This window comes from Mus musculus, chromosome 9, assembly GCF_000001635.26.
Source record: "Mus musculus strain C57BL/6J chromosome 9, GRCm38.p6 C57BL/6J".
Lineage (NCBI taxonomy): Eukaryota > Metazoa > Chordata > Mammalia > Rodentia > Muridae > Mus > Mus musculus.
The window spans coordinates 58,277,268-58,348,585 of record NC_000075.6 but is presented as its reverse complement, the minus strand read 5'-3'; the positions used below and the strand labels follow the sequence as shown (position 1 = coordinate 58,348,585).

Here is a 71,318-nt window from a genome sequence, read left to right as displayed (position 1 = left end):
ACACACACACAACAACTCAATACCATACACACACCACATACTACACACACATACCACATACACACCACGTACACACACACTACCCCCACACAAAAACACACACACCACACCACATGCACACACACTACACACACCATACATACCATACACACACCACACACACACCACATAACACACACACACAATACATACCATACACACTACACACACACAACACACACAATACCATATACATGCACCACATACAAAACACACATAACACACCCATCACACACACACACACACACACACACGGGGTGGGGAGCAAGAGCGAGAGGAGACAGCAGGGTGTGAAGCTGGTTTATCTGGGCACACACAGACAGGACAGAGGGGGAACTGTGAAGAAGATGAGTAGGAAGTACCTACTCTGGCGTGATTAGAGATGTGGGCAGCAGCCTTCGGCAGGTGAGGCCTTTGTGCCAGAGGTCTGTGAAGAGAAGAGTCAAGGACTTTGAGGTGGCCAGGCTAGGAGCCATAAGGCAGCGACCCTGGAAGGGTTTGCTCAGTCCATTGCTTCAGGATAGAAGCGAGTCAGATGTGGACCTGGCTGTTGTCCCCGTACATTCCTTACTGTCCTGTTATGCTTGGCGTGACAAGGGCTGAGGGCTGAGCTGAAAGCCTCAACCCCTGCAAAGCCAGCTTAGAACTCACAGACCCCTGGGAACCAATACAAGGCTTGTGAGAACTAAACAAAGCTGCCACCCTCTGGGCACAAGCAGCCCTTGGCAGACAGTGCCAATGTGGGCCAATATGGACCCTTCCTTTCTCTCAGAGGCAGCCAAGCACATAAGCACTGTCCTTCGATCAGTTTCCCAGAGGTGAGGGAGACTGTACATGGGGTACAAGTCAAACTTGAAAGCCACAGGCCATCAGCACCCTTTCCCGTTTCTCCCTCTTCCCCCGGACCAGTGCTGTGGAGGTAAATGCCATGAGGCAAGGATGGGATCGCACACATGCTAGACAAAGGAGTCCACAGTATCAGAGGTCTAGACCTAATTACAAATCTGCCATCACTGTTAGCTTTTACACCAGTGTTGAGGATTTGAACTCAGGTCCTCATGTTTGCACAGCAAGCACGTCACGAATCTCCCTGGCGCCTGCCCTTGCTTTTTCTAGCTTCTAGACACATTGATCTGTTATCTGTGGCTCAGAGCCATTTCCTTCCATCATCCCAACCTCTTACTGCCATCCCCGTACCTCCCGATTTCTCCCTCCACCTTCTTGCTACCTTCTGGGGAGAATTACTGTGTTTACATTCAGGACTCACTGAAGTTACCCAAGATAATCCACCACCCCATTCTAAGATCCTTAACAACCACATCTATCAGAGAACAAGTTCTGGGGATAAGGAAACAGTTAGCCTCCTACTGTGACCTTTCTCATCTCCTGCCAACCAACCTGTTAATACTGCCCTACCAAGAAGATCTCACCCTATCCAAGGACATGTGGAGGGGTTTGAGAGTGAATGCCTGCCTCTCTACCTGATAACACCTTAGTTCTGATCATATACCACTACTAGGAAGGCATAAGCAGTCTGTCTTCTTTTATCTCCATCTCTAAATATAGTGGCTTTTCAAGACCTTGCTGCTTCAGGAAGTCTTCTGCAGTACAGACAGAATAGCTGCCTCCTCTCTGGGGTTGCTCCTCTCTGGGGTTGCTCACCGGTACCTCTGCCGGGCACACCCCAGGCTTGCTCCGTTCCCTCACCTATCAGCCTTTGTATGCCACTATCTCTTCTCTACTTTAAGTTAGGTCTTTCTCACATTTCCCTCCCCCTGCCATTCTCCTCACCTCCGCAGCTGCAAAGCCTAGTACGGGGTCTACTCCCCTGGAGAGCAGGGGCCTTGTCTGCGCCCAATCAATCAAATAAATGTTTACAGAACTAGGTCATGCCGAGCCATTCCAGGATTCCCAGGGAAGAGGACAAAAGTGCAAGGTGGCAGCTGAGTGCTTTGCTGCTCCGTCTGACTCGATGTAGGATGGGGTTCTCTGGGGGCCACCAACTAGGCTGGCAGCAGGTGGGGTGGCACGAGGCTGCTCCTGCAAGGCCACTCTGGCTCAAAGCAATGACACACCCAGCTCCCAGCCCATCTTTTCCAATACCAGGTTGCTTCTGCACTCGTCAGAATGGCACACAGTCTCTGGGTGGCCTTCCCTCTAATTCTCTCAGTGTCACATTGCCTTCTGCTTTGGTGCCTTTCCTCCAGATCACCAAACAACTCCGTGATGCTCAATCCAAGCGACTCCACTGGGTCCTAATTGTAACCGGCACCCTTGCCACGCAGTCTCTCAGCCTCTTTTTATGAGGGCATTCTCTGGTCTTAGCCTGAACGTGGCCCATGTGTAAGTTTGACTGGTAAGTTAGGGAGAGATTAACTCACAGGAGGCCCTGGATGGGAGAGATAGCAGTTGGTGGATAAATACTCCCTGCTGTTCATCCCTGGGTGGGATAGTTCTGAGGCCTGTTCTGCAGTTAGAGACCCACGAGGACAGAGTCCCAGCAGCCCGAGGTGGTGGCCTGCTCATTACCACACTCTCATCCATCACCTTTTCCCTTCCTTACTTCCTTGCTCCCTCATGTTTTCTGGGACCACCACGCAAGCCTATGTGCTCACCAAATCCTCTGGGTGCTGGATTGAAGGCATGAGCTACGGCACCCATCTTACTCTCCTGTCATAAGACAACCTGGGAAAGGAACACAGGGAACTTCAGCAAATACTTGAGATTGGGGTTCTGCGCAATTCAGGCTCTTCCACATTGTATAGGGTGTGCAGATATCAGTTTGTCTTGGCTTGAAAAAAAAAATCAAATGCTCACATCTTTTCCCAAGTACACATTCAGTTGTGTCATGGCGAGAGCCTGAAGTTCACTGTAGTGGGAATATCACACCATAGGAATTGGCAACGGCTACACCTCCTCTTAGTGTGCTTACCAAAGCCTTTACCTACTTCCCATTTGCTTCCAATTTTTGATCCCTCGATCTCCTTGCAGGTCCTACCTATGAGGGTGCTTCAGGGGACAGAGCAGAATCCTGTGCCTGGGGGAAGATGGATAGTCTGGCGGATGTCCCAGGAATCCTTGTGCCTCCCAGCCAGGTAGTATGATTGGAAAGCAGTTCACCTGTCCAAATGCTGGGAAGGAGTCAGACATCCTGGACTCGTGGGGGGAAGTGACTGGTTCCTGGGCTCTAACACTGTGTGTGGATGGGTGGCCTAGGCAGTGTCCTGGCCTCTAACACTGGATTGGTAGTGCAGCCTCCCAGGATCTGGCGCTGTAGGTGAATAGCTAAGCTTGTCTCTCAGGCTCCAGCTGAGCTCCTGAGAGTTTCAGCCATTCCGATGCAGAGAACCAGGGGGCTTGCAGGGCTGTTTCTGTAGATAGGAACATTTTGCTGCAAATTTATAATTCTCCACCACTTTCTCTGGGAAGCTGAGTCCCAGAAGCCCTCGGCTCTGTCACTTTGAAGGATGACAAGGCAAAGAGAGGGTGAGGCTGGAGAATAGGGAATTAGGTGGAGATTTCACAGATTAACATTTGACAGGTAGCAACATCAACATCAAAAGACTGGAAGATCCAGGCCCACCTGGATTTCATTCAACCAGAGAAGCTAGCTCGCACACTCCCAGCTACTTTATATAAACTTGGGAAAGGCAGGTACTATGTAAATGACACACAGAAGGTTATGCCAGGCCACCCCTCGCCTCTCCTCTCTCCCTCTCTTGGAGCTGGCCCACAGGCTGGGTCTGATGCACTTCTAAGTCTGTCTATAATTCTCCTTTAATAAACTATCTTCTTTCCTGCAAGGATCCATGTGTCTCTGGGCAATTCCTTGTAAATAGACATGAGAACCTGGTGTCTGGGAAGGTGAAGGAAGAAAAAGGACCTGGGAGGCGTCAGGGCTGTACAAGTGAATGTAGCAGTGCAGGAAATGCTAGGGCGTGCTGATCCCCTGGGTCTCAGTGATGCTGGGGAAGTTAAGCGAGCGCTGCCATTTTGTCTAATCATTTGCGTGCCCCAGACTCAAATCCACACATGTAACATCTTAGAAAGCCAGCCATGACAGAATGGCAGAATGCTCCTGGATCTCAGTCTCTCTCTCTCTCTCTCTCTCTCTCTCTCTCTCTCTCTCTCTCTCTCCAAGGCCACTGACCTATTCCCCCGCCTTTTTTTTTTTTTTTTTTTTTGAACATTTGGAAATGAGAATCAGATTTCTGAAGGTAAATTAATCACGGACTGTGGAAATTAGATTCAATTTCTCTCTGTCTCTTTCCCTCTTCCCAGCTTACAGCGCTCCATGGATGGGGCCCAAGAGAGTCCCTAGATCCTCTGAGAAATGTATGCATTGACAGCAGCTGCTGAGCCCAGACTTAAGAGTGGGAGGCAGCTACCAGGTGACTGTCCATATATAATCTGCGAGATGCTTGGAATCTACAAGGACTTGTGCCTTGAAGGTAGATGGCTCATATTATCATGGGGCTGACTACTTCAGGAAATAACCATGTGCCATTGTCATGATCTTAGCTAGTGACATCACTAACATGGCAAGCTAAAGTTGTAACCATCACATGGTTGGACAAAATGGTGGTGCTCACACGATGGCTTATGTTCCCCAGTGAAATTGAATTTCATGGGATCACCTTACTCTAGAATTCCCTGTGCTACCGACACTCATTTGTACATCTCTGTCTTCTCCCAGTTTCTTTCCTTCTCCCTTTTACCCTCCCAGATGCCTACCAGGATCACAGAAACTGGTGACCCAGACAGGACCCCAACACAGGCTCTACAGCAGCTCTTTCCTGCTTCCTCCTCGCACCTAATGCAACCTCCCCAGAGACCTATCCCTTCCTAAAGGTTCTAGAGATGAAGGTAAAAGGGATGTTTGCAGAGTATCAACTCCATTCCCTGTAAAATCTTACTGGCCTATAGCTTTGGATGCTAATACCTCCTGGTAACCCAGGCTTCCATGTCCCTAGAGGGACAAGGGCTTGAAATCTGAGGTCCCATCCCAATGGACATAAATATTAAAGAATGTGACACTCCAGCAGGACAGCAAAAAATCCATGTCTAGTGATGCCCTGCTCCTCTCCCTGAGAACAAGACAACCCAAGTGAGGCTAAGACAATGGGTTCTTTGCCTCCTCAAGACTCTGAAGTACAGCCCATGCCTATTTACTTCTGTTCTGTTATATGCTAACTGCTCTCAATTCCTTGCTGCTTATTTACTGTACACAGTCCTGTCCCCATGGGGACAGAGATAATTCTCCAGGAAATAAGTATTAGAGTCGAAGTAGGAAAACCCCACCCACTTGCATGTTTTCTTTTTAATGTAATTTAATTTTATGTGTCTGAGTATTTTGCCTGTATATATGTCTGTGTGCCTACCATGTGTGTTGGTGCCCTTGGAAGTCAAGAGAGGGCATCAGATCTCCTGGAAGTGGGTTATATGGTTGAGAGCTGCCATGTGGGTACTGGGAATCAAACCTGAGGTCTCACTGCTCTTCTGAGTAAGCCCCATTTTTTTTTTAGGTTTATTTATTTTTATATATGTGAATACACTGTTGCTGTCGCTGTCTTCAGACACACCAGTAGAGGGCATCAGATCTCATTACAGATGGTTGCAAGCCACCATGTGGTTGCTGGGAATTAAACTCGGGACCTCTGGAAGAGCAGTCAGTGCTCTTAACCCACTGAGCCATCTCTCCAGCCTCGCAAGCCCCATTCTTAAACACTATTAATCTGAGCGACAATTTTAAGCAAAAGGACCAAAGCAATCCATACAAGCAAGTTGTCTCCTGTCCAAAACTAATAGCCTCGTAGCTAAGACATAATGTTTTGTTTTGTGCTGTTACTCTTCTGGGTGAGGGTTGTTTCTTTTTGCTTTTTTTTCCCCCCAAGAGCCTCTTATATAGAGATGTTATTCTACTGAGATGAAGGAAATGCCTGAAAGATACTGATGGCAGGGACTTTGACTCAATGTTTCAGGACCCAGGGTAGGGTGAGGAGTGGTGGTGATAGGGAGAATCCTGATTTAAGGAAGTGTAAGACCATATGGAGCACAAACCAGCGTGTAGAATTCATCTGTGGCTAATGCTCTGGGCACCCCCAAGGGTATTTAACTGTAGAATCTGAAGACAAGAAGGAGGGATATCTAGCTGCATGGTCTTGACTGTCCATTTCCACTCTAGAAGTCTTGGTCCTTGCCTCTTTCTCCTTAGGATCATGTTGAGAAAGTATCCTTCAGTTTCCTTGGGTTCCCCATTACGTTGTATCCTCAAGAGTTGGGACAAGTTTAATCCTGAGAACCTAAAAAAGAGGCCGGTATAGTACTGTAATGCTGCCTGATCTCAATACAACTTAGATAACAGGGAAGCCTTTTTTGAATTAAAACAGCATCCTACAGCTGAATCTATTTTGTAAGAATCAAGAGAAAGGAGGCTGGAGAGATGGCTCAGTGGTTAAGAGCACTGACTGCTCTTCCAGAGGTCCTAAGTTCAGTTCCCAGCAACCACATGGTGGCTTACAGCCATGTGCTATAGGATCTGATGCCCTCTTCTGGTGAGTCTGAAGACAGCTACAATGTACTCATACATAAAATAATTAAATAATTCTTTTTTAAAAATCAAGGGAAATATCCGGAAGTGTCTTATGTTGTCTTTCATGGTTCTCTATCAGGAAATGGAGCCATAAAAAGAAAAACCTTAGGGGAAAACCCAAACTTGCCTTATCTTAGATGATCCTTGGGTATGTCCAAAAACAAACAAAAAAACAGACAAACTAAAAACAAAATAAAAAACAAAAACAAAACAGGTAACAAGTCGAGGCAAAGTGTCTCCTCCCACTGTCCAGAGCTCCATCCCACACTCTCCCATTTACCCCCAAGTTACCAGAACAGAGGGAATCTAACTGTATAAGGCTTCCTAGGAGTGCAGTCTCCTCTCAGCCATCCCCTCCTATGCCTATGGTATTCCCATAAGGGAAGTGCCTGGTCCCATGGAGCCAATCCCAGTCCACATCCCCTTTTTAGTCACAGACCTCCGACAAAGTGACAACGCCTGAAGCTTCTTGAGGACCCATCCGAACTTCCAAGTAACTTTAGCTTATGAACCTAAAGACAAAAACTTCTTGCTGTGCTCCTGAAGGGACACAGAGATCTAAGAGGAAGCTAAAGAACATGCATATGAGCTACTCACTCAAAGCCCTAACGTCCACCAGCCCAGTGCACAGGGCATTCTAGATCAAGAACCCACTGATTGGAATTATAACATCCCAGATGGGACTCATATATAGAAAATGATGATAGAAAGCCTGGCTGCAAGCATGCAATCTTGTATTAAGATCCGATAATTATGATAAGATGAGAGAAGTCTCTCAAGGGAGGAATGGGATCTGAGGCTCTCAGGAAATTCACCAACTGAGATTGCTAGCCCCACAAAGGACTTTTAGAGCAACGTTTTATTAGCCAGCCAGCCAACAGCCACAGACATTTTCAGAGCTTGACGGTTGGATGTTACCTTCTCAATGTCAACAACCAAGGTCTAGGGGAAAGACTAAGAGAAATGAGGAAAGAAGAGAAGGGGACCTAAAGGACTGCGCTTGTCCTTGATGGAGCTATTGGCCAGATCTGTCTGCCAAGGGATACCCATATTAATTCTCAGAGACCAGAAGGCCACACTCAGGGTCGCTTCGAGTACAAAAGCCAAGGCATGTAACTCTATAGTCATGTCCAGTGAGTAAGAACTTAAAGGCCTGGTACTGGAAGGCAAATCACCCCATTCTAAAAGAAAACATCATCCAAGCTCCAACATCATGATCCCCATACAGGACTCAGGTCCAGGGAGCAGGCTGGCTTATGATATTTTGATCCTTGCTGAAGAACCTCAAGTTACCCTATGCATGGAAGGTAAGAACATTGATCTGCTTTAGATACTGGGCCCAGGTCCTGAGTCCTTCCTTGCCTTTCTCCCCGTAACTCTTTCCTCCTTCTCCATCAGTAAGACATATCTCAGGGGCCTAGTTATGCCAGAAGGAGTCATGCAAGCTCAGACCAAACAATCATCAAAATTCTAGACTTCCTATCCACACTAGACTACCAGGTCTCCCAGGAAAAAAAGCTGAGATAACTCATAATTGAACTAGGTCCACAAGAAACAAACATCTCAGATTCTGCATCCTTTAATGGAAACAATCCTTTAACAGATAAGCGGGGTCTCATGGAGGCCCCAGCACTGGGCATGCCCAGTAGCTAAAAGCCTTTCTTTTTATGTGTGATAGAAAACTAGGCCTTGCCTCAGAAGGTTAACTCAACATTTAAGAACAGAGCTGAGGCTTGTCTCATTTTTTTAGAAAAGAAATAGGATACTGTAGCATCAGAATGAGCCCTGTCTCTAAGAGCTGTGGCAGCCACAGCTCAGCTAGTTAAAAGGCTTCTGAGCTATCTTTGAGGCAACCATTAGAAGCCTTCATAGTCCATTAAGCAAAGGCCGCGCTAGAATTAAAGGGACAAGTATGGTTAATGGAAGTACACCAGCAAAATGTCAGACCATTCTTCTATACAACACAAAGGTAACCAGCAACATCTGTGGCACCCTAAACCCTGCCTCACGTGGGCCCATGAGGACTTCGGATCTGACACACTTCTGTACTGAGACCATCCGTACCCATCCCTGACATAAACAACTAGCCTCTGGATAATCCAAAGAGGGTCCGACTTACTGATGGGAGCAATTATATTCTTGAAGGACAAGATATCCAGTGATCAGGAAGAGAGCAATAGTTGAGGTTTCCCCAACCCCCTTCAACCCTAGCACAAAAGAGGAGGCCCATTCTAGGGAAAAGGAAAAGATTCACACTGAGGCATACCTTCATGGTCTTAGATGTCCACACACCATCTATAAAAAATGAGGAGTAATTTTTTTCAGGTCATACTCATTTATCTATGTCATGTGTGTGCACATACCATGGCATACGTACAGAGGACGCTGACGGGAGTTGGGTCTCTCCTTCTTCTGTGTTGGTTCCTGAGATTGAGCTCATATTGTAAGGCTTGGCAGCAAATACTTTTACCTGCTGAGCCATCTTCCCAGCTCTTAGAGTGAGGGCCATAATAGCCACCAGCTCACCCATAAAACCTGGACAAGAAATTCTAGATCTATTAGAAGGTATTCAGCTCGCCAAACAAGTGGCAGTATTCATTACAAGGGCTACCAGAAGAACATGGTCCAAGAAAATAGGCTGGCAGACAAAGAGACAAAAACGGCAGTCTTACAGATCCCCTGAGAGCTATCGCTGCCCCTCCAAAGAAGGATTATATAAATCCAAACTATACTCCTGGGAGAGACAATGGGCTCTAAAACAAGGGGGCAACCAAAGGGGATCCTGGATCTGTCTAGAGAATTAAACACTACTCCCCCTGCTCTCCAGGGGAAAATAATTAAGGGAATACGTGACTCAGTCCACTTGGGGAGAAATGCCATCCTAGAAATGGTAACTCAATTGTTCCTAGGTCAGGGACAACCCCCACAGTGAAGTGTGTCTGTGGAGTGTGTGTGTGTGTGTGTGTGTGTGTGTGTGTGTGTATGTGTGTGTGTGTGTGTGTGTGTGTGTGTCTGTGTGTGTGTGTGTGTCTGTGTGTGTGTGTGTGTGTGTGTGTGTGTGTGAGAGAGAGAGAGAGAGAGAGAGAGAGAGAAAGAGGGGGGGAACCTGCACTATTGCAAATGTTACAACTCTAGCCATACTCGTTCTCTACATTTTAAAGAAATCCAGAGGTATCACTGAACCAGGGGAGGTGGTTGGGCACATAGACTCTACATAATATCCCCTCCTGCCAGCTTCAAGTATCTTTAGTGTTTGCAGACACCCTAACCTCAGAGGCTTCTCCCACTAGCTCTGAAAAAGCCACTGAAGTGACAAAGCCTCCCCTCCCCGAAGGAAATAATCCCAAGGTTTTGTCTCTTCTCATACAGAGCAATAGTGGACTGTCCTTTAAATCACAGGGGACCCAGACTATACCTAGGGCTCTAGGGATAAAGAATGTATCGACGCTCTGCTTAGAGGTCACAGGCATTAAAACAGATCCTAGCAAAATTTTGTCAGGAAACTTCTGAACGATGGCTGAAACTATTGGCCATTATGAGTGTTAGAACAGTTCCAAAATCAGACACCAAGCTCAGTTCCTGTGAGTTATTGTATGAATGACCTTTCCTCACACTAGATCTGATCTTTGACTCTGAGGTCAACCAGATGACTCAATACATAATGAACCTAGGCCAAGTCTGACAAGCTTTACAGAAATATAGGAACAAGGTTATGCCCAGTCCAACTGATGGGACTGTAAAGATTGTAGATCTAGAAACCGGGTTCTCCTTAAAACTGGGAAAAACTCATAGAACAGTAGGATCTTCCGTGGAAGGAACCTTACCAAGTGGTCCTTACCTGATGGCTGTGGAGCTGTGGGGGTCAACAGCTGGATTCAAATCTCCCAGATAAAACCAGTGGCATCAAAATAGACAGTCCCACTGTAAGACTTGGGAGAATGTCTGCTCCTGTGAGCCAGTGGAAAATCTTAAAGGTTCTTTTTAAAATTCAAAATTAAGTGATGCCTTTGATGGCTGCTGACTTGGATGTTCTGAAACACTCCTTGGGCTCCTCTTGTTTCTCTCTAGGAATCCTATACCTAAAGCATTATGTGAGAACTTGCCTTTTCTGAGCTAGATAAACTCATTTATCCTGCTTTTAATTTTCTTCCTCATTCTACAAAAAACCCAGGACATCCACTGGTTCCTATTATAAACAAGACGGACTTCATTGACTCCTCTGATTACTGGCTTTGCCCTAAGATGCAACAACTGTACTAAGAACAATTATCTCTCAGAGACCTCCTAATCAGTATGGAGAAAATAGCTAATGTCACGCCTTATACTCAGGCTTTAAATACACCCTATAAATTGAAAACACCAACCATGGAGGAGGAGGCAGCCCAGGTCCCAGGTATCCACATGGGAAGGCTGCTTCTTTGGAGTATATCTCTGAGCCAGATGGCTACATAATACTCTCTAAAAAAAAGTGCATTTCTCATTTTGATAGAACTGGCCCATTCATAGGGACGCTAAATGTCCCCCCTGTTCAATTTCAATGTATGCAAAGGCAAAGAAGGACCACACAGGAAACCAGAGAGTGATGAGACCTTAGACTGTGATCTAATCTTCTCTGTGTCCTGGGGCAACAGATGCTTAACTATTCTCTTAATAACGATGCTGAATCTGCCACAGTAATGGTGGTACTGGGAACCTTTTGTTTGCCTCTATCAACACAAGGGGTTTTTGTTATCATATATTCATAGCCAAGATGACCCAAGTTATTCCCTACAATTCAGTCTTCTAACCTTTGTCACCTGGCATGTGTCTGAAGTTCCGTCCCTATTGTCGACTCTCTGCCAGTCCAGGCAAGAGGAAAGAACCCCGTCCAGTCAAGTCTCTGCAGGGGTGATTCGGATGGTGAGTGTCTCAGCCTAAAAGAAACGCTCCTGGGCTGGGAGTCTGTCAAAGCAGGAACTCAACTTTATGGCATCAGCCTCTCACTTATCTAAGTTTGGAACATAGGGGGTGGGGAGTTTGGTGGGGTAAGATGATGTAGGAGGCGGGAAGGGTGACAGAGGGTATGGAGTGACTGACAGGGCCAATTGCAAAGCTCTACATCAGCAACGGCAGGGCAGAGGGAGGGCCAAACAGGTCTTGCTGAGTCACCCCGATATGGAAGTGACTGAAACAGGTCTCAAAACTGGAGCCAGGCTTTGGCTCTCCCACAAGGCTGCAGAAACTCAAGCCAGGCTCAGGTTTGTCCTCAAGGTCCAAACCAGAGGCAAAATGGGGCCCAACACCCTATGGTAGCATCTTTTCTCCTCCACTATACACAGGTGGTAACTTCCTTGGAAACCATCCCCTTCTTCTCATGCCTTGAGAAGCATGAGACCACTCTGTCTCTCATCTCACTTTAAATCTTTCCTATATCTACCATTTATAAGTATAATTGGGTCCAGGAGACAACTACTGCTCTAAGTTTACAGGACACTACATCTTATGTGGAACAAGAATATTTTCTGTCCTTTCTCAGAGATGGTAATGTTGATGAACCACTGTATCCACATTCCCAAGATAATAAAGTATGCTAGAGAGAATTTCCCAACTTTCATATATACTAGTCACTTGGAATCTTTTCTCAAGACCTCCCTCCCTGTTACATCCTCTTTATAGAAAAAGGAGAGATAGCTCCATGAGTACCAAGCCTTCCTGAGTTTACTGGCTTAATGTTGACAGTGCAGTGTTGGAGTAATCAATAATGGGTTAAAGTATATTGATGAGCTTGTTCTCACCTATGAGAGTTTTAAATTTCAAGAGGTCAGTCCAAAAACCTGTCCTTTGCACCATGAGAGACATTGGAGGCCACTGTAGCTGCCATTGAGGTACAACAAGAAAGCCTTGGCTCTCTCACAAAGGGTCCTGGGTCTTCGATGTTTTGGCAGCTCAGGTAGAAGTTTGTGAAAAGCTTAACAAAACATGTGACTTTGGATTAACAACACAAACAGTTGGACAAAAATAAAATAAAAAAAGATATAAAATTTAAAAAGATGATTATAAAATTAAAGAAGATGATTCAAGTACACTCAAATCTAAACTCTAATATTTATCAAAAATCAAAGTTAGGCTCTCTCGCTGATCCCATGAAGAGCCAACCAGTGGGTAATAGGAGCTCCGATGGCTTTGTGCTCATACTCTTTGTTCTTAGGCTTTTAGTCCTTGTATCCTAAACCCAATAGCTTGATTTGTATATTCTACAATGCAACAAATGACTATGAGCAAACGTACTGACAGTTTGAAGATACCAATCAGCTGATAACCTGAGAAGATCAGAACTTGAAAATGGAGCCTCCCTTCCAACCCATGGACAGAAAAGGGAGAGAATTCTATGATTCTTTTTAGGCAGGCTCTATACCCATGATTAGTATTCGAGTATCTATAACAGGTAGATCAGCACTCTTCTGCAACTAAAAGTTTTGGGAAGTACAACTCTCAGGTAAACTGGGTCTGGAGACTAGGGAGTAGGGTGGAGGATTGTGCCAATGCAAGGCTATGAAAATATCTCTTGCATTCTAATAGACTGGAAGGTTTGGTGGACTTCACAGCCAAAGTACACCTTGAGGTCACATCCATCCCATGAGCAAGAACCAATCCCTGACACTACTAATGATACACTGTTATACATGCAAACAGGAGCCTAGCATAACTGTCCTCTGAGAGGCTCCACCCAGCAGCTGACTGAAACAGATGCAGAGACCCACGGACAAACAAACATTCATGGAGCTCTGGAATTCTTGTGGAAAAGTTAGGGGGAAAATTGAGGAACCTGGAGGGTATAGAGACTCCACAAGAAGACCAACAGAGTCAACTAACCTGGACCCTTGAGGACTCCCAGAGACTGAACCACTAACCAAAGAGCATACAGGGTTGGGTCTAGGTCCCCCGCACATATGTAGCAGATATGTAGATTGGTCTTCATGCTGGTCTTCCAGCAACTAGAACAGGGGCTGTCCCTGACTCTGTTACCTGCCTGTAGATCCTGTTCCCCTAACTGGACTGTCTTGTCTGGACTCAGTGGGAGAGGTTGTAAATACTCCTGCAGTGACTTGAAATGCCAGGGTGGCTTGATACCCAAGGGGGACCTCTCCCTCCTCAGAGGTAAAGGTAAAGGGGGAGGGACCATGTGAAGGGGGACTGGGAAGGGAGCATTTGGGATGTAAAGTGAATGAAAAAACAAACGGGAAAAAGACCGATACTCTACTGTATACTCAATCTGTTTGTTTAACCTGCCTTTAAGAAAAGAATGCACTAGAGCCGGGCGTGGTGGCGCATGCCTTTAATCCCAGCACTTGGGAGGCAGAGGCAGGTGAGTTTCTGAGTTCGAGGCCAGTCTGGTCTACAGAGTGAGTTCCAGGACAGCCAGGTCTACACAGAGAAACCCTGTCTTGAAAACAAAAAAAGAAAAGAAAGAAAAGAATGCACCAACCAACCTCACTTGCCTCGGATTTCCCATGTAGTTAACTATTACAACCTAAGCCAATGTATAGCTTTAATCTTTTTTTTTAAGATTTATTTATTATTATACATAAGTACACTGTAACTGTCTTCAGATGTGCCAGAAGAGGGTGTCAAGATCTCATTATGGGTGGTTCAGAGCCACCATGTGGTTGCTGGGATTTGAACTCGGGACCTTTAAAAGAGCAGTCAGTGCTCTTACCCGCTGAGCCATCTCACCAGCCCTAGCTTTAATCTTAAGTTATTATGTACTTTTTCACTCCCTGGCACAAGAGTAAAACATGTGTGTTTGCATGTGTGTCATGATAATCATTTACTGGAAAGAGCAAGTTGACTGAAAATGAATATCCACCATAAATATTGGAAGCAGTATTCTGATATTGCTTGATAGTGTTTGTTTGTTTGTTTGTTCTCTTGGTCATTTGGGGTCAGTTGGAGTCAGTGACTTAATCCCTTGTAAAACTCTGTTAGAGATTTCTGGAAAGTATTCCTCATTCCTTCCCCATGTGATGCTTTCTGTGTTGTTCAATAAAAGAGAGAGTAAAGCCCTTTGTGGAGGACAGACACATGGGAACACACAAACACAGACACAGGGACAGACTCACAAGCCAGCCTTCAAGTAGGTACAGATTCAAGAGTCGGACAAACAAACAGAAGAGGACAAAAGACAAGGGAGAGGATAAAAAAAATTCAAATATGGGATTACCATATTTGAATTTTAAATGGCATAAGGGAATGTGTTTTGATTTGTTTCATTAATGTGACACTTACTGTTCTGTTGCTGTGAAAAGATACCATAATCAAGGCAACTCTTATAAAAAGAAATCATTTCATTGGAGGCTTGCTTACAGTTTCAGAGGGTGAGTTCATGATCATCTTGGAGGGAAGTGTGGCAGCAGGCAGGGATGGTGCTAGAGCAGTAGCTGAGAGCTTTACATCCTGATCTGCGGGCAGGAGAGAGAGAGAAAGAGAGACAGACAGAGACAGACAGACAGAGACAGAGACAGACAGACAGACAGACAGACAGATACTGGGACTAGCAAGTCCACCCCTGTGATGAACTTCCAACAAGGCCATACCCCCAATCCTTCCCAAACAGTTCCACTAACTAACTAAAGAGAGACCAAATGTTTAAATAAATAGATGTTTATCAGGGCCATTCTCATTCAAGCCACCACACACACAGATGCATTATTGGTGATTTTGAATTTACTATTAATGTTTCAAACTGATGCAGAGAAGGAGATTCTAGAGGTGACATATGGAAGGAGAAACAGCGAGCTTAGCCTATCTGGGCTTGATTCCACCAAGGCAGCACGCTCAAAAAGCCCATGAACTCACTGGGTGGGTGCTATGTAAATGACCCTCAAAAAGTTATGCAGTCCCTGCCCTGGCTCTCTAAGAGCCAGGGGGCATAAGCCAGGTCTCACACACCTCCCAGCTCCTCTATATTTCTCCCTTAGACACTACCTCTTTTCCTGTAACTATCCATGTGTCTCTTGCACACTGTAGCAGCTGCCCTCTTTACTCAAATTCCCTGTAACAAGAGGAGGAACCTGAAGACAGGAGACCCAGGTAAAGGGTGGAAAGATATGCTAGAGAAAAATATCCAACCCAGATGTAGCTGTCTCTTGTGAGACTATGCCGGGGCCTAGCAAACACAGAAGTGGATGCTCACAGTCAGCTAATGGATGGATCACAGGGCTCCCAATGGAGGAGCTAGAGAAAGTACCCAAGGAGCTAAAGGGATCTGCAACCCTATAGGTGGAACAACATTATGAACTAACCAGTACCCCGGAGCTCTTGACTCTAGCTGCATATGTATCAAAAGATGGCCTAGTCGGCCATCACTGGAAAGAGAGGCCCATTGGACACGCAAAATTTATATGCCCCAGTACAGGGGAACGCCAGGGCCAAAAAGGGGGAGTGGGTGGGTAGGGGAGTGGGGGTGGGTGGGTATGGGGGACTTTTGGTATAGCATTGGAAATGTAAATGAGCTAAATACCTAATAAAAAATTTTTTAAAAAAATGTAAAAAAAAAAAAAAAAAAGAAAAAGAAAAATATCCAAGAAGGATTTTAGGTCCTCCAGTACCCAGCCAAAGTTGTTGGTCTCCTCCTTCACGTCTTCTAGTGGGCAGACTGTGGAAGTAAGAGAAGTGGTGACTTGGAAAGCAGGAGGAGGGACCAGCTTCACAAGTTATATGTGGAGAGACCAAGTTCACTGAGGAGGAAAGGACTAGGTTTGGGGGGAACCACAAAGCTCAATGGGAGAGAGGCTGCCCTGGGTTCTCTGTTTCCCAGGTAAGTTCTTGATTGGGCCAATGAAACCCAGTTGATTAGAGCTTTCACATGTGCTTTCCACATGTGAGGTGGGAAGAAACAAATTTAACCATGAGCCTCCTTAAGAGTATGCTTGTAGTGCTGAGAAATTGTTCCTTGTGTTCCGGCTGTGTTAGCCTACAGGGTCACAGCACAGGGCCCATCACACACCAATGTCAGCCATGTAGAGAAGAGAACTTCAGACCTGGAAGAGGCTCACCTGTCTCACTAGCCTGGTGACATGAGCAGGTATGTCCCTCATCAAAAGTCCCAGACCATTATTGTTGTTCCAGGCAGAGCTGGCAGCAGACAGAACTCTGGGAGCTAGGGCCTCAACCACTGAGCCAGGCAGCAGACAACTGGGTCTCATTCCCTCTCTCTTCCCTTCTCCTGTCTGTCTGTCTGTCTGCCTGCCTGCCTATCTGCCTGCCTGCCTATCTATCTATCTATCTATCTATCTATCTATCTATCTATCTATCTCCTCCTTTTTATCTCTCTCTGTCTCTGTCTCTGTCTCTCTCTCTTGTCTCTCTTTCTCTCTCTCTCTCTCCCTCTCTCTCTCTCTCTCTCTGTTCCCCTCTCTCCCTACCAGCTAACTAGCCCGCAGCAAACAGCTAAATATAGTCCCTTATTCTTTCACTCCGAGGAACTGTCCATCAACATTAATTTCTCAGTTCAGTCATTCTAGCCACAAGCAGCTGCTGCTTCTGGAATGCTCTGAGCTGAACTCAGGCCATCTTTGCTGGGGTGGAGAAAGCACATCTTGAAAGGGCAGCTTTCCAGAGTGGGAAACCCGCATGGACTTTGGAACCAGAGACTAGAGTTTGAGTTTTGGCTTTTCTATGTCCTAGCTGGTCAACCTTAGGCAAGCTCTCAGGTTTCCCTGAGTTTTATTGTCTTCATCTGCATGGTGGGGTTCATAAGGTTGTTAGGATGGTCGATCACGATAATAGATACAGAGCTTCTAGCCGAGCCTTGGGCAGGGATGAGCAGTTGTTTGTTCCCTTGCCTTTATGGAAAGCCATTCTTGCCTGCCCCACAATTGCTTAGAATCTAGAATTAGGCTGGCTAAGGTGGCCTCAGTGAGATTGGCGATCAGGTCTACACATACTATCTGTCCCTGACTTTCCTCTTTGACACTATGTAGCTGTCATATGTGCTTCCTGGGGAACCAGATTACCACCCCCTCACTGCTACTCTCTCCCTACCACCCACACACATATGAAGCCAAGCATCAGAGATAGGTAGTTGGAACATGCAACATACAAACACCCACCATGCCAACTCACATACAAGCATTCCCAGATATTCACAGATTCAGAGGCCCAGGTACATCCAGACACACAAAACAGCACACGGACTCATCATACCTGAGCATGCCAGGATGGATACAAATGAGGCCACTGACAATCTAGGTGGACTTACAGAGACACAAACAAGTGCAAAAGGACAAAGGAAACCACGCACATGTGCATGAATACATGCACATTGGCTGGCTTTGTGTGCAAGTGTACCACCCCCACTGGATGACAGAAGCCTAAAAGCATGGAGGCAGACCCTCATGCAGCACACAGAGAGCCCTAGTGTGGCTGCCTGAAACACAGAGCCTTTGCCTGGCTCCTACTCTTCAGCCCTGAGCCAGGCTTGGGCTCTGGTGTGTAAAAAGGCTTTGGCGTCCTCTGCTGACGACAGTGTTGCCTGCAGCCTGCATCAGCCTTGGGGAGAAAGAACTAAGACTGCAACTAGGGTAGGAAATGAAAGCAGAAAGGAGGTAAGTTGTGAAGAGAGAAGAGACGAGAACCTGGCAACGTTCTGCTGCTAAAGTTGCCAGGATTAAGATCCACTTACAGCTCTCGACTCCTGAGACTTCTGGGTGGCATACTGGGCAGTGTGGCATGCACTTCTGGAAGCATCTCTGGCTGCAAATCCCCAAACGGAGTTGTGCCCTGAGCGGGGCACCTTTTTACTTCTTCCAGAAAAGCCAACGCCTGGCCAGACTGTCAGTCCTGATGAAGCGTGAGCAAGGAGCTGGACAGACAGAGGGATGGCGCCCTCACTGCCCACCATTGGCTTCCTAACTGTGGCTTCATCTGCAATGATCAGGAAACATGTAGTTGCCATGAGTGTAAAATAACAGTCACACAGCTGTTCTACCGGAAGTGAGGATATGATTAAGGTCATGGTCTTGGCCATGGGCTTCACACAAGAAGAAGGGTAGAGCTTTGTCCCAGGCCGTGCAGGTGCCGTGACACCCTGGGAGGTGAGTGACAGGTAGGGTGGACAGTGTCACATCTCTGCAGAAGACCAAAGTGTCACTGATAGAGTTCTGCTGGGAGCACCAGTCGTGACTAGCTAACCTGGCTTCTCTGTGGGGCTTCCCTCTTGCTCTCAGTTGAGGCTGCTGCCTGAGCTGTGCTGCTCACCTGCACCTGTGCACCTAGCCCAGGCTTGACCAGAAGGTGATCATGAAGAGGCACTTCTTTTCCTTGGCAGGACTTAGAAGTTACTTGGAAACGGCCAGTGGTCTGTCTGTGGATGAGTAAAGAAAGGCAGCAAGAAACAAAATCCAGAAGCTGACAGGATGTGCTCAGTTTTCCTGGTCTTTCTTGCTGAGTGATGGGGGTCCTGATGACATCTGACATTGTGGCTGCACCCCCCAACTCTGCTGTCACCTTAAACTACTGTGACAGTCCCCTTTCAACCCCCAAGTCTCCTGTTGATTTCCTACCAGTGTCACAGGCACTGCCTTAGTCACTGTTCTATTGCTATGAAGAGACACCATGACAATGGCAACTCTTTTAGAGGAAAATGTTTAATTGGGGCTGCCTTACACTTTCAGAGGTTCAGTTCATTATCATCATGGCAGGGAACGTGACAGCAGGCATGCTGGAGCGATACCTGAGAGCTGTGATGTGAAGGCAGAGAAAGAGAGAGAGAGAGAGAGAGAGAGAAAGAAGGGGGAGGGAGGGAGGGAGGGAGGGAGGGGACACATTGGCCTGTGTGTGAGCTTTTGAAACCTCAAAGCCCACCCATGCCAGGACTGCCAAGATTCTGCAAGATATGCAAGGCCTGTACTGGAATGCATCTACCATTGTTCTTTAGTATAGAGTCATGGTGCCAGTTTCTGAGACAGAACTGTGTCATGAGTAATAGGTGAGATGCTGGCATAATGACTGTCCCTGAGGTAAGAGGCCAGATGGTAGCACATCATCTGGCAATCCCTTTGGGGAATGGGCTCTGTATTTTGAAGGAGCTGACTGGGGAGTCTGAGAGTGGGACCCACGTGGCTGATACATCACTATAGCCCTGGCTGAAGACATGCTCCACTCATGACCACTCCAGACCATCCCAGAAACAGGTTCCTTCCAGATACCATCTTCCTCCTTCCCTGAAAGAGTGGGGCATGATTCTAGAGGGACTGTACCTGGGGAAGGGAACAGCCTGGCAATTTGGGACACTGGGCACCTGAAAGTGGCCCTGTTAACAGGTAAGGTGCCTTGTTAAGTTGACCCCTGCCACCTTCCAAGCTTAAGCCATTAGCTGGGGATGGTATTTGGAAGTAGTTCTTAGATGAAGTGAAGAGGAACAGGGGACATTTTCACACACACACACACACACACACACACACACACACACACACACACACACACACCTCCAAACAGACACACAGGCTTGAGCAGATGAAGAGTTGAGGATGGATGTCTTGTATGTCAGAGTCACCTGGTGCTGTGTAGCGCTGTCCTCTGTCCTTTAGTTAAAATACAACCGGATAACTGGAAAGATCGCCTAGGTGGGTGTGATTCTGCACAGCCCCTGTGTTTGGGGTGGAAGGATCATAAGATTATTTTTTTTAAGAATTATTTATTTTCATTGTATGTGTGTGTGTGTGTGTTGACTGCATGCAAGTGCACTGCATGTGTGCCTGCTGCCTTGGGAAATCAGAAGAAGGCACTGAATTCTCTGAAGTTGTAAACCACCCATGCCCTGCTAGGAACTGAACCTGAGTCCTCTGCAAGAGCAGCAAGTGCTCTTACCTGCTGATCCATCTCTCCATAGCTGAAAAAAAGACATAAAATTTTATTAAAAAAGGAAGATTGTACAGAAGAGCAAACATATCTGCACATATGCTTAACACACACACACACACTCACACACACACACACACACACACACACACCTACAAATGCTGAGGACCTTTGAAAAGATTCTGCTCCATGAAAGGAGATAGCTGTGTCTTCCCAAGTGAGACAAACCAAAGGGACCCATTTCTCCTCCCCGGCCAGGGAGTTCATTGAGGACTGTTAAGCACTGCTAAATGCTATTAAGAACTGTGAAATACTGTCAGTATTGTTAGTTCTGGGTTGGATTCCCATTAAGTCTTTATTGTAATACTCTTTTAATGATTTCTGTGGATGACTTACCTTGTCAAAAGCAAGCATTTGACAGGGCCTTCCCTTATGCCTGGTAGCCTTAAGTGAGGAGCTGTCAGTCAAGTGGCCCCTTAACTGGCAAGCAGCCAGACTACTACAAAGGCAGCCCAGTGGCTTGGGGCATTTGCAATCACTCTGAGGTTGTTCTAACCTCTGCAGAGGCCCACTAAAGGCATGTTCCAAGCGTGACCTCTCCAGACTGTCTCTGCAGACTTTAAAAGGTAGTGCTCTATGCAAGACAAGCTTCTGCAAACTCTGAATACCCCTGCAGCCATAGTCACCTAAGCCAGGGTGGTGACACTTTCCCTGGTGGCCCAGGAAGAAGGCCTGTGGCCGGTGCACTATAATCCTTTATTTCCATGAGAGCTATGCTGTGATTGGTATAAAAATCATTACCTGGAGAGATGGCTCAGTAGTTAAGACTCTTCCAGAGGTTCTGAGTTCAAATCCCAGCAACCACATGGTGGCTCATGACCATCTGCAATGGAATTCAATGCCTTCTTCTGATGTGTCTGAAGACAGCTGCAGTGTACTCATATACATAAGATAAATAAAATCTTAAAAAAAACAAACCAACTTTAAAAAAGCATTACCATAAATCTCTTTTTTGCTACACTGTTTGGTTTACTTGAATTCTTTTAAATCTGTGTGTGTGTGTGTGTGTGTGTGTGTGTGTGTGTGTGTACATGTGTGGAGCTGCCAGCTGAGGCCAGAAGAAGATATCAGGTTCCCTGCAGCTAGAATTCCAGGCAGATGGGAGTCTCCTGATGTGAGTGTGAGGTCTTCTGTAAGAACAGCAAGTCTTCTCAACCAAGAACCATTTCTCCAGCCCCTTATCTTAGCTTTCCAGTCAGCTGGAGGCATCTTCCCAGGCTGCCCCAGGTTGCAACATTAGGCCCATTAAGAGGCTTCTCTGGAGTGTTTTTTTTTTCCCTCTGCCTAATTTTATCTTTATCATTAGTAGAGCAGGCTGAGCTAGAACAGAAAGAGAAGCGGCTGCAGTGGCAGCTGCAGGGGAGGGAGGGGGGGAGGGAAGGGAAAGGGGAGGAAAGGGGAAGGCGGCAACAGTGGAGGTGGCAGCAAGTGCCCTGGTAACAGCAGGAGTGTTGAAAGGTAGCAGAAGAGCTCCAGAGAGAGGCTGTGATAGAAGTGATGGGGAGGGGGCGGGGCGGGGCAGGCAGCAGAGATAAGGAGTCACAGAAGCACACAGAAGGGATGGGAGGGCTGGCAAGAGGGCTCAGTGGATAAAGGTGTTTGCTGCCAAGTCTACCCACTCAAGTTCAATCCTTGGGTCCACACGGTGGAAGGAGAGCACTGACTTGCACAATCTGTCCTCTGATTCTGTATGTGCCACCCCCATATACAGTAAATATTCTTCTTTAATTGTGTGAGAAAGCATGAGAGGCAAAGAGCTAGGGTTTAAAGGGGAGGAAGGGGGGCTGTGAAGGGTTAGAAATATGATGGTGTGCACTCCAGTCACTGGAAAGCAGTCTTAGTAGCTGCCTAAGACTTAAGGGTCGCTGGGCATGGTGGCGCACGCCTTTAATCCCAGCACTCGGAAGGCAGAGGCAGGTGGATTTCTGAGTTCGAGGCCAACCTGGTCTACCAAATGAGTTCCAAGACAGCCTGGGCTATACATAGAAACCCTGTCTCAAAAAAACCAAAAAGGGGGCTGGTGAGATGGCTCAGTGGGTAAGAGCACCCGACTGCTCTTCCGAAGGTCAGGAGTTCAAATCCCAGCAACCACATGGTGGCTCACAACCATCCGTAACGAGATCTGACTCCCTCTTCTGGAGTGTCTGAGGACAGCTACAGTATACTTATAATAAATAAATAAATAAATCTTAAAAAAACAAAAAACAAAAAGGACTTAAGGGTCAATAATACTAAGATACTAACACTGTAGGCCTAAGAATCTATTAGAGGCTGTGAGAGCCAAGGGTTACAACACCTAAAGCCTGACAGGAGCTGTAACACTAGCAGGGCCTACCTAGACACTACAGACGACATTACAACAGTTGCTAGTAGTTAAAGCCTCCAACCTGAGTTTAGAGGGCCCTGACCAGTGCTTGGAGCTGCTGGCCTGAAGCTCTCAGGACTTGGGGATGTAAGTCCCTCAGTCCTCAGTCGCTGCCTAGCACACAGACCCTTAAGGGCCAGAGTTGGACAGAGTGGAGGAACTTCTCCATGCATGACCACGATTTCTATGTGGGTGAAGCAGACGGCTCCTGCCAGCTGACTGGGGACCAACCATTTCAAGCGATTTATCATGAAAATATAAAAACTTTCAGATGACATCTGCTTTGTACTTAATTCACTCCGTGAGATCAGGAGCCCTAAGAACTGAGTGCCGAATAGGAGATGAGAAGGCTGCTGTTGAGGCAGGTAGAAACCTAAGGCAGGGGAGGGGCAGGCAGCAGGGCTGTAAGGAAGCAGAAGAGGCGGCCGGCGGTGGGATTAAAATTTCTGTCACGATAGCAAAGAGCAGAAAATTGAATCTGGGAATGTGGAGCTCCGATATGAGAAATTCACTGCGAAAACAAAAGAGAAGCCCAAAGGGATAAAAAGCAAAGAGAAAAATCTGATAAACAAAGCGAGGACCAGGAAGAACATCGGGAGGGGGGCTGGGGGAACATTCCAAGCTGATGGGGAAAGCTAGGCCTGTGCTTTGAAAAGTTCCTTGTCTTCCTAACCAAAACTGATCAAAAGACATGAACGCCAGCTTCATGCAGCAGGCTGTGCTTTTACTCCCAGCACTAAAGAAGCAGAGGCAGGAGGATTGCTGCAAGTTGGAGGCTAGCCTAGCCTACACATTTGGACCAGTCAGGACTTCATAACGGGACCCTACAAAAAAGGGGGAGGAGGAAGGGTCAGAAGAATGTACCAGAAGAATTCATTTTAATGGCAAGGAAATAATTCTGTCAGCACCCCTGTAGCAGGTAACATGGGGGAAACACTTAAAATTTTCCTTTTCTTTTTGGGGGGTGGTGGGTGGGCAGGGCCTCTTACTCTGTAGCCCTGGTTGACCTGAAATTCAGTAAGTAGAGCAGGCTGGCCTCAGATTCGCAGAAATGCACCTACCACTCTGCCTCCCAAATGCTGGGATTAAAAGTGTGCCTCACCACGCCTGGTTCTGTGACATTTCTTTAAAATGTATGTAGTTGGAAGATAGATTCCACAGAATGAATGTTTTGCTTAAATTAAGCAAACAAGACCAAATTCTATACTGAGGCTTTCCTGGGGTTTTTAAACCCCAGTCCACATGTTACTAAATTGCCAGTATAAAAGAGCAGTCCTCCAGACTAAGTTGACTATAAAATCTGGTTTTACAGTTTAGGACCAGAGCTCGGGGCAGTGAGCTCTGGTAGCCAGTCTACTACAGAATTTTGGGAATTTACTGCTGAGATGTAAAATGTTAACAATTTACCAGGTGTATTGATGAAGACAACAGAGCAGGACTTCCTGACATTCCTGCGTGTACAGTGGTATATACCATGGATAGTTCTGACTTTAACGGGGAGAAAATACAGATTTATTCTTAAGAGACAAGCAAGAATCCAAATAATGCAAACCATCATGATGGGGAAGTTACTATATAAAAGATCAGGAAATAGGGGCTGGAGTGATGGCTTAGCGGTTAAGAGCACTGACTGCTCTTCCAAAGGTCCTGAGTTCAAATCCCAGCAACCACATGGTGGCTCACAACCATCCATAATGAGATCTGACTCTCTCTTCTCGAGTGTCTGAAGACAGCTACAGTGTACTTACATAGAATGAATAAATAAATCTTAAAAAAAAAAAAAAAGATCAGGAAATAACTGTCACAAACCTGTTAAACACGGACGTTTGTCAGGAGACCAGAATCACACCAGAGCCACATCCTTTGCCATCAGCCCTGTGCCCCTGGAGGCTGACACTTATGAACAGTGGCGTCTGCCCCCGATGAGTTTAACAGGGAGGAGAGAAGAGCCTGTCCGCCACCTTGAGTGTCCTGTCCTTTGGACAGTCAGCAGCCTTTTCCCTTTATAGCGTCAGCCCTTCCTTGAACCCAGTTCCAGTTGCAGTTTTTCCTGGACTCTAATCACATTGGCTCCTCCACAGGTTCCTGAAGCCTTAGACACAGTCATGTGCCCCATTATTGCTGGTCTCCAACTGTCTTGCCATCTCTTTTTTGCCCCCTTAGCCTGAAACTCATTAGTATAGCCTGCCCCTTGTTTAAGGTCTTGTTGGTTAAACCATTTTTGGTGGATATTTCTTGACCAATCCCTGCCTCAAAGATTTCCTGGTTTTGTCTATCATATCTGAATAAACCTGATGCTAAAATCTAATAAATGGCACAGGGCACAGAATGAATGAATGAATGAGTCACGCAGCAATCTCATACACCAGTCTCATTCACTGGAATGCCAAGTTCTAATAAGAACCCAATCAGATTAAGTCCACCCTATATCCAACAATACGTGGAGCAAACACACTTAGCAAGCATTGCTGTGAGCATAACAATTCCACAAGGGACTGCAGCAAACTGGCTTATCTCTGTCATAAGTCAAAAGAGAAGAGATGATCGCACATGCTGAATACAAGTTATAGAAACTTAACTATTTCTTCTCGGTAAGTCAAAACATACTTATCTTACAAAACATGAACTATAATAATAAATCTCTGGCTAGAGAGATGCCTCAATCAGTAACAGGCTTAACTGTGCAGGTGTGTGTGAGGAGCTGAGCTTGATCCACTAAAGCTCATACAAAAGAGCCAGCCACGGCAGTGTGAGCCTGTAATCCCAACACTGCAGTCACAGAGAGAAGAGGATCCTTGCTAGCCAACTGTGGTGGTTTGAATATGCTTAGCCCAGGAAGTGGCACTGTTAGGGGGTGTGTCCTTGGTGAAGTAGGTGTGACCTTTTTGAAGGAAGTATGTCAGTGTGGCCTTGAGCTTAGAGACCCGTCTCCTAGCTGCCTAAGAGTCAGTCTGCTCCTGGCTTCCTTTGGATGAAGATGTAGAACTCTCAGCTCCCCCGGCACCATGCCTGCCTAGATGCTGCCACACGTCCTGCCATGATGATAATGGATTGAACATCAGCACTTGTAAGCCAGCCCCAATTAAATGCCCTTTCTTAAAGAATTATTTGCTTGTTTGTTTATTTAATATGATTGCTTTATCTGCATGCCAGAAGAGAGCATCAGGTCTCATTATAGATGGTTACGAGCCACCATATGGTTGTTGGGAATTGAACTCAGAACCTCTGGAAGAGCAGCCAGTGCTCTTAACCTCTAAACCATCTCTCCAGCCCTTAAATGCTCTAAGAGTTGCCTTGTCCATGGTATCTCTTGAAAGCAATGGAAACCCTAAGTAACACACCAACCTAGCCAAATTTGCAAGGCAGGTGGATCTCTGTGAGTTTGAGGACAACTTGATCTATACAATGAGTTTTGGGACAGAGCGCTACATAAGAGACCATGTCTTGATGGATGATAGATAGATAGATAGATAGATAGATAGATAGATAGATAGATAGATAGGGCTAGAGAGATGACAGTTAAGAACACTGACTGAAGCAGGGCATGGTGGTGCACACCTTTAATCCCAGCACTCGGGAGGCAGAGGCAGGCGGATTTCTGAGTTCAAGGCCAGCCTGGTCTACAAAGTGAGTTCCAGGACAGCCAGGGCTATGCAGAGAAACCCTGTCTCAAAACAAAACAAAAAACAAAAAAAAAAAACAAAAAACAAACAAACGAACACTGGCTGCTCTTGAAGAGGACCATGGTTCAATTCCCAGCACCTTCCTGGTGATTTAAAATTGTGTGCAACTCCAGTTCCAGTGGATCTGATGCCCTCTTCTGGCCTCCATGGGTACTGCAGGCACATGGTGCTCAAACATACAAGCAAGCAAAAACACTCACACGTATAAAATATAAATACATAAATCTTAGTAAATATAAAGTTGAAAGTGGCTGAGGAGGATACTGGACATAGAACTATGCTTCCACATACATGTACATACATGTACATACATGTGCGTGCATACACACATTGCACACACACACATAGGAATACAGTAAATTTCAAATTATAGCTAAGAGCAACAGAATGAGAAGCGGGGAGGGTTTAATGAAATCAAAGGTACTTTCAGCTACCTTGTTATGTAATACTGTTCTGAAGGTCCTACCTAATGCAACTAGGACCTAAATTAAAAGGTTGGAAAGCAATCATCTGCAAATATGGCTGGAGGGGTCTTGTGTATGGGCATCCTTCCTGCTTCCTGCCTCGGAAGCTCCAAGACCCTCAGGACTTCCCAAGTGATGTTTTTGGTGTGACAATGAGTTGCTGATGGTTGGGTCCTTAGGTAACTTAAGGATGAGAACTGATCACTGGAAAGACCTAGCATGGCGAGCTGTGATCACCTTTCAGCCCCGCCTGGGGAATCTCCTGGGGAGGAAGCTGAAGGATGAGCTGATCAGTGATGCTCATGCCCACATAACTGAATTTCCACGAATCCCACCCCGCAAATGCTGGCTTGGGAGGGCTTCCAGCTAGTGAACATGTAGAGGATCCCAGAGGGTGGTGTGAGAATGGATCGTGGGAAACGTGTTCTAGACCGTGGTCTGTGAGGAGTTCCGGGCCTCAGATCTTTTGGCTGCTGTTTGAAGCAGGAGGCAGTCCTGCAGCAGAGACCTCCACTTGTGGGACCTAACACTACCTCCAGGTAGAGAGCATCCGACTTGACCAGACCCAGAGGACAGCTGGCCTCACAGCAGAATTGCTGGCTCACCTGGTGTTCACACTTCTACACTCGGAGAAACTGCGTTTGTTTTCCTTCTGTATCCTCAGGTTTGCCTTTCTAGAAAAACGAAGAAAATAAAGCCAAAGTAGTGAAAGCAGCAGGGTTGGCTAAAGTGGTCAATACAAAGTAGCTATTGAGTGGCTACTAGCTTTTTCATGGTCTACAACTTGTCAGAAAGCATATTGAATAAAAAGAGCTATTAGTTATTCGTTGCTGTATAATAAGTTACCACAACCAAGCAGTTTGGGCTGGCGAGATGGCTCAGCGGGTAAGAGCACCGACTGCCCTTCCAGAGGTCCTGAGTTCAAATTCCAACAACCACATGGTGGCTCAAAACCACCCATAATGAGATCTGACGCCCTCTTCTGGTGCATCTGAAGTCAGCTACAGTGTACTTATATATAATAATCAATAAATCCTTGGGCCAGAGCAAGCAGGGATTGAGCGAGCGGAGTTGACCAGAGTGAGTGGGGCCGACCGGAGCAAGCGGGGTTGACTGGAGTGAGCAGAGGTCCTTAAAAAAAAAAGCTCAGTTCTCAACAACCACATGAAGGCTCATGACCATATCTGTACAGCTACACTGTACTCATATATACATTAAATAAATAAATAAATCTTTAAAAACAAACAAACAAACAGTTTAAAACCCCAATGTCAATGATCTCACAGCTGACTCAGTATCGTTCACAAAACTATATCCAAGGTGTCAGTCAAGGCCAGCTGTGATCTAAAATTCCAGAAGAGGACTAGCTGCCATGTGCACTGCCATGCATCTATTTCTCAGTGGCTGGTCATTGACTGGAGACCACCCCAGTTTCTAGCTGCATGGGTTTTCCATATGATGGCCCACACGGTGGGTTGGAAACCCATAGATGGCAGCGGGTTTCATCAGATCGGTCAAATGAGTGGTCCAAAGGGAGGACCTGACACCCTTTAGAACCTAACCTCAAAGCAAACCTCAACACTTCTGGCATATTCTGTGAGAACTAGTCCTCACGTGAGGGGATGACAAAAAGTAGAGGCTTCCAGAACACAGGGCTCTGGAGCACGTCGTGAGGGGAAGCCCAAGCACAAACATTCATCGACAATACACCTCACCAAATAACCACAGAAAAGAAAGCCTCAATAGTGGGAGATACACTGTGCTCCTCGGTGCAAGTGCTGTTCTGAAGAAGCCAATTAGCACTAAATTAATCTACAAATTAACCCAACTGCGATACCCAGAGATACTTGTATGTGCTTGTGTGTACAGAGAAAACAAATCTAAGCCAGGTATTCTGGAGAGATGGTTCAGTGGTCAAGAGCACTGCCTGCTGTTCTCCCAGAGGACCTGGGTTTGAGTCCCAGCACCCACATGATAGCTCACAAAGAGCAATAACTCCAGTTCCAGGAGATCGGACACCCTTTTCTGCCCTCCTCAGGCACCATGCTTGTGGTGCTTTACACACTTGCACCACTTATACACTTGCACCACTTACACACTTGCACACTTGCACCACTCACACACACACACTTGCACCACTTGCACACACACTTGCACCTCTTACACACTTGCACCACTTACACACACACTTGCAGGCCAGACACCCATAGATATAATTTTTTTTAAATTAGCAATAAGTGAATATTATCTTTAAAAACCAAAACTCATCTAAGAAAACTAGTTTGGGATGTATCCAGGTGCCAAAAACAACTTGGACCTTCTACCTAGAAGATGCTCGCTGGGCCAGGGGAATAACTCAGCTGGGCTTGCAAGCATGAGGATCTAATTTCAGAACAATAACATACTTACCGTGCAAGTGTGCAGACCCAAACTTCCCCCAGAACTCGTATAAAAAGCCAAGACGAACATGTCAGTCTATGCCTATGTCCCTGTGTACTGGGGAGCAGAGAGAGGAAGACCTCAGGTCTGATGACCAAGCCAGATCAGGCAAATCTGCCAGCTCTACCAGAGTCCAGGGAGGAATCCTGTCATCTACATGTGACATGAACATAAAGGGACAGAAGTGAGGGACCTAAAGGGAGAAGGTGGGAGAACAAGAGAGGCTAGTGAGGGGCAAAGGAAGAAAAGACAAAGGTTGCCCCTTATTGTAGGGTGGGCATGGAAACAGAAGGGAGCCTATGTGCATGGAGAGAGCCAGTAAATGGTGGTGAGGGGCAGGGGCAGGGGCAGGTAATGGGAGGGGGTAAACATGAACAAAGCTCAATGATGTATGTATGTATGTATGCATGCATGTATGTATGTACGTATGGGAATGTATAATGAAACTCATTATTTCTTACATCAGCAGGAAAAAAGAAATGAAGCAGGCACCTGTCTTACCTCACTCCCTTCCTCCACCCACAGCTCCATCAGAACCATGTGCAGACAGCAGCCTCAGAGACAGTTGGCAATCAGCCTGCAGGCTCGGCTCAGGATCTGGCCCTGGTGACTGAACTAACACTTGAGCACGCCCCCCCCCCCCATGGTCTCCAACAGGGGACATCTATGAGAAGGTTCAACCTCCACTGTATCTGGTCAGCTCTGAGCCCCAGTGATGCTGTCAGGAGAATTGTTCCTTGGCTATTGTCACTCACAGGCTATGTTCAGATCCCTAGCACCCATGCAGAAAGTGCAGGGTTCAGTGAGAGACTCTGCCTCAAAAAGTAAAGTGGGGCCAGCCAGTGAGACAATTCAGTGAGTAAGGTGTCTGCTGCTAAACTTGATGACCTGAGTTTAAAGAAGACACCCAGTGTTACCTGCTCACCTGCTGTCTCTACTAGACACAAGAGAGCCAGTGCAATGCCAGCCTCACCTCCATCCAGGACTGTTACTTGTGTCACCCATAGACCTGGTGGGGACTTGGTGGGTGCGCCCTGTTTCTGTAACTCCTATGGCCAGCACAAAGGCCTGGTACTGGGCAGCCACCCAGGGAACACACTGAACAAGTAGACTAGGGAAGGAAACATGGGAGAAACATGGACACACGGAGGCAGTGAGGGGAGGGGAGGAAGAAACAGACAGAGACCTCAAGACACAGAGAGAGAGACGGAGGAGAGACCACTAGCAAGTGAATGGATGAATCTGGAGATGAAGGCTTAAAGGTGGAGAAACCCAGAGAGATCCCAGGGGAAGTTAAAGACACAGAGACAAGATAAAAAAGGGGAAGGGAGGGAGGGAGGAAAGGAAGGAGGGAGGGGGAGGGGAAGAGGTAGAGGGAGGGAGGGAGGGAAGGAGAGAGAGAGAGAGAGAGAGAGAGAGAGAGAGAACCTTAGCCTTAGTTTCCTGCTTCCTGGGCAGCTCTGCCTCAGGCTTGGCATCTTGCTTGATTTTGCCAGCTTCTTTGGACAGGGAGCTCCCTTGCCTCCGTTCCCCACTTGCTGGCTCATGTCCATCCCTAGAATTTTGACAGATGAGGCTCTCCCACCCAGCAGACACCAGCAATCACACAAAGTTCCGCGACCAATACAGGCTTCCTGGAAGTGAACCCCCTCCTTGCCAGACTCCTTCTTGCAATTTTGGATGGGAGCAGAGGTGAGGAATATTACCATTCTACCCCAGTCTACCAGGGCAGAAGCCTCCAGAGACAACCATGGAGTCTGGCCTTAATGCTAGCTCTATACTGTTCCAAGAACCTTCGGGGCGTGGCAAAGAGAACTAGGGTGGAAAACTGAGGGGGAAGTGGCCAGAGTCACAGAATCTTCTTGGTTCCTAGAGTAGGGTGGGTCTCCCTGACTCCATCAGCCCCTTGAAAAGGCTCTGCCCTCACCTCCCCCTCTTCTGCTCCAAAGTTCCAGCCCTAAAAAGAGACATTTCCAAACCAAAGGACCTCAGCCCCCTCCCTGGGCCCCCTCCATGACTGCCTTGGCTCTGGGGACCAACCAAAGTTCCCCCCACTACCCCCACCATTGCGCCAGATGTGGCTGCGGGGGATGGGTGGGCGCAGGGCCCAGCTGGCAGTGGTCACTTGGTGGTCCTCTCCCTGCAGAGTCAGCTGTTCCTGCGCCAGCCAGCTCGCCTGGCCTCCTCACTCAGCACTTCCTCCAGACCACTTTCCAGAGGCAGCAGCTGGGGCAACAGAGTCCCCAGCCACCACCTTAGAGTCCCAGTTCAGTGCAAACTCCATCAGCGGTCTTTTCCGAACTGTCTAACATGAACCATCAGTGACAGGGAGGACAAGAGACCCAGCCAGGCAGGTGTGAGTGATAGATCAGGTGGCTTACCCTCATTCCTCCAACCAAAGAGCATTCTGATGCAGAGTTTGCTCCCTGGTCCCCTCTTCTGCAAAGCAGTGGGCCATCCATCACACAGCTTCTTTCCCTCTCTGTTTTCTCTGCTGAGCAAGGCTCTCTGTGCTTTCTTGTTTCCCCCATGGACTTTCCAAGACCTGGAGTTTCTTTTGTGGGTCTATACATGTGCATGTGCACACATTGGTGGGGAGGCACATGTGTGCACTGTGCTTATACATGTGTGCAAGTATTCAATGATCACACATGTTGTCCACTGTTTTTTTTTTCTTTTTAGGGACAGGGTCTCTTCCTAGCCTGGAACTTACCAGTTAGGCTAGGAAGCCCCAGGGACCCGCTCATCCCCTCCTCCCTATCACTAGGACTACAAGCAAGCACTGTCATGCCCAACTCTTTTCACACGGGTTCTGGGGGCTGATCTCGAGTCTTCACGATTACAAAGCACCTCATGATCACACCACCGAACCATCTCCTCAGCCCCAAGTCCTGGAGTTCCGTCTCAGAGTCACAGGGTAATGGTATTCCATGGGAGCATGGGCATGTAGCTGAGCACACAGAAGACAAACCTCTTTTAGCCTTCCATCAGTCCTCCTTGGGTCCCTTGAGACTAGTTCCTAGTGCCAGGAACTGGCAGTATGCCTCAGTCACTCAGTCACATGCCTATGTCTTAAAATCATGCATGGGAACTGCAGTAGGGTCTGGCCTGTCCAAGAAGCTGACTCCATACTTAAGAAGGCCCTGTCTCAGACAAGACTGACAGGCCCAAGTCCTCACCTGACCTGTGCCCTGCACCCTACCTGCCTGGGTCTCCTTCAGATCCCCATGCTGTAGGTTTCAACCTAGGAATGCTGAGACACTGGTGGCTTCTGAGGCGAGGTCCTTCCCTTGCATGTGGAGAAGTAGGAAACTGGCCCCCTGGACTCTGGGAAGGACAAGAAAGAGAGAGGATGGGACCTGCCCTGCCCAAAATAAAATGAGTGGATCCCCAAGGCTCCATGGTTAGCCAGCTTAGCCTAACTGACATGTGCCATGCCAGGGAGAGACTCTGTCCTTAAGAAAGATGGACAGTAACCTTCCCTGAGCAAGGAAAGATGAGGACAGATTAAAAACAAGAAAGGGACAGAGACAATGGGGTGCGGGCTACCCTCCAGAGATGAACCCCCCCTTCTCCCACGACGCAAAAGGAAGAAAACAATGGCCATATGTCTGGCGCTGCTGTGCTAGATAGTTTTCATAATCCCTCACTTCTTCCACTCACTGCCACAAGAAAGGTTTTATCTGCCCCCCTTCCCCAGGTCAGAGGCAAAAACCTCAAGGTTACAAGAGAGCTCACAGCCTCTAACAGTGGCCAGTTAGGCCAAGCCCCTGGCTCAAGTCATCCAGGGGACCCCAGCCGTGCTGTCTGGCAGGCCCCTGGTCCTGGCCCAAGGAGTCTGTGTAGAGGCCCAAGCTCTGTTCAGAGCAGTTTATTCAAACACAGTCTAACAGGAAACTTGGCTCTTCTGACTCACTCTGATTCGACCTTATTAAGAAAAAAGAAAAAAGAAGCAGGGCCAACTCCAGCTAGGGTTTCATGCCAAGTGCTGGCTCCCAGCAGAGCGCTGAAAACCATGGCCTGTGCCCTGATCTCCCCACCCCAAGACCCTGAGGCAGCAGTGGTGCTTGATCCCTGTCCCCCTACCCCATCCTGCCAGCCAGAGGGGCTCCTGTTAACCCCCTTCCCACCTCAAACCCATCCCATATCCTCCCTCAATTCTTCCTTCCTTCCCCTCCAAGCCCAAGGTACCCTAAGGCCTGTTTCCACTTCTCCTCTGCTGCCCATCTGGCTAGCTGGAAAGACCTACGGGACCCCAGGGATTCTAAGCAGCTGAGGCCAACACTGGGGGGGGGGGGGAGCAGGAGGGAGGGAAGGCTTAACCCTCCAGGTCCCAGGCTTCAATTGAACCAAGACTTGCTAGTCTTCAGCCTAATCAGTCACTATTGTAGGAATCCAGACATTACACTGGATCTACGATATCACGGGCAAGAGTGCTATTGCAAGCCCCCAATTTTCTGGCTAGATTAAGATATCTAGTGTCAGCCAGGTGTGGTGGCGCATGCCTTTAATCCTAGCACTTGGGAGGCAGAGGCAGGTGGATTTCTGAGTTCAAGGCCAGCCTGGTCTACAAAGTGAGTTCCAGGACAGCCAGGGCTACAGAGAAACCCTGTCTCGGGGGGGGGGGGGGGGAAGATATCCAGTGTCCCAAGACACATATGTGAAGTATCAGTCCTGAAACCCACAGTTTGGTGGGTTGATAGATGCTTCCTGGTAAGGATGGAGGGCAGAGGGGTCCTGGTTCCCAAAGAGCATCATTCTGGCTGTTTCCTCCTTAAACGGGGCCCAGGAGTTTACAAAACAGAGTCATCCAGCATTGAGGACAGATCCTTCCTGTCTTGTTTATAAGTCTCAGGGGGTAATCTTTGCCCTCCAGCTCCCAAGGCCAAACAGAAGACAGCCTAGGGGAAGCCTGGAGAACAGCATTTAGAGGGTAACCTCTTAGGTACCAAGTAAAAGTTAAAATTTACCTTTCTTCTTAGCCCTGACATCCCCGGAGGGAACAGAGAATCGGCCAGAACAGATGGAGTTCTGTGGAATAATCCCCCAGTGATCAATGTGTCCACTAACTCAGAGTTGGGAAGGAGCATGCGATTCCCAGGCCACGGCTCTCCCAAGGCCTCCCTCTCTCTGCTTTATGTTAAAGGTTCCCCTTGCCTCACAATGGCATATCTCATATCCAAGGCTGCCACCGGCTGGGTTCTTCTTATTCATGTTTAGACTCCGATTATTTCTGGCTATCAACTCAGGAAGCACAGGGCAGAAGCCACTGGAGGGGGTGGGGGGTACGTGATGTCAGCATCTGCCCTGAGCTCCCAAGTCCCCTTCAGCAGAGAGACATACCTATCCTAGTTCCCAAGCCTGTAGACTGAGACCTGGTAGAAGAGCTGAAGGTTCAGTGTCTTTGTACTCAGGACCAAACGCCCAATGTCTTCAGGATGCAGAATTACAGGGTGGCCCCAGCCAGAGGTGGGCATCTCCCCAGGGAGTCTCACCAACCAGGATGTCTCTTAGCACTAGCTTTGGAGAAGGGAGAAGGCACCCCAAGAACCCTAGGAAGAGGTGAAGTCAACGAAGAAAGTGGAATTAAAAAAAAAAAAAACCTGTGTCCAGGACTGAGTGGAACCAGCAGGGTAGTGCCCACATCTTAATCCTGCTATGTTTGCCAGAAACCCCACTTACCAGGCCTGAGTCCCCAGGGGCCCCCTCCTCCGCCCTACCTCATTCCCTTCCTCCCAGGCAGGTCTGTGGCTTGGCTGGAAGCTACAGGACTAAGGGAGCACTGATCTGTGGGACAGGCCACATAGCTAAAACCCGGCGGGCCGTAGGGCCCCGCGGAGGAGGCCCCAGCAGGCGGACCAGGTTTCTGAAACCTCCAGACACTTTCAGCCTGTTGCTTATTCATTCAGAGTGGGAAAGCGCCAGCCTAGCGAGCAGCCAGCCAGTGTGGGGCTGGCCATGTAAGGGCCCCAGGAGGTCCTGCCCGTCCCGTGCCCTACGGAAAGCCTCGTGCAGCCCTGGGCACCGCCCCTGCCCTGCCCTGACCCCTTGGCCTCGAAATGCTGTCATCGGAGGAGCCGTCCCGCTCGGGACAAGGCCAGGATGGACAAAGCTAGAGCTTGGGCAGGCGAAGAGCCATCCTGTCCTCGAGGCCGTGGGAAGAGAAGCACGCACCGAGGCCCACTCTCTGCCCACCCGGCCTCTGCAGAAGGGCCACTATGGCTCTGGCCGGAGCCGGCAGCCAGCTGAGGACCCTGGTGTGGAGTGCCTGCCTGTGCGTCCTGGTGCACGGGCAGCAAGCGCAGCCAGGACAGGGCTCGGACCCAGGACGCTGGCGGCAGCTGATCCAGTGGGAGAACAACGGGCAGGTGTACAGCTTGCTCAACTCGGGCTCTGAGTACGTGCCCGCGGGGCCCCAACGAGGGGAGACTAGCTCCAGGGTTCTACTGGCAGGCGCGCCCCAAACGTCGCAGCGGCGCAGTCAGGGGGGACCCCGGCGTCGGCAGGCGCCGTCCCTGCCCCTGCCCGGACGCGTGGGTTCGGACACTGTGCGCGGCCAAACGCGGCACCCGTTCGGCTTCGGCCAGGTGCCCGACAACTGGAGAGAGGTGGCCGTCGGGGACAGTACCGGCATGGCTCGGGCCCGCACCTCCGTCTCCCAGCAACGGCACGGGGGCTCCGCCTCCTCCTCGGTTTCGGCCTCGGCCTTCGCCACCACCTATCGCCAGCCATCCTCCTACCCGCAGCAGTTCCCCTATCCGCAGGCGCCCTTCGTAAACCAGTATGAGAACTACGATCCCGCGTCACGGACCTACGAACAGGGCTACGTGTACTACCGTGGTGCGGGCGGCGGCATGGGCGCGGGGGCAGCGGCTGTAGCCTCGGCTGGGGTCATCTATCCCTTCCAGCCCCGGGCGCGTTACGAGGACTACGGAGGTGGAGGAGGCGAGGAGCAGCCCGAGTACCCGGCCCAGGGCTTTTACCCAGCCCCAGAGAGGCCCTATGTGCCCCAGCCCCAACCCCAGCCCCAGCCCCAGCCGCAGCCTCAGCCCCAACCTTCCGACGGCCTTGACCGTCGTTACTCGCACAGCCTGTACAATGAAGGCACCCCGGGATTCGAGCAGGCCTACCCTGATCCCAGCACCGACGTGTCGCAGGCCCCCGCGGGGGCCGGTGGCACCTACGGTGGCGCTGGCGATCCTCGCCTCGGCTGGTACCCGCCCTATGCAGCCAATGTGCCACCGGAGGCCTACGTCCCTCCGCGTGCGGTGGAGCCACAGCCCCCATTCCGCGTGCTGGAGCCACCTTACTTGCCCGTGCGAAGCTCTGATGCGCCCTCCCAGGGTGGGGAGCGGAACGGCGCCCAGCAGGGCCGTCTCAGCGTGGGTAGTGTGTACCGACCCAACCAGAATGGTCGCGGTGAGTACAATCCACGAGCGCCTTGGCTCGACATTTTGGCCACTGGTGAATTGCTGGTGCGGACCCTGTTTGTTTCTTATCAAAGGCCTTCCAGTGGTGGCTTAACAAGGACCATGCAGCCCCTGCGTGCCTCTCCTCCTGAATCCAACTATTATCCATCTGGGTCAAAGGCCTATCTGGTAGGCCTGTGTTTTGACTCTGGCTTGGGGAGAATAGTGGAAGGACTAGCCAAGTTTTAAGTACTTTGCAGATCTAGCTGGGGTCATCTAGGGACGAGTGGGGAAAGTCTTGCTCCCTTGCTTCTCCCTCTCCCAGGGAATCTCTTAACACTTTTAGAAATTTCCCCTATGCCTGTGCACAAAGTGAGGCAAAGGATCATGGGAGTCTTGGACCTTCAGGGTCAAGAGGCCTTAAGAATGCTTCTAGAGCCGGGCGTGGTGGCGCACGCCTTTAATCCCAGCACTCGGGAGGCAGAGGCAGGTGGATTTCTGAGTTCGAGGCCAGCCTGATCTACAAACTGAGTTCCAGGACAGCCAGGGCTATACAGAGAAACCCTGTCTCGAAAAACCAAAAAAAAAAAAAAAATGCTTCTAGAGATGCTGCAGTGTCCTTGTGCCCTTAGTGAGGTGAGTAAACAGCCAAAGAGCTGCACTAGAACAGACAAAATTTTCAGACCCCTGAGGTGATCCCAACACGGCTGGGGATGCCAGAGCCCACTGGCCAGGGCATAAAATTCAACTGAGCACTAAAGAAACCACAGTAATGAAGATTAGTACTATTTCAGTGCATTAAAAAAAATCTCTTATGAACAAATATGTCCAAATTTTAAACAGACTCAATAATGTTTCCATAACCTGGGGCAAACTGAAAAATCAATAATGGGTCCTTTTTTTATTTGAAATGGGATATTTGTTCATTGCAGATTTTTTGTATTGATTTTGTTTTTAAACACATCACATTAAATATTACTTCTCTAGGGCACCGTACTTCATGATGTTCTGTAAAACATAACCCAGGCTCGTGCTCCACGACCTCACTCTCGTCTTGGCTCTGAGGGAGAGTCCCAGGAAATGTCTGAAGACAGGCCACCCTCTGGCTCTCCCCAGGGATGAAGATATGACCTATCCTTGGGAAGGCCATGTCATCTGCACACAAGGGTCAGGGTGGAGTAGTCTTCCTCTGCCAGATGGGCAGCTTCCACATGTGCTGTTACTGTGACAGGGGCCAACTGTTGCGTCTGGCCAGTGCTGGATGGCCATCAGCCCGTCCGCAGCTGTCCTAGAATCCCCTTGCTGATGCTCTCCATACAGGGCTGCCTGTATGTCAAGCTTTCCACCGAGTTCTCAATGCACACGCAGTGCACCCTGGGGCAGCGCCCTGTCTGCAATTGCCTTCTCCATACCAGGGTTGCTATACCAGGGCTGTCGGGTGAAAAGGAGCCTTTGGGACTCAAGGGTGTTGGAGCTCAGCCCAGCCTTGGCTCCTCAGTCTCTGTCAGCACTGAATAACGATTTCTCCCGCCAAGATGGCCTGATTGAAGGGCTGCTGTTTGGGGGACCCTGAAGCTGAAGACCAGGGGAAGGAGAGCCTGAAGGGAAGGAGAGCGATCACTGTGTCCCGGTCATTGCACAGGCTTGAGTCGAACTCTGCATCCCACTTTGAAAACCATAGGAGCTGGGGGTGAATCATAAAATGGGTTGGGGTGGGGGGGCTTCTATGAGACAATGCCAAACACCTCCACCGAGCTCTGTCACCAGCTTGGCATAGCCTGCAGCAGTCTACCATGGCTTTGTGCTGACTTGCCTCTCCTGGGAGCCCCTTGTAAGAGGTGTGGGGGGGGGGGGCGTTACCTATCAAGTACTTGACTTTAGTGGCTGCTTTTCTTAGAATGTAAGACCCCATCTCAGCAAAGCTCAACCGGGAGGGCTCCACCTCTAGGCTGAGGCAAAAACAGAGGCCTCAAGTGGCACAAAGCTGGCCTCGAGCCAGCGTGTTTCCTAGGGACCCTCTGTGGCCTGTGAATTTTCAAGGAAGTCATTTGGTTCAGAGGAGGATAGACTAGGGCAAGGTCCATGTCTGGAGTGGGATTCCTGACACTCGGCAGGCTCTGGCTACTGTTCCTAAGCCCCACAGTTCATTTCAGACCAAATGTGCTTCTCCCCTGAAGGCAGTGTGTTCTTGAGACCAAGGTGGATAGGTTGGCATGCATCAGACTCAGGCTCTGCTCTAAGGGAAGCACAGAAGAAAGGACAATTTGGTGCCGTGAATAGGTCAGCACTGGGAATAAGAGCTGTGGGAGGTACAGAGCAGTGCTCCCTCAGCTTGGGGGAGCACTCACACGGAGCACTCACACCGTCATATCCATAACTCAGCCCTGAGTGGGCTTCTGAATTCCACCTCAAAAATCAAAGGATCCGAACCAGGTGGTGGTGGCATCGCAAGACTTTGTCTCAGCACTCGGGAGGCAGAGGCAGGCTGATCTCTGAGTTCAAGGCCAACCTGGTCTACAGAGTGAGTTCCAGGACAGCCAGGGCTACACAGAGAAACCCTGTTTCAAAAAAAAAAAAAACAAAACAAAACAAAAACAGACAGCAAATGGAATCACAGGAGCTGGGAGTGAATCAGACTGGGGAGGGGGGAACATCTGTTATGCAGGGGAGTGGGAAACATCTGTAATGCAGGGGAGGAGGAACATCTGTAATGCAACACTGAGTGCCTCCAATCCAGAGGCTCAGAGAGAACTTCTCAGAGGAGGAGGAGGTGGCCAAGCTTTGTGCAGGGGAACACAATCAGCATTCTCGAAGTTCCCTCTTCTGTGATCATGGAGAAAATAGGGGATGGGAGGGATCGGAGTACATTTAGGGCCCACAACGAAGCCAGAGAAGGGGCATTAGACTTCCCTACTATTGGCCCTTCCCTCCCCACCCTGCTAGGCCAAGACCATGGAAAATCCCAGGCCAGTGAAGTCCGAGCCTTGTACTTGAGATCAGCCCCCCAGGCCTGGTGTGGGAGCCCTGGGCAGATTCTCCGAGGCTGACTTCATCCCTCCTGGCCACATACCCAGGGGTCTGAGGCCCAGCGCTGGCAGCCTGTGCTTGTGTGTGGGCGTGTGCATCTGTCCTTACAACACCAAACACATGTGAGCACCGCCCACGTCCCCCCTTGTGTGTGTGCCTTCCAAGTGTCTGTCCTGAGCTTAGCCCCTGCCTCAGCAGCCTCCCCTTTCTTCTCATGCTGTGTGCTGGGCTGCCCAAGGCTTCTGCAGTACCTTTGTCTCTTAACTCTGGGACAGGTCACAAAGGTGAAGGGGGCTTTGCAGAGGCCCAGGGGGGTTGGTTCACATGCCTCATTCATCTCTCACAGCGCATTCCACTCAGAGGGGGTTGGGGCATGGCTGGCTGCCTCCCAGAGCTGCTAGGTCCCGTGCCCTGTGCCCACCCCTATGCCACCTCTCCTTGAGGCTGCTGCCAGACCCTCCTCTTCCTGGCACCCTTGCTCTGGCTCCTGCTTATCACAGCCTCACAGTTTTTGAGCAGCTGGTCTCAGAGTTGAGATGCCCCCCAGCCCCAGAAGACCACAGCTCTCCTCCCCTTCTACCTTGGCCTGCCTCTTGAGCCCAGGCAACCTGTGAAAGACATAGCCACTGAATCTGGAACAGGTCGCAAAGATAGCTATGCATCAGGGCATCCCTGGTGGCTGTGCCAGCCTTGCCTGGCATGTGCCATCCATCGTTGTCTTGACAAGGCCAATTGGATGTTGACACTTCCACCTGACACCTCAGAGTCTAAGGTACTTCCTTTCCTTTCCTCCTCCTCCTCCTTTGCAGCACCCAGGGCCACCATTGTGCTGCTCCTGGGAGAACATGTTCCCCTAACATCTAAGGGTGTTTCCAGGGTAGTGCCCTCTCTAACCAGCCTGGTGCATTGCAGATGCCCTCGGGGCCTGGGAGCAGTCCTGGCTCCTTGCCCTCACTCATCTGAGGCTGGTTCCCTGTTTCCCCAGCCTGCCTTCCCTTCCAGGTCCTCTGATCTCCTCCACAACACTTTGAATAGGTGCACACAGAAAGGCAGAGGCCTCCACCCGCAAGCTTCTTGAACTGGAGCCTTACGGCCCGGATTCTTCTGAGCCTTGTGACCCCCATACGGGCTGTCATGATTGTGATTGCTCCTACGAGTTCTCAGTGACACAGATCACAGGCCCTGGGAATATGCAAAGAGGAAGCCTGGTGAGATGGTTCAGAGCTACCACAGATAAGCTTTGTACAAGATAAGGGGAGGTAGGACAAGAGCCCTGCCTCTCTGCCAGCTGGGCCTCTCCTTCTTGCCCTCCACACACCCGGGGAGGCTCCAAATGATCTCCAGCTCCAGTTCCTTTCTTTAATCCTCGAGCCTCAGCCTGGTTCTGTTAATGGTCCCATTCGAGAGACAGGATGAAGGGTCACTCCATGGCTTTTGATAGGGATACTGGGACTTGAGTTCATGTGAACTCATCCCGTGTTCACAGCTATGCATGTTTAAAGTCTTCAGTGTTTATTGCATAGTGCACACACTTCATTTGCTCACTCATTCATTCGTTCATGTATTCAGTCACTCTGTGGCTACTTAGGTACTGGTTGTGGCAATAAGATGGCATGGGAGTGGCAGAACACGTCCCTGTCACCTCAGCACTTGCCAAGTGGCTAACACTCTGACAGTCTCACAGTTAAAGTCACTTTATAACCTCTGTGTAAGACAGGCACCTCTGCAGGTGAGGTGTTCAGTGAAGGGCCCAGAGTCAGAATCACCGCTCAGCATCCCTCTCCTTTCCCTGAAGTCTCAGTTGTTCCTTCTGTGAAAGTTGTAGAGGGTCACTCAGGTGAGTGGTGACAAGAGAGAGAGAGAGGTGTGTGGATGTTTGAGGGAACACTCACAGTTGTGAGCAGCCTCCTCCCAGGCAGGCTTCCTGGCTCCTGGCCTGGCTCCCCTGCCCTCAGACTGGACGTCTCTGCGGAGCCGTCCCTTGTTTAAGCAGGCGTCTGATGGTAGCTGCCACTGCTTATAAGGGAGTTATGTTCTGCCAAGCAGTTTCTTCCTGTTTTCTCATTTGAGCCACCTAACAACTTTAGGTACAGCTAATAGTATAGGATAGCATTATCACCCATTTTATACAGGAGGAAACTGAGACTCAGAGAAGCCAAGGCCACAGAGTTATGAACAGCTGACCTGGACTAGGAAGGATGCCTACCCTCTCTCTGCCCCATTCTCACTCTGCCTTGCCCCTTGGGGAAGTGTTTTACAGTGGCACCTGACTTCAGGGTGTTCAGTGACTCTTTTGTCTGAATCTCTTGAGGGGGCAATGTTTTGTTGTGTTGTTGCTGTTGTTTTGGTTGTGCCCTGAGGTTACAGACACTGTCCCACTCATCCCCACCACCGTTGGGACTTCATGGAAGTGGGAGTAGTGAGGCTAGTTAGTGTCTTTGCTGGCAGCAAGCTACTGCTGGGCTTAGCCAGGAAGTTCTGTCCCCCTCCTTCCTTTCTCTTGATGCCCCTGGGTGTATCTTCTGGACTCAGGATGGGCACCTCTCCCCAGGAGCACCCTGCTGGAGTCCACCCCACTTCCTTTCCAAGCCAAGAACACATGAAAAGCTCCCCAGGCGGTGACCAGAGCGAGCAGGAGAGGAAGGGAACAGGAGGCCTCCCAAAGTCCAGCCAGGCAGCCCACACCTGCTTCCAATTCCTGTGCCCAGCATTCCTGCGGAGCAGAAGCGGGGGCAGGAGACTGGAAGGAGAGACTGAACCCTGTTCCCACCCATGGCCTGACCCAACCGCCTCCTCCTGCCTCCTCCTCCTCCAGACTGCAGGATTACAGAGTAAAGGCTGGGCTTGGGTCTCTTGGCCCTCCCCCTTGTGATAAACGCCTAGAAACCAGGCATCTGACTCTTTTCCAGGAAATGGAGAGGGAGTCAGAATGCCAGAGAGAAAGGAGAGAGGCCAGTGCTGTCAAAAGCATCAAACCTTGGGAGGCAGCCTACCCTTTCCCCTGCTTGGAACCATGTGTCTCCCAAGCCCAAAGTAAAGAGGCTTAGAAAACAAACAGCAGCTTTGCTTGATAAAGAAAAGAGGCTCAGAAGGGCAGGTGATCCCAGAGTCTTTGTGGGTGCAGGCATTCATACACTTGCTCACTGAGTGTCTGCAGGTGCTGGTCCTGAGCACCTGGGCAGGTAGGTGACAGTGCCCTAGACTCATCCTTGCCTTCTCTTTCAGCCATGGTTGAATAACAATAAGAAACCACCTGACCTAAGTGTCCAGCTCCCAGCTTCCTACTGTACATATGGGATACCCAAGCTGGGAGCTCAGTGCAGGCAAAAGATGACAATGCCCATCAACCTGACTGCTTCCAGCTGAAGATTGTGGATAACATCTCTTGAGGAAGTATAGTCACCTGGCGGGGATGTTTGCACCTTACTATGTGCCGAGCGCATACAGCTGGGCACTGTTAGTGAAAAGAGACATGAAATGTTTGCCTTTCAGGGCCTTGTACTGTCATTTACATACATAATTCATAGGGAGAGTAGTAGGTGCTGTGGCTAAAATGGAGGTGTCTAAGGAGATGAAGAGCGGGAGGAAGGGAGCAGTTCACAGAGGTGACCCCTGCAGGCCTCAGCAAAGGGATATCAGAACCAAGACTTGAAGGAGGCATGCGTGAGCTAGCTATTCAGCCATCTGGAAGAGGAGCATTACGGATCCAAAGACAGGAATTCCCAAGTGTGCTCAGGTGTGCTTACATGGAGTAAAGTAGGAATTGAGGTGGAATGGGAGACTGGGAAGAAAGATTAGCAGGGCTCAGACTAAAGAGAATTTCCAGGGCCACTTTGAAGTCTTTGGTCTTAACATTCTGTGAACTAGGAGGCCCTGCAGGAGCCTAACAGCTGTGCTGGAGTGTAGAGTTAGGAAGTTAGGTATGGGCATGAGTGCTATTAGAGAAAGCAGGACGCTGGGAGAGGAAGTTAGGCTTGACAGGTGGGCTCTGGGCCTAATGGTGTTAAGAACTGACCTGGAGAATGAGGGAGGGGTCTGCGTGCACAGAAGGGCACAGGGAACAGAGAACTCAAGCTGCTACCTTAAGCAGGACCTGCTTACTGCTGTGTATACTTCAGAGTCCCAGCGTGGCGGGAAGGTTCAAGACAGACCACAAAAGGCCTTTGTAGCCATCCTGAAATGTCTAGGCTCCGCTCTTTTGGCGGTTGGGAGTCACTGAAGGTTCTAGACCTGGCTCTGTAGCTATAACAGCCCCTTTCCCCAGCCTGGAAATTGCCCATCACAGTGGAGCAGAGTGGCTTCTGTAGCTACCTTGTCTGCAAGCTAGCAAGAACAGGTGGAGCACCTCTGGGCAGGTGCTGACAACTTAATGTTTCAATTATTAGCTAATAATTTCCTGGGTTTGGGAGCTGCCAGCTCTGCCCTGAGCTCGCTCATCTTTATTCAAGTCTAAGCCGGGCAGAGCCTTCTGCTCTCCCCACCTAGGGGCTCCTCTGGAGTCTGGCTGGCTGTATTCATTTGCCAAAACATCCCGCTCAGCACATATTTCACAACCGACTGATGGGTTTCTGCTGGACTGTGTTTATCCTCCAGTTCTGGGCTCAAGAGATTAGGGCTATGCTGGATTCCACTTCCCATCCTCCAAGAGCCCCAGCAGCAGGGGCTTAGGGGAAGGAACACAGATGCCAGGGGAGGGCTATGGAGCTCCCAGAACCTGCAAAGCATAAGAAGAAGAGGTGAAGTGCAGGCTCATGCAAAGGCACACGCTGGGCAGGAGGGACCAGGTTTCTAATGAGGCAGGAAGGATTTGGGTCAGCCAGTGGGATAATTTCCTGACTGTTGAAGCATGGGCTGCTGAGGTCGGGAGAGGTCTCAGGCTCTTACCCAAGGCTGGAGAATGGATCGAATAGCTCTGAAAAAACTATTTTTATCTCCAAGTGTTTATGGATCCTTCCAACCTGTGCTCAAGAGCCAGTTAGCTCAGTCTTTCCGGCATCTTTCAGACAGGGAAACTGAGCCTCAGATGAGGGAATGGGCCAGAACACTGGGAAGATCAACACAAGGGTGAACTAACCTACTAGATCACACTTGAGTTATGTCCAGGGAGATGGTAATTGTCCTCAGGTCCCCAGAGACCATCATAAGAACGGTCCAGCAGTATCAGTCCTAGCCCACCACTGGAGGGCAGGGCTTATCCTGAGGCCACTGGTTACAAGAATCAGTGTGACTGGTCCTTTCGTGGAACCCTGACTGCCATAGAGGACTCTGAGGACAAAGCTGAGATGCAGTGTTCGGCCTTTCCCTGGGCTAGATCGTCACTACCTTGGCCCAGGGGCCCATTGTGGCAGGAAGCTCTTTGTCTGATTGCTTAATGACTTGGGACCTGGGTCACTCACACCCAGGCCCTCCCCAGCTGAGCCCTGGGCTTCGGTTATCCCAAGGGTCGTTGCTGTCCTCTGACTCAGTGTTCCCAGTACACTGACCCAGTCTGAACAACACATCCCCCCCTCCCCCTAGAGAAGAATGAACACAGGGGCCTGGCACAGGGATCCAGGCCTTGGGGACAAGGGGAATCAGAGTGGACACAGGGAGGCAGAGAGTCCCAGAGAGGACCACATACAAGTCTCCAACAGAAGGAGCCCAGCCAGCACAGTGACCCAGCCACCCTCAGAATGGGCAGTGGGGTAAAGTTGTCACAGTCTTTGGGCTCTAACCCACCCCCAACCTGTGAGACTGGGATGAGGAAGGCTGCAGGCTCCCTGTGGGTTCAAAGGGGAGCTGGTTGTGTGTGCTTAGCAAGCCTGTGAGAACATGGGTGGGAAACAGGGCTCAGAGGTCACTCCCTCCCAGGAGCCTGGTCAGATGGGATGTTGGGGAGGCGCTCTGTAGACTCCTCTTTAGCAGTGCCAAGCCATGGAAGAGGTCCTGAAGGTTTACAGTAACAGAAAAAAAAAAAAAAATGAAGACACAGAACAGGTCCTGTAAGACTGTCATTTCTATTCTTATGTGTATGTGAATATTTGGTGACACGTATACATGTGTGTCATATTCTTGCCTGATTCCCAAAGATATCAGAAGAGGGCATCAAATTCCCTGGCAAATTCTTGTGGCCAGGGTCAAGCTCAGTCAGGGAACAAGAACACTATAGCTGGCTTCTCGAGTGCCCCTAGCCTTGGACTCTGGCTCTTCTCACTGTCCAGGATTGCACAGCCAGCTCATGAAACAGCCTAGAGAGGAAGGGTCGGGCCGGGAAAGCTCTGTGGCGCCATCTGTGAAGCTACAGATGATTTGAAGCTGCCATGTGGGTGCTGGGAACTGAACCTGGGTCCTCTGTAAGAGCAACAACCACTCAACCATTGAGCCATCTCTCCACTCCCCTCATCTATGGTTTTGAGGTTTTTTGTTTTGTGTTTTCTGCTCCTCCTCCTTTTGTTTAAAAACAAACAAACAAACAACTCCTGGCTGCAATTTTTTTTTAATTGCTGGAACTCAATTTCTAGACCAGGCTGTCCACAAACTCAGAAATCAGCCTGCCTCTGCCTCCCAAGTGCTGAGATTAAAGGTGTGAACTACCATGCCCAGCCGGAACTTGTGTTTTAAAACCATAGTCCCGGGCTGGAGAGATGGCTTAGTGAGTAAGAGCACCGACTGCTCTTCCGAAGGTCCTGAGTTCAAATCCCAGCAACCACATGGTGGCTCACAACCATCTGTAATGAGATCTGACGCCCTCTTCTGGTGTGTCTGAAGACAGCTACAGTGTACTTATATAAATCTTAAAAAAAAAAAAAAAAAAACATAGTCCCATTGACCTGAACTACTCAGTCTGTGCAGATCGCAGGCGCTCTAGGACAAATCTGTGTTTGTTGGAAAATACATGCCAACCCCCAGAATTCTACCTCAGAATTCTTTCCCATAACTGATGGTGCCCTTGAATTTGACCCATCTTGGAACAGGGGTGACCACACTGATAGTACCTGGACCTCATTCCACATTGATCACCCTGCCTGTGCCCTACAAGCCAATGGCAAACCAGCCTCCCTTATCCCTGAACCTGCCAATCTCTATGCAAGGCTTCCTTCTTCTCCCTTCCATCACATCCGGCCTTCTCCCATACCCAAGCCCCACCATGAAAAGCCAGCCTATCCTCCTGAAGAAGGAAGCTTTGTTCCTACCTGGAAAAACAAACCAGCTAAGGGAGGGTCCTGGGACTGCAGCAAGGGTTCCTGAGGCTGAGGTAGGAAACCCAGCCTGAACTTCTAGGATAGCAAGGAACTGGGAGCACAGGGAGGGAGGGAGGAGTTAGGTGAGTCATGGGGACTTTGGTGGTGGTCAAAATTAAAGACAATGCTGGCCGGGCATGGTGGCACACGCCTTTAATCCCAGCACTCAGGAGGCAGAGGCAGGCTGATTTCTGAGTTCGAGGCCAGCCTGGTCTACAGAGTGAGTTCCAGGACAGCCAGGGCTACACAGAGAAGCCCAGTCTCAAAAAAAAAAAAAAAAAAAAAAAGACAATGCTGAACTTATAACAGGGACGATTCCATGTAACTACCCGAGAAGACAAAAATAATCTAAAGTGCTTCAAAACCATATTAGTATGTGTCAGGGGTGGGGACACTTTCTTACCTCTGGTGTGGTAGTGGTTGATGACATCATACATCTGTCAGAACCTTCCCAAACTGCACAGACCAAAATCTGTGTCTTTGTGTGTAAAGCATGCTTCAAAAAGAAGTTCACTTTCTTGTATTTATTTCCTTGCTTTGATTTCTATAAGTGTTTTGCCTCTATATATGTATGTGTGCTCTGTGTGTGCCTAGTGGCTGTGGAGGCCAGAAGGTGGCATCAGATCCCCTGGAACTGAAGTTACAGATGGTTGTGGGCCACCCTGTGACTGCTGGGAGTGGAACCCAGGTCACCTGCAAGAACAGCAAGTGTGGGGCTGGTGAGATGGCTCAGTGGGTAAGAGCACCCGACTGCTCTTCCGAAGGTCCAGAGTTCAGATCCCAGCAACCACATGGTGGCTCACAACCATCTGTAACGAGATCTGACGCCCTCTTCTGGTGTGTCTGAAGACAGCTACAGCAGTGTACTTACATGTAATGAATAAATAAATTAAAAAAAAAAAAACAGCAAGTGCTCTAAACTGCTGAGCCATCTCTTCAGCCCAAAAAGTTTATTTTTATAAAAACAGAAGAATGACAGGAGAGAGCTGAGACTCAGGATTATGGGGCATACCTCACCCCCTACTGGGATTTTCCTGCAGTTGGATTTCCTCATACTCTTTTGTAGGTTCCTTCTGTTCAGGTAGGGGCCTCTCTGAGGGCAGGACATGCATCCCACTCATTGCCAGTAGACCACATCCTCTGCTTCTTTAACAGTTGGTGACTGGATGCACAACTGTCCACATCTGTAACAGTGTACCTATCTCTTTAAGATCACAGGGAATACTGTATCTTGGGAAGTGTAAGGGCCCCTGTCTCTCAAGTGTACTCTCAGATAATTCCTCCCAGCAGCCCCTGGTTTACACCAAAGCTACACCTCCATTAGAATCAGAAAGGATTCCTTTTGAAGGGTCTTTTCTCATAGTCCTAAGGCTCAGAGTTGTTGATAGATCAGGGCTCAGTGTGCCCAGGATCAGGGCTCAGTGTGTGACCCAGCTCTGGGTTCTATGTGTGAACAGGATCAGGGCTCAGTGTGTGGTGAAAATCAAAGTTCGGCGGTTAGATCTCAATATGACCAGGATCAGGGCTCAGTATGTGATCAGGATCAGGGTTCAACACATGATCACAATTGTCCACTGTCCAGGATTGCACAGCCAGCTCATGAAACAGCCTAGAGAGGAAGGGTCGGGCCGGGAAAGCTCTGTGGAGCCATCTGTGGAGTATTTATTGAAACAGGGCCTGGGTGGGAGCGGCAGACTGTCTGGTGCTGAATGCCGGGCCCATGAGGCTTAAGCCCAGCTGCCACACCCACCTATTGCTGAGTTGCTAGAGATGGGGAAAGGGGACCCCTCCTCCCTTTCTTACTCCTCTTCCAGAAACTTCTGGGAATTAGTGGATGAGAACCATCTCCCAGCTGGTTTGAGGTCCTGAGGGTCCCTTGGGGAAATGACTGCAAACATTCCAGGGGGCTCATGTCATAGAGCCTAGACTGGCCAAGAAGTCCCCCATCTGCCAGGAGCCACCTCATCCTCACCCACCCTGTACTCTAAGCTTTTTCTCCATTCCAAGTAGGTGAGATCACCCTGGCTGCCCAGAGCAGGCTGCCCCTGAGGCCCAGGCCCCAGGGAGAACAGGTCCAAGGCCTAGGCCTAAGGGACGTATGTAAGTGTGAGTGTGTGTGTGTGTGTGTGTGTGTGTGCATGTAAGTGTGAGTGTGTATGTGTGTACATGTATGTAAGTGTGTGCATGTATGTAAGTGTGAGTGTGTGAGAGAGTCTGTAAGTGTGTATGTATGTGCAAGAATCTATAAGTGTGTGTGTGTGAGAGAGAGAGAAAGAGAGAGAGAGAAGGAGGAGGAGGAGGAGGAGGGAGGAAGGGAGGGAGGGAGGGGCAGTAGTATGCAGGCACATACCTCTGTCAAAGGCTATGAAGCCAGGCCTCCTTTGTCTGCCTCACTATCAGGACCTTTAAGCTGAGGGGAGGGATTGGCAGACAGGGTTCCTAGATCCCCCTCTCCATGACTCAAGCACCCCATCTTTACCCTTCCTCACTCCCCAAGAGTGAAGTCTAAGATACTAGGAAGAACTTACAGTCTCTTTTAATCATTTGCTGGACAGAATTTCAAGGCTCTAGAGAAGAACTTAAAGCCCCAGGCACTTCCCTGTAAACTAGCTGTGGAGCAAGAATCAACTCCACTACCTGAGCCTTCATCCCATCATCAAGAGCATCCTGTCCTTATTCCATGAGGCTGGTCTGATGCCTGCCTGTGGTTTCTGCTTATTGGTGCTAACGTATCCAGATTTTGTTTGTTTGTTTGTTTGTTTGTTTGTTTGTTTTGTTTTTGTTTTTCAAGACAGGATTTCTCTGTATAGCCCTGGCTATCCTGGAACTCACTTTGTAGACCAGGCTGGCCTCAAACTCAGAAATCCGCCTGCCTCTGCCTCCCAAATGCTGGGATTAAAGGCGTGCGCCGCCGCCACCACCACCTGGCCTGATGTACCCAGATTCTTATTGGTGGAAGAAAAAGGGAACTTTCTGACCCTGGTATAGCCTAGAGAACAAGTGCTCCAAAGGCTGGAACAGTCTTTAAAAGCCTCCTGGGCTCTGCAGGGGTGGGAGCCAGGCCCTCCCTTATGTTGGGCACCAAAGGTTGCCCACAGGGGATAGCTATGGGCTGGTCTGAAGTCTGACAGCCAGAAGTGGCAGCAGGTGCCAAGAAGAACATACTCCGAGCAGCTCAGTTGACACCAGGCTTTGAATTCTGCTGGCTCAGGCAGTGTTTTCTTCCTGCCCACCCCTCCTACCAGTTAACACCCACCTAGCTCTGCCTATGAACATTTTGGGGCCCACCCTGGGCCATAAGCCCAGGCTGTCTTGGTGGTCTTTGAAGACGGCTCGCTATAGAGGTGAGGGGGGGGCGACTTGGCCAGTGTGCAAGCCTGGGGAGCAAGGACAGAGGGAGTGGCTCTGTCAGGAAGTCAGGAAATCCCTTGGTCTCCCTGGTCCTGTTCCTAAGCCTTTACTTGTGGCATGCCATTCCACCCTCCAGACACCTTTTCCCTCCAGCTCCTGGGTCTTGTTCTCATTCCAAATCTTCTAGGCTGTCTCAATGGCTCCCACACCACCAAGCTGTAGAGGCAGTGAATTGCTACTAACCTCCTTGAGCCCAGGACCCTCTGACCAGGAAGAATGGCCAACAGTTTGGTGGAGGAGGTCGTTGGAGCCATCGGTAATCAGCCTGACCTTTTGGTGCTGTGTTCTTCCTCTCCCACTCTCTCCAGGCCTCCCTGACTTAGTCCCGGACCCTAACTACGTGCAGGCATCCACATACGTGCAGAGAGCCCATCTGTACTCCTTGCGATGCGCAGCAGAGGAGAAGTGCCTGGCCAGGTAAGAGGCTTGGGTGAAGCATGGAGCAGAGTGCCTTGGCATAGTCCGTGGGAATCACCCAGAGTCTGGCAAAGTATCTGAGCCTCTCAGAGCCCCGCCCTCCATCTTGCCTGGCTCAAGGAGTGAGGAAAAAGAAAGGGATGGATCACATCAACCTACACATTTTATCTACGAGGCCCTTTGCTACACTGTGACGTCAGTCTTAACACCAGCCCAGGCAGAATGGGCTGCCCTATTAGGAGACTAAGGCATGATGAAAGGAACTAAAGTTGATCCTGTCTGTATTTCCAGTGGTCAGTGTGGGTGTTGGGGAAGTCCTAGTGGGCACAGAACTGTAGGGCGTGGACAGGGACGGGTGTGGTCCTGGCAGCCTGTCTGATCATAGCAGGGAATGGCTGGGCATGGGTGACAAGGGGGCCTCAGCCCTGTACTGTTCTGTTCTGCAGAGAGGAGGAGAGCATTGCCCTGGCCCTGCAGAGCTCAGCTTCTGTGCTCTGGGGGCGCTCTCCCTGTGCTGAAAGACCGGGTTAAAGGGGACATTGATCTGCTACTCTTCTGGGCATCGATGCCCAAAGCATTTTTCCCCCTCTTTAATTGTTCACTTTAAAAACACTTTTTTTAAAATTAATTTTTTAACGTGAGAACTCTCTCAGCTTTTACTCTCTAGGAAACCATTTGGAATGTCAACATTTACTCATTTATAGACCTTTAGCCCCGTGCCCCTCAGAGTAGTTGACCATAAGCTCTTATCTCTCCGTGGTAAGATAAAGGACTTTCATCAGCATGGAACTCAATGGAATGCTTCTTTCCTAACGGCATCTGTTTTTAAGATGAGACTGGTCGGAGGGATGGGTAGAGCAGCTGATTTACACTCTGGTGAAAGTTCCTTAGATCATCACAATTGGGCAAAGTATCCCTATCCCGCCCATGGACAGCCACTCAGTTGACCTGGCCATTCAGGCCTTGTCTTGTGTCCCTTGTCCTGAGGAGGAGAACACACCACTTTGGCTGACATTCTTCCAGTGATAAGGGTACAGTCTCCATGGCGGCCTGCTTGGGTCTGAATCATTTTTGTCAAAGCTAAATTCTCACTACATCTTCTTGGACTATCTTAAGTGCCCAGCCCTGAGCTCCCAACTGGGTGAAGAGAAGGCAGCCTGCCCTGTGCCCTGGGCGACTTCTTCATCAAGCTGGATTGAGTGTCCCCTCATTCCAGGCTCAGATGATGGAACTAAGCAGGCAGAAGGAGGAGACAAAGAGCCAGGATGCACAACTCTGAGGCTAGGGGTGGGGGTGGGGCTGAGTGAGGTCAAAGAAGGAGGGGCCTGCAGGGATGTGGCCTCCTGGAAGGCTGGGATGGGATGACCAAGTCAGAGAAGCCGGCAGAGCTGGGGCCCTGCAGTGGGAGGCTTCTCTGCAATCAGTTCAAGTGTGGGCTGGAGCCCTAGGCCAGGTCCCACACTGCAGACCGAACCCAGAGAAGGGAGGGGATTTGCTTCAAGTCTTGCCATGAGCCTGTGGCCAAGCTAGGCCTAGAAGCTAGATCCGGTCGCTTTCCCACGATGTTCTGAGACGAACAGCAGGGCAGGATTTCACCAAATAGGCAGGGAGGATGTTTTGTTTCAACCCAGACACAGACAGATTCCAAACCTCCCCCAGACAGGGCCAGGGCCTTGCGTCTGAGCCTCCTGCTGGCCAGACATATTCTCGGAGAGAACTAATCCCCACAATGGGCCACCTCTAGCCTCTGGCCTTACAACCCATCCCCAAATGAGGCCAGCCAGGACAGCTGTCAGCGGTCAGCTGCAAAAAGGAGAGCTGGCAGCCAGGCTTCCTGGTGTGTGTGTGTGTGTGTGTGTGTGTGTGTGTGTGTGTGTGTGTATGTCCTTCTCTCAAAAAAGATATTCCTCTTTTCTCTTTCTTCTGGTAATTTAAAGTCACAAGTTTCCAGAAGACAAAGTGCACATTGCTGGTCTTGAAGCCATGCCATCAGGGAGAGGTGGTCTAATCACACCCGCACCAGCCAGGGGACATGTGACATGAGGATGAGCCATTGGTAGTATTTCAAGAGCTCACAGGCAAACAGGTGCTAAGTACAGCAATCATGGCAGACTTCATAAAGGGACTTGACTTGGGCCTAGGAAGCTTAGTGAGCTCTAGAGCTATGGTTATACAAACAGCTTGGGAGGAGTGGGAAAGAGAGACGTCTTATGGGAGAAAAGTCCTTGGAGCTCGCACCCAGTCTGTAGTGGAGCAGGGCACAAGGGACCAGGAACATGAAGACTTAGCCCAAGATGCTCAGACCTGGCTTTCAGTCACACAGACATGGCATACACTTGGGTCACCAGTTAAGGCTCTGTCCAGAAGGAGGAAGAGCTTAGAATCTCCTGGATGTGTCTGTTAGGATCTATTTATATTTGTTTATTTATTTATGTGTGTGCATGTGCATGCACTCGCGGGAACAGGTATGCGTGATATGTATTCATGTACAAGCAAGGGCCAAAGGACAGCCTTTCAGGTCATCTTCCAGGATATCACCCACCTTTTTGAGTCAGGGTCTCTCATTTGTATGGAAGTATTCAGTTATGCTAGGCCACTGGCTAGCAAGCTTCACGGATTCTCCTGTCTCCACTCCCTCAGTCTTGGCATTAGGAGCACATGGCTCCAGTACTGGGTTTGGACTGGGCTCTGAGGATTCGACTCAGTTCCAAATGTTTTCAAAGCAAACACTACCAATTCAGCTGTCTTCATCCGCCCAGAACCGTTTGTTTTTTAATTATCCTCGGAAGATTTTCACGTGACCCTAACCTTTCCCAGGGTGGTGGCAGGCGCTGTCCCTTGCTGAGTTGCCTGGAAGTTGTGGTCGTCAAGGCTGTGGTCTGAGTCCATTAACAGCTGTCAGTCACACACAAAAGGCCAGAGAGGAGAGGAGGCCAGGGCTGGGTGGTTGTCTGGAGAGAAGGGGCCAGACCTCACTGTCATGCAGAGATCAAATGTCCAAGATCTTTGGGGTAGGAGGGAGCTGAGAGGACAGTGGCTAGGGCTGGTCACAGGGACCTGATGTAGCATCCTCTGACTTTGGGGGGTCACAGCACCATTCCACTCTCCTTCCCTGTCTCTACAGCACAGCCTATGCCCCTGAGGCTACCGACTATGACCTCCGAGTGCTATTGCGCTTCCCCCAGCGAGTGAAAAACCAAGGCACAGCGGACTTTCTCCCCAACCGGCCACGCCACACCTGGGAGTGGCATAGCTGTCACCAGTAAGTGAGACTCCAAGTGGCCTTTGCTTCTCCCCTTCTTGGTCAGGGCTCACTCTCAGCGACTGAATCCCTTCCCAGTAGCCCTGGGAAACTCAGGTGCTTGTTCCTGCCCTGGAGAGGATCCCACTGGTCAAGGGTCCTCAGGGGACCCTTAGCAAAGCTGAGTAGAAAGATGGGCCACGGGGCCTGGTGAAATGGCTCAATGGGTAAGAGTACCCGACTGCTCTTCCGAAGGTCCAGAGTTCAAATCCCAGCAACCACATGGTGGCTCACAACCATCCGTAAGGAGATCTGACTCCCTCTTCTGGAGTGTCTGAAGACAGCTACAATGTACTTACATATAATAAATAAATAAATCTTTAAAAAAAAAGAAAGATGGGCCATAGGGTAAGGGATGGAAATGTCTAGAATATAGGATTTTGCCCAAGAGAGACCAGAATAAGAAAGAGTCCAGAAAAGAAGTGAGGAGCCTTAGGAGGTGCCATTCTGAGGTGCCATTCAAGATGCTATCCTGTGGGACTTGGACTAGAAGGGCCCCCGTGGAAGCAGGTCATTTATTTGGGTCACTTCATGAGGGGACACAAAGAAAAGCCCTGGGGAAACTAGGCCTTCTTGTCTCGTCTCCCCAGACATTACCACAGCATGGACGAGTTCAGCCACTACGACCTGCTTGATGCATCCACGGGCAAGAAGGTAGCCGAGGGACACAAGGCCAGCTTCTGCCTGGAGGACAGCACCTGTGACTTCGGCAACCTCAAGCGCTATGCCTGCACCTCTCACACGCAGGTTGGGCTAATGTGGCTGGGTGGATGCAGGCGTCTATGGATGGGCGTGGGCCAAACAAGCAAAGAGTGAGCAAGTGAGAGACTGTGCCCGCTTAGTTCTGGCTGAGGATCTTGCCAGGCCTGAGACCATCAAAGGGCCCTGTATAAGCACTTCCTCCCTCATTCTAAGGGGTGTCTGTCTTGGAGATAAAAGAATATTGACACACCGGGCAGTGGTAGCCCATGCCTTTAATCCCAGCACACAGAAGGGAGAAGTAGGTGGATCTCTGAGTTTGAGGTCAGCCTGGTCTACAGAGTGAGTTCTAGGACCACCAGAGCCACACAGAGAAACCCTGTCTTGAAAAACTAAAAAGACAGCCGGGCGTGGTGGCGCACGCCTTTAATCCCAGCACTTGGGAGACAGAAGCAGGCAGATTTCTGAGTTCGAGGCCAACCTGGTCTACAGAGTGAGTTCCAGGACAGCCAGCGCTACACAGAGAAACCCTGTCTCAAAAAAACAAAAAAAAAAAAAAAAAAGAAAAGAAAAGAAATAGGAAAAAAAAGAACATTGCCATATAGTCTAGGCAACACCATGTCTCATCTACCTAATGGGGGGATAAAGGTCTATCCCAACCCATCTTTCCACTGCTTCATCCACAAAATATCCATATGTCCATCTATTTTTTCAGCCCTTCCTCCAGCCACCTCTGCCAAGCATCTTCAAGCCTCTACCCCTTCACTTCATGCCCCCTCTACCTATGGCATACCTTCTCCTTGGCTCATCCACCCAGTGGCTCAGCATGGGCCCAGGTCAGGGAGGAAGCACAGAGTCAGGGCCCAGGTCAGGGAGGAAGCACAGACTGCCTGGGGGTGGGGTGAGGAGGATATGGAGTGGCTTTAAGGTGGGACCATATTCATCCCTTTCCCCAGGGCCTGAGTCCAGGCTGCTATGACACATACAATGCGGACATTGACTGCCAGTGGATCGACATAACTGATGTGCAGCCTGGGAACTACATCCTCAAGGTAGGGCTCCTGCTCTGCAGCTTTCTTCTCTCCCACCTGACACCCCTGCTCATTGTCTCCCGCTTCTGAAAGATGCTCCCTTCTCTGACTGTGCCCATGTGATCATGTTCCTTTCTGGTGGTTTTTGTCTCAAGCAGACATCGCTTCTCTTTCCCTAACGACTCCAAGGATTCTTTAGCCCAGCTGTAGTGACAGGGAAGGTGATGACACCATCTGCTTTAAGTGACAAAGACCCAGAGAACCATTTAGCCCGTCCTTCCAGGTTTGGGATGGCAGGGTCTCTCTCAGCTGCTTGCAGGACATGTACCAAGCCCCAGGACATCTGTGACTGAGATTCCTTCTGGCAGGAACCCCGCTTGCTACCTGGAATAGTGTGAGCTTACCCATCACCCATTCTCTGTTACTGGGACAAATAAAAAAGAAAGTGTGCTGACGATACCCTGCTCAGCTTGGTATACCCACAGATGCAGTGTGTCTCCACAGCCTGACCCCAGGAAGTTAAATCTTAGCTCTTCCTTACAAGTACCTATAAAAAAAGGCTGGTAGAGAGGCAGCCCTCAACAACCTGGTCTACAGAGTGAGTTCCAGGACAGCCAGGGCTACACAGAGAAACCCTGTCTCGAAAAAACTAACATAGAGAGGGGGAAAGGAGAAGTGGCTTCAAAACAGAAGCAACTCATTGTTGTGCAGCCTGAGCTCTGTTCCACAGGTTGCATGTGTGAGAGTCCTGCCTGGTGTGCTCCTCATCAAAGTCTAAGGAAGGCCCATCTGGGTTCCAGGCAGTGGCCAAATTAACCACATAAATGGTACATAGTTCAGTCTGGGAGGAATACACTAAGATTTTCTTAGTTCTTTTTAATATTTTTAAATTTTTCTAATATCTTTTTTTTCTGTATGGGTGTCTTGCCTGTATGTAAATCTGTGCATTGTGTGTGTACAGCACCTTCAGAGACCAGAAAATGGCATTGCATCCCCTGGAACTGGAATACAAAAGGTTGTGAGCTGACTGGGGTTGCTGGGAACCAAACCTAAGTCCTCGGAAGAGCTGTCAATGTTCAAGTATTTTACTTTGGTTTTTCTTTTTCCTTCTTGGTGTGTGTGTGTGACACTGAAGATGGAGTCCATCCATGCTAGGCAGATGCTCTATCATAGTGGAATTGCACCCCCAACTCCACTGCATCCAGTCTTAAATGTCCTTCAGTGACTGCTAATCCAAACTGTCATGGCTTGTCTCTGTAGCTCTTTCAGACAAAGAGCACAACGGCATGCTTGGGCCATCTTCTTTAGAAGTGGTGGCTTCAAGGCATGGTAAACACCCTGGCAGCATTGGGGCCCTCAACAGCTCACCTGGACCTGTTGTGGTAGATAGCTGTGAGTTAGGGAGGCCCGGTGTTGACTTCCTGTTCCACCCCACACTGCCAGGATTCTCTGGGGCAGAAACTGGCAACAGTGCCTGTGCAGGGGCCTCCTGGAGTGGTCCCTGGCTCTGCAGAAGTTTCCAGTCTCCTGCTGAGGAGACAGGTGATGCTTTCCTGGACCACAGCTGCCCTTTCTTTCCCACCCTTCTCTCTGTGGCCTCAGATCTCTGTCTCCTACATCTGTCTTCCTCTCTGTCACATCTGTCACTTCTCCACTGATGACCAGGTGAGGTGCAGCCTCCTGACAGGCCCCTTGTCTCTCTCCATTTCTCTTCTCCAGGTGCACGTGAACCCCAAGTACATTGTTCTGGAGTCTGACTTCACCAACAACGTGGTGAGATGCAACATCCACTACACAGGTCGCTACGTTTCTACAACAAACTGCAAAATCGTCCAGTACGTGTTTGCTCAGCCCCTGACTCCTACCCCAACCACGTTTCTGCCTGAGGAGCAGGCAGGACCCCCTTAAATACCTAAGACTCCTGCACTTTGGGGCTGAGTCATTGATGGCTGAATACAGATACGTACCAGCCCCAAGCTGAGTGCTCACGATGGAGCTCAGGCAGGCTATGGGGTATTGACATGGGTCTGACCCTATAGTCCCCTAGGATTTTCAGAAAGAAAATCCTATCAGAGGCAGAAGGCAGGATGGTCTGTTAAATGCACCGGCTCTGCCATCCTAGTGTGTGTGTCCTTGCTCTGATAATACCTTTGCTCTCAGAGCCACCTTCTTCACTTCCCAGGAAAGCTTGGGATAAGGACCTGCATGTTCAGGTCCCCAACTCCTGGAGGAGCAGAACAACAGGCATGGTCATCGGTGTCATTATCAAGTGGACCAGATTGGGAGTCATTCTGGTTGGGATAAGCCAACTTCTGTTCCTGGGTCTTCATCATACAGAAAGTTAACAGAATCTGGTCCTGGGCTTTTGGCTTATGGTTGCTAAGCAGCGTCTTTAGGACCTGCTGTCCCAGGCCAGCTGAACTCATTCTCCTGAATCTCTCCTTCCAGGAAGCACTTTATAGAGAACCCGTTGCTTACAAATTTACAACTTCCTTCTACTCCCTGTGAATTTAAATTTTTTGCTTAGACCACAGCAATTATTCTTCTACTAAAAATGTCCCAGCACTTTAAGCTTAGATCATCCATGTGGTCAGGCTGTGAAAACTCCACATCCCTGGAGAGGTGTTGTTATCCCAAATATTGTGCTTGTCAAAGGATGGCAACTAGGGCTCATTGTGTGACTAGGATCAGGGCTCAGTATATGACAAGGATCAGGGCTCAGTGTGCCACCAGGATCTGGATCAGTATATGGCCAGTGTCAGGGCTCAGTATATTACAAGGATCAGAGCTCAGTGTGTAACTAGAATCAGGCCTGAGTGTGTGACCAGGATCAGGGTTCAGTGTGTGACCGGGATCAAGGCTCAGTGTGTGAAAAGGATCAGGACTCGGTATGTGACCAGAGCACATTTAAAGACAGCTCTTCCTTCCATTAACCTATTACTCCCACTCATATGCTCACACCTGAAAGAATGGGTCTTGCCACCTCTACTTTAGTACAGAGATCGATCAGGGAAATTAGGAGTAGAATCAGGCTTCCATCATCCAGGACATGGCCAGAGGGTAACATGACCCTGATCCTGCTCTTCACGGGCAGTTTAGCTTTCATAAGCCTGAGTTTCTAATGACTACTTATTCACCCATGTGTCCTGGGTCACAGGGACCCCACTAGCACCATCAGGGCTGCCCTGGTGCTCCCCTGAGGCCTGTGGTTGTGGAGGCAAAGGCCCTTCTTTCCAAGACCTCTTTACATAAGTGCTTGGACAGCCCCAGGTCTTATGAGGGTGTCCCTGTGACCCTGACCACAGGCAGGCTGCTGGGCCAGTATACACAGGAAGCTGGACAGAGCGTTCCCAGAAAGGCCATGGGACTGACACATGTGGGTTTCCATCATGTTTCTGAAGAGGGGGAAAGAGAACATTTTTCTCCTTTTTAAGGAAAAAAAGGGGGGTCAGACTTAGAAAATAATAAGCATGAAAGTGTTGCTTGACAAAAACAGCTAGAACCTGGGGCCTGGGGCAGTCAGCGGGAGGCATGCTGAGACTGTGCCCAAAGAGGTGAGGGGCCCCGAAGGGGAGATGGACACCCACCCCTGCACCACAAGGAACCTTATGTGTCAGAGAGGTGGGCCACCTTGCAGATGTCACACCACTGACATTCTCTCTCTTTCCTTAGGTCCTGATCTGAGTGGACAGAGCCCCCCTTGTCTCTCCTTGAAAAGCAGGACCTGCTTCCAGGCAGCCTCCCCCATGAGGCTCAGCCGCCTAGCCCAAGGCAAAGGCAGCTGGCCGCTGGGGCATCCCTCCCTGCCGGCCTCAGGGAGTGAACATGGACCCAAACCACAGGGATTCTGGATGCCAGACCCTGTCTTGTACCTACTTCTCCTCTACAACACCATGGTGTCTGTTGTTGGTTCTAATTTTTATATTTTGGCCATCCCACACAGCAAGATTGCCCGGGTGCTGAATAAAACAAGGGTTTTCTAGTCTGGAGCTCTGCTGTGCCCTGTGGTTTGGCGGACCACAGCTGGGTCAAGCCCAAGAGATATTCTGGGGTTTCAGCCTTTGTGTAGGAAAATGTTGAAGGGTAGCTGCTGGACGGCCAGGACTCCAGCAACTTCCAGGCCACCAGCCTTAGCCATCATGGAAATGCTAGAGAGTTTAGTCCAAAGCCATGTCGTCTTCCTGGACAGAGGACCCCATCTCATAGAATGAGGACAGAGGTGGTAGGTGGCTTCATCTCCTAGCCTCTTCCCCCTACCCTCAGTCTTCCACCTTTTATTGTTCCTTTCCTTCTCAGACTGTAGCTCACCACCAGCACCTCCCCGCACCATCATCATCATCACTGTCATCACCACCATCATCACCACCACCAATGGCAGCAGCCCTGGGCCCTTACCACAGCTTTCACAGTGCTGGGCATCCTTGGGACAACTGGACAGAGGCAGAGGACCCTTAGAGTGGGAAAGGTCTACCTTCCCAAAGAGAGAAGACACATGAATTCTTGGCAGAGGGGATAGCATGGGTTAGAGTTAGGTAGAGTAGTGGGTCTGGAGGCTCTAGGGAGTGCAGGAGGGAAGAGCTCCACTATCCTTCCCTGGATATGGTATCCTAGAACTCCTGGACACCAGTCTGGACCAGGAAGACGTGAAAAGAAAATGTCCACTTCTTTGCTCCTCTCCCACCAGCTCTCGAGCTTTCTTTCCGCCCACCTGCCACTGCCACCCTGGAGAATCACTGTAGGAACGGGAGAGAGACTTGGCTCAAGGCTCTAGTTCTAGCGTTTGATGCCGAGCCAGGCATGCTATGCCTCTGTGCCTCAGGTTTCATCATCAATAAAATGGAACTGCCCTCCTGCCTGGCAAAGCTACTGTCATGGAGAACCACCTGTCATTTCCACAGGGCAAGCACTAGGTGAGCTACAGGGTCAGCACCTGCCCCTGAGCCCATTTGGACTCAGCTCCTCAAAGGCCACCACCACCACCCCCCCCCCCATCGTCCCACCACCACCACCACCTTTGGGCTCTGTTGCTATTCTTGCCTCGGTGTCCTTGGCAGCCAGGAGGTCTTCTGGAGGGTTGGTGGGAAGACCTCCCAGAAGGTTCCTGGCCCCAGCCCACTGGAGTGGTTGGGCCAGACATTAGCCCAGGCAGCAGGACCCAACTCTCCTGGCATGAGGGAGGTATCCTGGCCAGCCATTCTGCATCTGGACTGGACCAGGAGACTGAGCAGGAACTCAGGGGCAGTCTAGACTTTGAGTTGCTGTCCTGCTACACCCTCTGCCCACATGACTCTTAACGATGCCACTCCATACCTGCCCCCACCATTCCTCTCTCGGTGCTCCAGACTGAGCCAGGAGCCCCCCCCCCCTTAAAGTTAGAAGGACCCTAGAAGGTAGACAGAGTGAAAGGTCCTCAATTTCTAGATCAGAATGGGAGCCTATGGGAGACTACAGGTGAGCAGGACTGGAACCCAAATACCTGAGCCCCAGTCGGGCTAGATGGCTGTGTGTGCAGCTTCTGGGGAGAAACTCCCCAACCTTAGTGATGCTAGCGGAGGCTCAGGCCAGAAAACTGGAAAAGGAGAGGGATGGGGTGAGTTTTCCCTAAGGAGGCTCATTTCAAAGCATGGGGAAGGGACAGACTCCAGACACAGGGTTCCAATGTGCACATGAGCCCTAACCCTAGAGCTCAGACCCCAGAGGCTGGGTGGGTGACTGCAGCTCTGCCCTTAAGGTGGAGCAGGCACAGGGGCCAGTCCCCACATTCTGGCAGGACCTTCTGAGATGAGCAGTCTGGCATGGAGGCAAAGAGGAAAGGAAGCCTCCTCCTCCTCACAGGAGATATGACGGGATACACAGGGACTGTGGGCAGCCATTGCTCCTTCTAAAGGATTGCCATGGTTTGAGGGCTCTGTCCGCACTGCTCCTCCCTCTGGAAGAAGAGGTGTGCTCCACCCACTTCAGAGAAGTGGCTCATAGAGCATTTCTCTGTCTATGTAGGGCATGGCAGGGTTTGTGGCCAAGTGAGAGGCAAAGAGTCCTAAGTGGCTGGGTGCGTTTGTCAAGAAGGGGTTCCCTCGAGGTTTATCTTAGCATGTCACTTAAGGGAACGGTGGCCCCACTACCCTTGTCTTGCTGGCTCCTGGCTCTGACCCTTACCCAGGGCTCACCTAGTGGAAGATGACCTGGACCTCATCCCAAGCTTCACTCAGGCAGAGTTATGTCAGACCCACAGGACAGGCCACGAGGCTCAGGGTCTGCGTCCACTTACCACCTCAATCTCCCACATGTCCCTTCAAGGGCCAGCTAATTCCCTTGAAGCCTGGGCCTTCCCTTCTTCCCTCTGAGTCTGGGGAGCACTGAACGTCCCCACCTGTGGCTTGTCCACCCTCTTGCTGTATGGACAGGTGTGGGGGATAAAAAGGTTCCTCAACCTCCCTCAGAAACAACCGAGGCTGCCGGGCGTGGTGGTGCACGCCTTTAATCCCAGCACTGGGGAGGCAGAGGCAGGCGGATTTCTGAGTTCGAGGCCAGCCTGGTCTACAGAGTGAGTTCCAGGACAGCCAGGGCTATACAGAGAAACCCTGTCTCAAAAACCAAAAAAAAAAAAAAAAAAGAAAAGAAAGAAAGAAAAAGAAAGAAGCAACCAAGGCACACAGGTATCATCTCCACCCCAGGCCCATCGGTGCTTCATTGAATGGAATAGAGAGAGCCTCGGGGTCAGCTGCCCAGCAACCTGCACTATCCACCACCCTCCACCCCCTCTCCCACCCCCGCTCAGTCCTAGTACTGAAGGCTCAGTGCCTCTCCCAAGGCCTGCCAGAACAGTTTGGCCTGCACTGGGCCCTGCAGCCTCCCTTTGGTCTAACCTGTAGGATCCCTTATTTGGTGCAATGGTCATGGACACAAAAGGAATTCAGGAGAGACTGGAGAGATGGCTCAGTGGTTAAGATCGCTGACTGCTCTTCCAGAGATCCTGAGTTCAATTCCCAGCAACCACATCATGGCTCACAACCATCAGTAATGGGATCAGATGCCCTCTTCTGGTGTGTCTGAAGACAGCTACAGTGTACTCACATAAAATAAATAAATAAATCTTTTAAATAGGAAAAAAAGGAAAGGAACAGAGGCCTTCACTACTACCCTGTGGTGGGCCTCTGTCCCTCTCATCTGAGGGCCTGGCTTCTGGGGCCCCAATGCTAATTCCCTATCCGACTGTGAAGAGAGAAAAGGAAAGAGAGAGAAGAGGAGGGGAATGAGTGAAGCCCAGCCCAGTAGATGTCAGACTCAGGTCGGGGCAGTGACCAGAAAGACTTGTAGCTGCACAGGCTGCTGCATTGCCTGGCTTAGAAGACACCGTTATGGGGCCTACAATGGGGCATTAGACCTCCAAACCAGGACCTGAGCCTGGAACCTTCAGAAAGGCTCCAACTGAGACCTAGGTGCTCAGGGGCTGTTCCAGCAAGGTGCAGAGGCTACAAAAGCCAACAGGATGAGGTCAGTCAGACCTGCATGCCTCTTGTGTGAACTGTCCTGACCACACCCCGACCTTACCCCGTCCCCTGCCCACGATGTTGATAGTTTCCGGCTGCACCCCCACCCTTTCTACAAGACCCCAGGTTAATTTACTAAGCCATCTTCCTGTCTTCTACCTACTCAACAGAAATCCCTGTGAGGGACCCAGCGAGACCTGGAGGAGGAGGGGGCTGATAACAGCTGTGGATGGGAGACATTGATCCAGTTTGGGGCTGACTGTGAGATGAAGGGTCTTGTCATCCTGAGTGTCTCCAAGGGGGCTTTACCGGGCTACGTGACCTGGGCCTGGTGGCTTTAAAGACGCCTACAGATTCCACACAAGAAAACCTCTGAAACTTAACCCTGAAGAAAGAGGGGCCCTGGGCACCTCATCCTTTCTTTGGAGGTCTCTGTTTCCGGAGCATTTTCTAACAGCCCGCAGATGTGTCTTACTCTTGGCACCTGCTCCTTGGGCCAGACAGTGTTGAGGTGTCTCAGTGCCTGCTGAAGATTGTTGATAGCATCCACCCATCCAGAGTAAGGGCCCCCTTTCCAGACCCTGCCAAGCCCCTCATTATTGACAAGGGAATTGGATGCCCCTTGGATGCCCACACATGGCTCTGAGCCTCTCCTGGTCCCTGTGGGGATAGACTCTCCCTCCCAACAGCCTCTTCCATGGCCACGCCCTGGTATAGCCCACAGTTCCCTGCAACCCACAGGTGGAGTCCTGGTAGGCCCCAGCTGGCCAGAGAGAATGGCAGGCATTGCATAGCTTGGGAAGCTCACAGGAACACACACACACACATACACACACACACACACACACACACACACACACACACACTTTAATTTTTAAAAAGTTAAGATTCATACACGTTTATAAGTTAGAGTGTTTCAACATTCAATACTTCCCTAGGAATATGATTTTCCTTTTTTTTTGGGGGGGGGGGGGTGTCGGGACAGGGTTTCTCTGTGTAGCCCTGGCTGTCCTGGAACTCACTCTGTAGTCCAGGCTGGCCTCGAACTCAGTAATCCTCCTGCCTCTGCCGCCCAAGTGCGGGGGATTAAAGGCGTGCGCCACCACTGCCTGGCAGGAATATGTTTTTAAACTGCCAAAATCAACACCAAGGAGTAAAAAGCACAAAAACCAAAGGATTTTAGAATTTGTCACCTCTAAATGACTGCCAGACTTAAGAGAGTTCTAGAATGAGCTCTTTTGAAGTGGAGAAGTGGGTAATGGCTGTCATTTAAGCTCTTCCAGAGCACTATGCAAACACTGGGTTGATTTTATGTTCCTTAGCCAATATTATGAAGTAAACATAATCCTGACACCGAAACTATGACGGAGACGGCCATCCTGCCCACCCATGCTCACATGACAGCCACAGACTGGGTTAATTCGAAATGGCAGACATCAGAGTCCTGGATAAAATTCCAGCAGATGGAGCTCAGAACCATAGTGTGGTCTGACACGATCGGTATTTGGCTTGCTCCCCTCTGTCTCAGATCTATGCTACGGCAATGCAGGGAGCCAAGGTCTGAGTCCAAGCAATTTGGACACAGTGTCTACTTTGTGTGGTCCTAAATGCCCCCTCAGAGAGCAGAGAAAGCTAGCAAAGTCAGTGTGCACAGCTTATAAAAATACAACGTAAAAGGGCTGCCACTCAGATCCCTGCTGTTTGCTGGCAACTTGTGGTTAGCTGGACAAGCCCAGAGGATTGATAATTTGACATTTCTCTACCATTTGGAGAATTCTTGTTGGTTTGGTTTCGTTTTTGAGACAGCATCTCTCTAGGTAGCTGAGGCTGGCCTTGAACTCATCCTATAGCTCAAGCTGGCATCTATCTCTCTGTTTTCCTGCTTCAGCCCCCTAAGTACTGAGATTATAGGGCTGAGGCTACTGTACAAGCCTGATGAAGCCCTTGGGTGTTTTATGGTCATTGGGATGGCCCCAGGGTCTTGGGTGTGCTCTACCACTGAGCTATATTTCTAGCCCTTTTCATTTCACTGTTTAAAAAATAAGATCAAGGTCTTATTACATTTCCCAGTCTGACCTTAAGCCCACTCGAAGCATAGGCAGGTCTGGAATTTGTTATCTCCCTGCCTCAGCCTCTGGAGTAGCTGGGACGATAGATATGTGTCACCAAGCCTGTCTTGTTTTGTGTTTTTAAATAGCTTGCCAGTTCTGCCTTCTTTCTATGAGGCTTGATTGCAGCTGACTTTACAATTCAGAATCCTGACAGAAGTCTGTTTTTGCTTTGTCAATGTGCAAAATCCCTGTCCTGGTTAGTGTCTTTGTCAGATTGACATAAACTAGAGTCCTTTTAGGAGAGAGAACATCAATTGAGAAAATTCCCCGAAAGACTGGCTATTGGGCAAGCCTGTGCAGACATGGTGGGGATGGGGGTGGGTGGGTTATATTTTGATTGATTGTTGATTGATGTGGGAGAGCCCAGCTCATTGCCAACTCTGAGCAAGTGCTCTTGGGTGGTACAAGAAAGCAGGTTGAAGGCTGAAGAGATGGTTAAGAGCATTGAGTTCAAATCCCAGCAACTACATGGTGGCTCACAACCATCCCTAATGAGATCTGATGCCCTCTTCTGGTGTGTCTGAAGACAGCTACAGTGTACTTACATATAATAATAAATAAATCTTTCTCTGGAGCGAGCAGGGCCAGAGTGGGCAGAGGTCCTGAGTTCAATTCCCAGCAACCACAGGATGGTTCACAACCATCTGCACAGCTACAGTGTACTCATATACATAAAATAAATGTAAGCATTGTTCTTCCATGGTCTGTGCTTAAGTTCCTGCCTTCAGGTTCCTGCTTGAGTTCCTGTCCTGACTTCCCCCAGTGACGTTGGATGACCTAAGAGGTGTGAGCAGAAAGAAACCCTTTCCTCCCTAAGTTGCTTTTGGTCATGGCGTTTGATCACAGCAATAGAAAAGTAATCAAAGCAGCCCCAAAACTCTAGATTTATTTATGTATTATATGTAAGTACACTGTAGCTGTCTTCAGACACTCCAGAAGAGGGAGTCAGATCTCATTACGGATGGTTGTGAGCCACCATGTGGTTGCTGAGACTTGAACTCAGGACCTTTGGAAGAGCAATCGGGTGCTCTTACCTGCTGAGCCATCTCACCAGCACGCCCCAAAACTTTAGGACAATGCCTGTGGTACACTAACAACCACTTTCTAGCCTCAAGGAGCTCCAATCTCTGGCAGCAAGAGGTCTTAGCCTGAGCCTGGGTCCCAGCAGCTTGTCAGGGAACAGACTGTCAATGCACATGGAGGCCACCAGGGGGAGCAAGACTTTGTTTCCTCAGGGCTATTTCAGAGGTAAAAGTAGGGCTTTTTGGGTTTTTTTTTGGGGGGGGGGGGTCCTCGTTTTTTGTTTGTTTGGTTTGGGGGGGATATATGAACATCATTTCTGAAATCACACCCACTGTCTCTTTTGCTTGTTCAGTATATATAACTAAGAAATATTCATGGATAATTTGCATACAGTTACAGTCAACTCCTTTATGTGTAGAGTTTGACAAGCTTTAAAACTATAAATAAGCCGGGCATGGTGGCGCATGCCTTTAATTCCAGCACTTGGGAGGCAGAGGCAGGCGGATTTCTGAGTTTGAGGCCAGCCTGGTCTACAAAGTGAGTTCCAGGACAGCCAGGGCTACAGAGAAACCCTGGCTCGAAAAACCAAACCAGGGCTGGTGAGATGGCTTAGTGGGTAAGAGCACCCGACTGCTCTTCCGAAGGTCTGAAGTTCAAATCCCAGCAACCACATGGTGGCTCACAACCATCTGTAACAAGATCTGACTCCCTCTTCTGGAGTGTCTGAAGACAGCTACAGTGTACTTACATATAATAAATAAATAAATCTTTAAAAAAAAAAAAGAAAAGAAAAACCAAACCAAACAAACAAAAACTATAAATAAATATAAATATACCCAAACAAACAAACAAAAACTATAAATAATTATAAATATACCCCCACAATAAAAATGTGGAAAAAGTCCATTACTCTCAAAATCCCCTTTTGGGGATCAACAATTAAAAGCACTTACTCTTCCAGAGAACCCAGGTTCAGTTCCCAGCACCTACAAGATGGAGCACACTAGTTGTAACTCCAGTCCCAGGGGACAAAGGCGTCCTCCACGGACACTGTATGAACATGGCACATCACTCATACACATAAAATGCAAGTGAAAACCCCACTCCTCTCTTGCTCCTGTTGTGGGAATCTTTCTAGAATAAGCACTCTGACACCAGTGGGAGTGGAAGAGAGATATCTGGACCAAAGCCAGGACAGCTCCCAGCAGGCCTTGGTATTGACCCAGTCTGTGTCCCCGTTTTATATCTAAAACCACAAGGGGGAGCTAGTGAGCTTTTACTGGCACTTGCAAGACAGCAAGAAGCCTGAGCGGAAGTCAGGTTGTTAAGGGCAACGACTCATTGTTTTAAGTGTTTCTCAGGTGGCTCTGTTCCAGGTAGGCAAGTGAAGCCATGTTTGGCTTTAGGCATTCTAACAGCGCTTTAGGAGAATCACTAAATAAATCAATAAATCAGTAACTGTTGTTATCTCCTCCTGTGGTATTTCCTTGTCCTCAGCCTCACAGTCACAGAGCCCTGGAGTCCCTGAGTTGTTCTCTGTCCCGGTAGCTTTGCATTTCATGGGATCACCTGTAAATAGCGACATATAGTAGGCAGCCTTTTGTTTCTGATTTCGTTTACAGAATATGCCTTTTAGTTTAATTTTAATTTTTATATTATAAATTGAAATAATCTTGCTGTATGGAGTACAGAGTGAGGTACTTTGTGATTTATGAAATGACAAAACAATTAAATCAAGCTCGTTAACACAGCCATCAAGTCAAGCACTTATCTTGGGATGAAACAATTCAAATGCACTTTCTTGGTGACTTTTGTTTGCTTTTTTGGTCAAGGCTTCTAGCAGAGGCTAGCCTTGAACTTGCTCTACCATAGCAGAGGTTACAATGAACTTTGGTTCTTGAGCCTCCACCTCCCAAGTGGGGCAAGTACAGTCACGTGCAGCCACACCCTGCTTCTGCAGGGCAGGGGACTGAACCTAGGGCCTCATGCACGCTACGTCAGCACTCTGTCCACTGAGCTACAGTTCTGGATTGTGGAATGTGCATTTGACAAGGACCAGCTTCGGCTTGGAGAGGGGTTCTGAGAAGGGGAGTCTGGGAGCCTCGAAAAGAACCACTTGAAGTCAAACTGTAGATTCAAGCTAAGACCTGTGCTCTGCTAGATACAGCTTTTCCAGTCTGCTTCTATGCTCTGCTTTCTCTCTGGAGATCTCTCTGGTCTATATTCTGCTTGCTTGCTATTCTAAGAGATCTCTCTGTCCAAGTCCTGCTTACTTGTGTGCTTCAGCACGAAAGCAAATGCGTGAATGTCAGTTGTCTAAGCAGTTCTCTTGTTTTCCTAAGTTTTCTGGATAGCCCATCTCCTGCAGAGCACAGGTCCAGTCTTTTATTTTACATTTCAATCCAGCATCCTGTTACCCCAGCCATTTATTTGTAGGACAGTAAACTTACCTTTGTTTCTTGACAATGCAAACAATTCAGAGATCAGTCTGCTTTTGTTAAGCACAGGTGGTAAACTAGTTAGGTGGGACTCTGCCCTGAAATTACCATTTTCCCTGCACCCAGGCCTGCACTTTCTAAGTCCCAGGCTGACCTTGAACCCAGGAATCTGCCTGCATTTCCATCTGCCTGTCTTTGTATCTTCCTGACCAGCTGGCTCATCGTAGCTACCTCTGTTCCTTTAGATTCATGAAGCCCCTCATAATTCATATTGCATCTTTATATTTTTGCATAGTTGAGAAATTATACATTTTCAAAATGTATTTAAAGCTCTTTCCCATAGCCTTAAGGGCTGTTTGAAGGTCCCAGTGTTTACCATTTTGCTGAGTCATAGCCAAACTTTTTTTTTTTTTGATTAGGTATTTTCTTCATTTACATTTCAAATGCTATCCCAAAAGTTCCCCCATGCCCTTCCCCCCGCCCCCATATAGCCACACTCTTGACTTCCAGACAAGTGCTTTACACCCACAGCAGCCATTGACACTTGGTGGAGGCTCACACCAGGGCCCTGTCCCAGGGCTAGGAACCATGTCACTTTGTCCCCACCAGGCTTAGCACCCATTCAATTTTCTATATTTGTTGTATTATGTAATTATCACAAAGCAAAACCATATTCCTTCTGGGTGTAATGCTTATGAGACTCACTCACGTCCATTGTGTGATCAGTATTTTGTTACATGGTTTTCTTGCCATACTGGGATGGACCACACGACTTTCCCCATGCTGAGCTGTTGTCTCAGCCCCAGGACTTTCTTGCCCTTGTTTCCTCATATTCCATATTCATAGATGTACCACAATTTTCATAAACTAACCACAACTGTTCATCCATTTACCAGTAGATTCATGTTTGCTTGTTTTTGTTTTTTTTCTCCCTAGATTTGGGCCATTGTGGGGAAAAGTGCTCTCAGTATTCTCACATGAGCTTCTGTGCTGTACATACCTGTTTCTACTTTTTCTTGTTAAGTTAGGAATGAGGTCACTGAGGCACACGATGAGGGTAGATTTCACTGTCTTAGAACTACTGAACTTGGCCAGGCAGTGGTGGCGCACGCCTTTAATCCCAGCACTTGGGAGGCAGAGGCAGGTGGATTTCTGAGTTCGAGGCCAGTCTGGTCTACAGAGTAGGTTCCAGGACAGCCAAGGCTACACAGAGAAACCCTGTCTCAAAGAAAAAAAAAAAAAAAAAGAACTACTGAACTTTCCCCAGAGACTATTGTCCCACCACTTTCCAGCACACAGGTTCATCTTTGTAAAGCTGTTCAGGTAGCTAGGGAGCAGTATCTCACTGTTTACTCCCCTACTGACTAAAATTATTAGGTTTCTGTTTATGTTCTTTTTTGTTTTGTTTTGTTTTGTTTTGTTTTGTTTTGTTTTTTGAGACAGGGTTTCTCTGTGTAGCCCTGGCTGTCCTGGAACTCACTCTACAGACCAGTCTGGCCTCGAACTCAGAAATCCGCCTGCCTCTGCCTCCCAAGTGCTGGGATTAAAGGTGTGTGCCACCACGCCTGGCCTATTTATGTTCTTATGGGACATCCACACTCTTCTCCAATGAAGTCTCTGTTCAAAAGTTCCTATTTTAATTGACTTATTAGTACATTATTGTGCTTATTTGTTATGCATTGTGTGAGTATCCCAGTCTGTCAGTCTGTGACTTGCTTTTTTTTTTTTTTTGTATTTTACTCTTTGTGAATGAGTGTGTGTGTGTGTGTGTGTGTGTGTGTGTGTGTGTAGCTCTGACTGTCCCAAAAATTGAACTGAAGACCAGGTTGGCCTCAAACTCTCAGAGATCCACTTGCTTCTATCTCCTGAGTACTGGAACTAAAGGAGTGTGCTACCACTTCCTGACTATAATTCTTTTTTTTTTTTTAAAAGTATTTATTTATTATACATAAGTACACTGTAGCTGTCTTCAGACACACCAGAAGAAGGCATCAGATCTCATTATAGATGGTTGCTGGGATTTTGTTGTTGTTGTTTTTGTTTTTTTTGTTGTTGTTGTTGGTGGTGGTGGTGGTGGTGGTTGGTTAAAGGCGTGCGCCACCATGCCAGACAGGTTGCTGAGATTTTTGAACTCAGGACCTCCAGAAGAGCAGTCAGTGCTCTTAACCACTGAGCCATCTTTCCAGCCCCTGACTATAATTCTTAAAGAGCAATGGTTTTAATTTTAGTGAGAAGCATTGTATCAGATTATTTTTTTCTG

The 71,318-nt window shown here is 49.1% G+C and overlaps 1 protein-coding gene across 1 annotated transcript; it reads left to right on the top strand.

The window, feature by feature from the left end:
- The first annotated feature begins 35,373 nt into the window (after positions 1-35,373).
- Positions 35,374-60,863, top strand: Loxl1 (lysyl oxidase-like 1). The gene is made up of 7 exons (NM_010729.3): positions 35,374-36,900; positions 50,857-50,965; positions 54,090-54,227; positions 54,857-55,013; positions 55,922-56,017; positions 57,716-57,831; positions 59,669-60,863. The coding sequence occupies exons 1-7, from the start codon at positions 35,700-35,702 to the stop codon at positions 59,673-59,675; spliced, it is 1,824 nt and encodes a 607-aa protein (NP_034859.2). The 5' UTR covers positions 35,374-35,699; the 3' UTR covers positions 59,676-60,863.
- Positions 60,864-71,318: the final 10,455 nt, after the last annotated feature.

Excerpts from the sequence above, each read along its gene's own strand:
- Loxl1 (NM_010729.3), top strand. The coding sequence starts at position 35,700 with ATGGCTCTGGCCGGAGCCGGCAGCCAGCTGAGGACCCTGGTGTGGAGT. Across the intron at positions 50,966-54,089 it reads GAGGAGAAGTGCCTGGCCAG|CACAGCCTATGCCCCTGAGG; the intron begins GTAAGAGGCTTG and ends CTGTCTCTACAG. Across the intron at positions 56,018-57,715 it reads CTGGGAACTACATCCTCAAG|GTGCACGTGAACCCCAAGTA; the intron begins GTAGGGCTCCTG and ends TCTCTTCTCCAG.